We start from the raw sequence: 72,089 nt of genomic DNA, 5'->3' as shown, positions 1-72,089 counted from the left end.
GAGTTTGTATTATCATTACCATTCATCTGTCAGCCTCCTCTGTTGGAATTGCAGATTGCAGAAGAGGTAGGGTCGATGGGGGGGGGGGGGGGGAGGGTTTGATCCAGATTAGATCTTGCCAGTTGCAGGCTCTTGCACTACTCCTCCACCACCAGGGGCTTGATATTTCCTGCCTGTGACAAGCATGGGAGCAGGGCTGTGCGAGACTTAGTGCAGGGAGCAGGCGGGAACAGGGGGTGGACAGGAACACGGGTGAAGCAAGCAGGCTAAGCAGGCTCTACAGGCTAAGCACTGTAGAGCTGAGCTAACTGGCTCGCTGAACGTCCAGCACAGTCTGTTAGCATCGGGAATGTTCACCCCTTCTTGCATTTGGGATAGTTTTTTAGTTCACTGTGCTTTGCGGTGCCAAGGCTTTCCCCGCTGTCCACCGCTGAGTCCAGCACACCTCTTGGTGCATGCCCAGGACCTCACTGCCCCTTCCCTGTGTATTTACCAGAACCGTTCCTTCGCACCGGGTTTACTGGGGTACCCGCCCTTATCACATCCAGGGCAACAGTGGAAGAATACTCTGTACAAGGTGGTGTAATAAGGCTGGTGCAATAAGGGGCTGCACAGCCTTGTTGGGGGGGGAAGTGTGAAAATGTGTAATTTAGGCGTGTCTGTAAGAGAGGCCTGGGAGAGCAGCTAAGAGCTCCACTCCTTAAAACGGTGACCTCACACTCTTGCCATTATATATAAAAAAAAAAAAAAAATCCCTTCACAAAATAACAGCTTGGAGGTGGGACTTCTGTTTCTTTGCATCAGATTAAAGTTCACCTTGAAGCAGGTGTGTGTTTGCCAAAAAGGCAGGGCTGGGTGGGGCAGGAGAGATTGCTACTCTCTGCCAGCTGTTCTTGTGGTTCTCAGTCCTCCAGCCAGGTGCACCTGATCCAGGGACCGCACGGGTTGGAACCCTGTGCACTGAGACGAGCCAGAACCCCACAGCTCCATGTTCCTGAAATAAGAATGCTCTCCAGTCTGACAGGAGGCATGTTGGCAACTGTGGTTAAGGGTGGGAGAATTGTTGAACACTTTGGGTTTCAATCAGATTAGATTTGCTCTTTAAAAAAAAAAAAAAAAAAAAAAAACTGCAGAACAAATAAAAGTATGTTATGTATGTATGTATCCTCTCATTCCTCTTTCCCTCTTTCTCTGTTCTGACAGACATCTGCCAACATGAGTGATAACAACCCTGTGAATGAGGAAGTGCAGAACTTTGACAAGAAGTGTCTAAAGAAGGCCAACACTAAGGAGAAGAACCCGCTGCCCACCAAGGAAGGTGAGCAACCCCCCTGCCCTCGATACCATGCCAGGCCCACACACAAACAAAACGTCAATAAAAAAAAATACATGTGTATTTAAAATGTATAAGGCCTGGCAACCATTCCTTTAGCTCACTCAGTGACTCCATTAGTGTTAGCCAGACTCCAGAGGGGTGGGGTCTTGTTCCCTGCTGTCAGAGTAGCAAGTTCATTACCAGGGTCAAGGGCCTACAACAGTAGCTTGGAGATGAGTTCTCTCTCTCTCACACACGCGTGTTCCCGTGCTGTATTTAAACAGGGCAGTGCGTTTCCTGCTATAGCTGTCTTGGTGTCACCTCCCCCACGGGGCCAGCAAAAGTGTAGAGTACAGTTGGGAATTGAGCAAGAGGCCTGGCAATGGTGTCACTGCAGCCTGACTGCTTGTGTAATAACTGCGCTAAAACTGCCAGCCAAGCCATACAGAAAGAAACGGTGTGCCTGGGACCCATCCTCACCCATAACACAGACACAGACACACGCACTCACAGATGCATGCATGCATGCATGCAGACATGCATTAACTCCCACGCAGACACTAACTGGCACACACTCGTATAGGCACGCATGGACACACACATTTGCTCACCAACGCGCACACGTGCTCTCACAAACTGGAGGTTTGTTGGTGGTTCTAACCAGCCAGGCAGATCTGTCCGTGAGCCTGTGCACTGCTGTCTGGCTGCCGGCACCAGGCATCAGTGACCCTGCAGCCTCAGACTCTGATTCTGCACATTTGTAATTTGTTTAGGAGTCGCATGTGATTGCTGCTGTCAGATAGAGGTTTTTTTTTTTTTTTTTTTTTTGTATGTCTGTTAGATGTTAACTTACTACAACAAAAACGTTCAGAGGGAGAATGTAGTGACTGGGGTTAGAGTTGGGGTTTACTGTAGTTGCAGAGCTATACATGCTGTGCACTGACCGACACCAGATCACCGCACCTATCCCCTGAAGGGGCAGTGTCGGGTAATGTCAATTGCACAGTGGAAGCAATACCAGAAGAAGCTAGCTCATGATGTCATGTGACTAACCCATCTGTTTGTTTGTGCCTGTCTTCAGATATTGAGCAGGAGAAGAAGCAGTGCTGTGCGGAGGGATCCAAGTGAACAGTGCCTGCTCACACTCCTTCGCTGGGACACTTCTTCTGTCTGTCACTTTGCTTCTGTATTCCATCTCAACATGTTCACTTTAATGGCATCCAGACACCGGGGCACGTCGGGGAGGGGGAGGGTGTGTGGAAATACTGAGGTTTGTAGTTGGGGTGTTAGGGGCACAGTCTAAAGCCATAAAAGTATGCCACTGTATAAACCAATTACTGCTTTGTGATGAATTCTTGAAAGAGGGTGAGGGAGGAAGAAAGAGATGAGGAAGAATGGAGGGAGGGGCCTGACGGCAACGGGGAGGATTTGCAGTGCTTGTGTGAGAATATCACCCAGACCGCATCAGCTCGCTCTGAATTCCACGTAATGCGACTTCTGTATCTGGTGCCGTTAAATTTTTTTTTTTTTTGTTATACTTTAAAGAGTTTTTTTTTTTGGTATAAAATAAAATCAAAATGTTTTAAAATTTAAGCTGCTGTGTTTCTTTGCGGTGTCTGCTCATGCGTGTATGTATTGGCAGGTTCTGTTTAACATGATTCTGCTGTGCTTCTACCACAATCGTATTTGTATATTCTGGTTTAAGCTTGCCTTCACTGTTGAAATCAGTTTTTATTTGTATGGTGCCCGTTGCAGGGTAGCCACAGACTGCTTTACGGTGTGATAAACCTACTACAACTAAATAAACCTTTAACAGTTTAAAATAAACCATTAGGCAATAAGGAGAAAATAACAAACTCCTATGGAGGGCAGATTGTTCTAGTAGAAAATAAATAAATATCTTGGGGTCCACAGTGTAAGGCTTCGACCGAACGGTTGCCTCGCCTCCAGGCAATACAGTTCGTACCGCAGCAAGGAGATCAGAAAGTTCTTAAACAGTGTGGCTGGTGTTCTTCCCTCTGGTGGGGGCCTCTCTCCGGCCCTGGTTGGGGGGTTGGCCCCTCCTTATGGGCTATTCCTCATCGATGAAAATAAAATTGTGCTCAGTTACTGATCATACAATGTAGGACATCTCGTGAAGGACAGTATACAATTGTACATTGGTGGCACTATCCGCTAGAAAAATGGACTAAAAAGATGAGTCTTCAGCCGTGATTTAAAGGCTAAGACAGGGAGACTCTCTTACATAGGCTGGAAGATCGTTCCACAGTTTTGGGGCCCAATAACTAAATGCTCTGCCACCTGCAGTTTTCTTGTGTATTTTAGGGACCACCAAGTAACCGGCTTCCTGGGATCTCAGTGGCTGACCAGGAGTGTATTCAGTAAGATCTTTTAAGTAGGGAGGTGCCAGTCCCTTTTACTTCTTTAAATGCTAATAAAAGAAGTTTGAATTCTATCTTGTAGCAAATGGTTAGCCAGTAAAGGGAAGCTAATAACGGGAGTGATATGTTCATGTTTTCTTGTTTTAGTTAAGATTTTTGCAGCGGCATTTTGCACTGAAGTGCAGAAATAGGTGTGCTACCTGGCAGAATGGCATTACAGTAATCCATTCGAGATGTAACAAATGCGTGTATCAATTTCTCAGTGTCATGTAGCACTTTATCACTATTTATAAGATGGAGGAAGGAAGATCTCGACACATTCTGAATGTGTGATTCAAAGGATAGAATATGGTCACAGATGACACCCAGGTTTTTGCATCATGTCCTTAGGGGTGAAATTAAAGTCATCATTATTCAGTTTTGTCAGTGTATGGTGAACATGTCCCAACACTCACTCCTTGATCCTCTGCAATCCAGCTTCCGCACAGCTCACTCCACTGAGACGGCTCTCCTGGCTGTCACTGACTCCCTCAGCCGCGCTCGGGCGGCCTCCCTGTCCTCAGTCCTCATCCTCCTTGACCTCTCTGCAGCATTTGACACCATTGATCACTCCATCCTCCTCTCCTGCCTCGCTGACCTTGGAATCTCTGGGACTGCTCTCACCTGGTTCTCCTCCTACCTCAGTGACCGGTCCTACCAAGTGACATGACGAGGCTCCTCATCCACCCCCCAACCTTTCCTCACAGGTGTTCCCCAAGGCTCCGTCCTGGGCCCGCTCCTATTCTCTCTCTACACTCGCTCCCTGGGCCCCCTCATCGCTTCCCATGGTTTCTCCTACCACTGATGATGCCCAGATTATCCTGTCTTTTCCCTCTTCTGACCCTCTCATCCCCTCACGCATCTCTTCCTGCTTGTCTGCCATTTCCGCCTGGATGCACTCGCACCACCTCAAGCTCAACCTCTCCAAATCAGATCTCCTGTTTTTCCCCCACTCTTCCTTACCTTCTGCTGACCTCCCCATCTCGATCCCCTTGGAATCCACCACACTCTCTCCTTCTTCCGCCAAAAATCTAGGAGTCACCCTCGATCCTGCGCTCTCCTATTCCCAGCACATCACCACGCTGACGCGCACCTGCAGATTCTTCCTGAGAAACAAACGCCGGATCCGTCCCTTTCTCACCGACTACTCAACTCAGCTACTCGTCCAGTCACTGGTCCTCTCCCGCCTGCATCTACTACCCGCCCGCTCCAGCTCATCCAGAACTCTGCGGCTCGTCTGGTATTCTCTCTGCCACGATTCATACGTGCTACTCCACTGCTCCGCTCCCTCCACAGGCTCCCGATAGCGGCACGCATTCAGTTCAAGACTTTGACCCTCACCTACCGCTGTCTCGACCACACTGTACCAAGTTACCTTCAGTCACTCATCTCTCCATACATCCCCTCCAGACCACTGTGCTCCTCCAGTGCCAGAAGACTAACTCTGCCTCCTCTCCACTCTCCTTCCTCCAGAGCCGCTCCTTCTCATCCCTGGCCCTTAAGTGGTGGAACGACCTGCCCACCGAAGTCAAAACAGCAGAGTCCTTGACCTCATTCCGGCGCTTACTCAAGACGCATCTTTTCAGACAGTACTTGTAATATTAGTCCTCTATCCCTGCTAGATAGCACTTCACAGTCCTTATTATGCTTCTCGCGTTCTTGATTGTTTTCCTCCTTGCTCCCTTTCCCGTAGCCCTCGTCTGTAACCCTACATCTCGACAGCACTTAGCTTTCACCGTCCAGGATGTAGGAAGTCTCTTTTTGTAAATTGGAATTTGTAAAATGTATTATTTTGAATTCCTATGTTTTAGCTAAGTTGAATTTGTAATGATTGATGCCTTGTACTTCTCTGTATTTTTGCACTTTTTGCACTTATGTTGTAAGTCGCCCTGGATAAGGGCGTCTGCCAAGAAATAAAAATAATAATAATAATAACATTTAGATTTTTGTCCCCTACAATTAGGACTTCTGTCTGATCAGAATTAAGCATAAGAAAATGACTTGTCATCCAAGTTTTAATCTCAGACATACAGCAGATTAGTGTTTGTCTGGCTATGGTATTGTTAGGTTTTACTGACAGATATGAATGTGTGTCGCCTGAAAATTAACATTATGTCGTCAAATTATATAATGTACAATGGGAGAATGTACAATGAAAAAAGTATGGGTTCGAGGACTGACCCCTGTGGTACTCCATACTTAACCTCAGTTAAATTTGGGTAGTTTTCATTCATCTGTAAATATTGGAGTCTGTTTGTCAGATATGATTTGAAGGCCTACAAGGTTTTCTAAGCAGTGTATAAGATTTAGTGGTCAATTGTGTCAAAAGCCATACTAGTACTAGTCTAGTAATATAATGACAGTGGCATGCCCTAAATTGAAGGACTGAAACATGTTGTTTAATACTTTTAATAGGGCTGATTCAGTACTATGGCCGGAGCAGAAGCCTGATTTAAATTTTTCATAAATATTATTATTAGTTAAAAAAGTTTACAATTGGTTTGCAACTATTTTCTCTAGACCCTAAGAAAGGAGGGGAATATTTTAAATAAGTTGTCAGTGTTTAAGTGAATTAGGTTCAACACTGGATTTTTTAAGAAATGGTTTAATTCTAGCTATTTTGAAGGATTGGGGAACAGATCCTGAGGATCTATATACACTCTGCTGTGTGGAATTTGAAATATTTGCTATGCTAGACGATGGTTTGTTCAGGGTATTGTGTAGTTAAGCACAGTATAGGCTGATTGAACTGCTATGCTATCAAACTATGGTACAACAACATTAAAACGTATGCTGAAAGTGCCAAAATGCCATGATAGACTCATTTTCTGGGGTTCCAAAAGTGCTTGTGCATGCTGAGAGCCAATGAGATCTATGCAGGAAGTGGCTGATCCTGCTAGACTGAGTCAGATTAGATCAGAGAGCCAGACCCCCACCTGCCCACTCGGTTCCAGCTGCATGGCCTGGTGCTGGTTGTAACCACACGAAGGCTGCCACCAGGGTTTGGGTTTGGAATTTGCCCAGGGCAGCTGGAGATTGGACTGCGATGCGGTTCCCTGCTGAGGCATGAGAATGCTGCAGGGAAGTGTAGATCTCCTCCCTCATCGGCATTCCAGCTGCAGATAACTCGAGAGGCAGAGATGTTGGCCCAGAGAGCAATGCAAAATTCAGACCCACTGTTGATTGTGCATGAACAGCACAGTAATGATGACAATCTACTTCTCTTTTTTCCCTATTGTTTTAAAAAACAACAAAATCGCCCATTTACAGAAGTGAATTCTGCTTCCCCTTTCTAGCTCTTGGGGGGAGGGGGGGCAGTCCAGCCGTTCCCAGCAAGACTTCTGACTTGCATGTAACTCTGTCTGCAGGTCTGTAACAAGATGGGGCAGGCCCTGGTGTGTGACGGATGGAGGAATGCCAGAGCACATGTTCACTTGAAAATGTCCCACAGACCCAGACTGACAGACCCACAACTGCACAGACCCAAAGTTCCACTGACCCACAGCTCCACAGACCTTGTACCTCCTGTTTATGATTTTTATGTTTATGAAGTTATCTCCATTTATCACTTGCAGTTAATGTCAGGGACGAACATCACTCAGCTGCATGCTCTGACAGGCTCATGGAGCAGGCGCGGTGTCAGTTCTGAAGCAGAGAGATCTGGAGAGTTCCCGTTTTTACTTGTGCATTCTTTGCCCTGCATGTCGGCACTGAGGTAAGAGGTGAGGCAGGGAGCTGTAATCTTACACCCAAACCAACAGCTCTGTAATCTTCCAGGTCTGACATTTAAACAATGGTGATTGCTGTGGTAGAGAGACAGTTCTACTGCCAGATCACCTCTCAGCCTTGTTTGCTGCAGCTCCTTATCACAGGCAAACCGACGCATGTTTAAGCCTGCAAAGCTGTTTTTACACTCATTCAAAATGCGCTGCACATTTTTTGTTATTCCAGTCAAACCCCCAGTTGAAAAGTACAAACACAATAAATTAATGTCTCCTGTTTAGGTACCAGCTCTTGCGTTCTGTACCACAACCCATTCACAGTCACTCTCTGTTTTTTTTAATTTTTAATTTTGCCTCTTTAGTTTCACTCTTTAGAGAATTACCCCTGACAGTATGTTTGCAACAGTAAAATATCTGTGGGCAGTGTAACTGAGCCCTGACAACGCTACCCCCTTCCCCCTACAATGGCCAAGAAAAGAGGCTGTGGGGAGGAGAGACTGAGTGGTACGATGCAAGCCAGAGAGCAGGGGGAAGGCATTCAGGAGAAGATGTTTCTTCTTCTTCTGGTTTCTGTCCCACAGCACCCCGCTTTCAGGATCGAAGGAGACATTTTCATCCCTTCTACTGCTTTACTCTACACTTGCTGCCTCACCTAAACTGCATGCCCAGGCAGTTCTCTGGGTGCTGTCTCCTCCTTCGCATCTTTCCTGCCCGGCTGTTACTGGGGTGTCACTGCGTACCACAATAGGTTTTCATAAGGGCCCCACTGTGATGTCAGCCTGACAGTGTGTATTATATGCTAAGTGGAGTGCAGTAAAGCCTGGGGGGCCTGCTGTATCATCAGACTTCTCCGCTACTGCTGTAAAACCTGTTTAACTTCCTTTGGATGATGCAGGAGCTGCAGCGATGCAAACACAAACAGAGGACAAGCAAAAAGCAAAACCCTGCTTGATTTCCCATCAGCACAGTATCAGGACAGACCTGTTACTGACCTGCCCCTTTATCAGCTACTGTGGGTAGTGCCAGGCACTCTTTGTGTGCAACCTCCACCTTTTCCACCACACTCCTATTTTATCCCACTTTATTATTCTTTAGGCTCTGAAATCCTGAATGTGCTAACTGCACTAGTTCTGCTGGCAGCCCACACAGATTCAGTGTCTCGGCATCTTACTGTTTCAGACATTCAGGTTATCTCCGTCTTTAAGTTTTTAAGTCTCTCAGTTTCTCAGTCTCCCATTAACAAAATGAGAAGAGAAGAGCATAGTGCTTCAGGTGTGTCTGTCCTCCCACAGAGCTCCAGCAGGCTGCGGCATGTTCAGGGAGGAGCCCTGTCGCCCATGGGTGCCCACCTCACATTCCTGCCCCACGGGGATGGGAGGGGAGGGGAGATGGAGGGCAGACAGAAGGGAGACAGGAGAGAGTTATACACATACGCTGATGTACAGATAGGAAACTCTCTCTTGACATTAAGACTTTTAATTAAGTTATAACAAGGTTCAGCAGGCAAGGCTTCAGCCTTGGCACAAACACAGTCTCAGTGCTGTTTGCACTGTGCTTTACTGTGCTGTGCATTGCTGTACTGTGTTGTACTATGCTTTGCACTACTGTGCATTGCTGTGCATTGCTGTACTGTGCTGTACTGTATATTTTCTTTCCCGCCATGGCTTCTCACCCCTTGAGACCTCAGTATACGGCCAGTTTGTATGTGCTGTAAAAGTCATTGCACAGGAATGTGTGTTGCTGTTTAGAGACTTGTTCATAGTTGCATTCAAGTCCCTGCATGCATGGATCTGCAGGATCTCCTGGTTTGTCTGAAGCACCGCAGCCTGCAAGGGAGAACACACTGACTGCAGGATTCACCGTCCCACTGATGCGATGGAGGAAAGCTACATAGCCAGATAGGCAGTCAAACTTTGCTAAAATCAGGTCAAGGAGAACAAGCTATCAAAGAGTAAACAGGTTGTGGTAGTACTGAGCAAACAGAGAGAGAGGTAAGAGAAGGAGAAAGGGGCGAGAGAGAGTGAGGGAGAGGGAGAGAGCGAGATGGAGAAACGGAGAAAGGAATAAAGAGAGAGAGAGGAAGAAAGGGAGAAAGAGGGAGAGAATATAATAATAATAATAATAATAATAATAATAATAATTATTATTATTATTATTATTATTATTATTATTATTATTGTTTTTGTGTTCAGTCAATGATTGTAAGCAGAACCAGGAGCAGAGAGCATGGTCCCATCAGCCATCAGCCTCATTTCTAGAAAGATTTATATATTTTGCAGAGTTTCCAAGCTCCTCCCGGGAGACTGGGCTGACATTTCTGCAGCTGGGGGGGCTTCAGTGGGTGGGGGGGCTCCTGTGTTTACGTGTCCCAACCAGTCCTCAGGCATAGAGGACCAGCACAACCAGAACTGCTGCATAGCAGCCTCACTTTGTCCCATAGTGGAACGGCACCCCAGCCCAGCTTTACTCCTCCTCTGGTTGCCCAAACCAGCTGTCTGGAACACAGAGCTCAAACCAGTGCCACTGGCAAACAGGGGATGAGAAAGCGCCACAGACCGCATTTCTACAGTCCATGTCCGAGCTGTCTCACAATCAACAGCCCGGTCCCAAAAGTGGAGACGGCAGATTGCCTCATTCCTAATTAATCCTTTAATCTTTTTACAGATACATTGCAACAGGGTTTCAAAGTAAAAAATGTTTTTAAAAGCACATTTAAAGACTGCAGTGGAATCAGGAGCCACATTTTGGAGGATTGCAGCAGGCTTTCTTTCATTTCCTTTGGCTCAGTGCTCGGTTACGTCAAACGTTAGTTGGCAGAACAACTCTTTGATTTATTTTTATCTGATTTGTGGGCTTGACCATGTGTTCCATACAGCCCCCTCTCCCAACATGCTGTGTGCAGACTGGTCACCTCTCTCCTACACCAGATTCTCTGCATCCTGCTCTTGTTCCCCTTGCTTGGAGCCTACCGCTGCTCCTAGCCTTCCTTGCAGACAAACTCTTAGTTGCTTAGACGTATTGAGTGCTTAATTTCACAATCTTCTTAATCAAGTTTATATATATATATATATATATATATATATATATATATATTCCACATTCCTTCTGAATTATCCAGTTTCTAGGGTGTCGTTGCCAAGACAATATTGAACAAATGCAGATCTGTTCAGATATTCCTCAGTGTCTTGAATAAACATTTGGCCTCCTCAACCTGTCTGAACAATTATGAATTAGTTGTGTACCGACATGTGGTAATTATATTGTATGAAACACTCCTGTTAAAAAAGCATTGCTAATTCTGTATGGGCTAAACTAAATACCAGTTCAATTAAAAAAAAACAAAAAAAACAGCTGACCTCAATTAAGTGACTGTTTCTGAAGCCCATTAGTGGCTTGGTACAGGGTCAATGCTTTTCCATATTACAGTTTTATGTATTGTTTAAAGCTCCCATTAGTCAAATGGTTAAATGAAAATGCTTTTATTAGTGTTCTAGACTAGAGCTCAAAAGGAAAGAAGGCACAGACAGGTCCCCCAGAGACATGGTACCAGTCCAGTTTGGATCTCTGTGCAGAATGCTGAGTGAATGTGAAGGACCCAACTGACCCATTTCACAGCGTCTCATGGCTCGGTTCCACTGGCCTAAGGACGCGTCCAGAGCTTTTTGTAAAACTTGACCATTGTTGGAACTCCGTCCGCTGTTGTGGGAGGAGGTAGAGCAATTGTGGGATAGTGTTGTGTTTTGTTATAAAAGACAGAAAACAACAATATGAGCAATAGAGCCAACATTTTATTCAGACATGCATTATTATTATTATTATTATTATTATTATTATTATTATTATTATTATTATTATTATTATTATTGTAATCATTATCATGATAAGTGCTAGCAGATATGCCTTTAAAACGGCACAACTGGACTCTCTAAACTTATTACTCTTAGTACAGATTTGTAACTGCAAAAGACACTTTTTAATTATTTTTAATTTACTTAGCAGATGCCTTTAACCAGGGCAAGTTACAGTTGAAACAAAATACATACACTCACCTAAAGGATTATTAGGAACACCATACTAATACTGTGTTTGACCCCCTTTCGCCTTCAGAACTGCCTTAATTCTACGTGGCATTGATTCAACAAGGTGCTGAAAGCATTCTTTAGAAATGTTGGCCCATATTGATAGGATAGCATCTTGCAATTGATGGAGATTTGTGGGATGCACATCCAGGGCACGAAGCTCCCGTTCCACCACATCCCAAAGATGCTCTATTGGGTTGAGATCTGGTGACTGTGGGGGCCAGTTTAGTACAGTGAACTCATTGTCATGTTCAAGAAACCAATTTGAAATGATTGGACCTTTGTGACATGGTGCATTATCCTGCTGGAAGTAGCCATCAGAGGATGGGTACATGGTGGTCATAAAGGGATGGACATGGACAGAAACAATGCTCAGGTAGGCCGTGGCATTTAAACAATGCCCAGTTGGCACTAAGGGGCCTAAAGTGTGCCAAGAAAACATCCCCCACACCATTACACCACCACCACCAGCCTGCACAGTGGTAACAAGGCATGATGGATCCATGTTCTCATTCTGTTTATGCCAAATTCTGACTCTACCATCTGAATGTCTCAACAGAAATCGAGACTCATCAGACCAGGCAACATTTTTCCAGTCTTCAACTGTCCAATTTTGGTGAGCTTGTGCAAATTGTAGCCTCTTTTTCCTATTTGTAGTGGAGATGAGTGGTACCCGGTGGGGTCTTCTGCTGTTGTAGCCCATCCGCCTCAAGGTTGTACGTGTTGTGGCTTCACAAATGCTTTGCTGCATACCTCGGTTGTAACGAGTGGTTATTTCAGTCAAAGTTGCTCTTCTATCAGCTAGAATCAGTCGGCCCATTCTCCTCTGACCTCTAGCATCAACAAGGCATTTTTGCCCACAGGACTGCCGCATACTGGATGTTTTTCCCTTTTCACACCATTCTTTGTAAACCCTAGAAATGGTTGTGCGTGAAAATCCCAGTAACTGAGCAGATTGTGAAATACTCCGGCCCGTCTGGCACCAACAACCATGCCACGCTCAAAATTGCTTAAATCACCTTTCTTTCCCATTCAGACATTCAGTTTGGAGTTCAGGAGATTGTCTTGACCAGGACCACACCCCTAAATGCATTGAAGCAACTGCCATGTGATTGGTTGGTTAGATAATTGCATTAATGAGAAATTGAACAGGTGTTCCTAATAATCCTTTAGGTGAGTGTATATATATATATATATATATATATATATATATATATATATATATATATATATATATATATGAAAACACACTTTATAAATATACGATTGCTCTGCATGGGCCTGTACCTTTCTCTACCGCTTCTCCCTCCCACCTCCCCTCTCTCACTCCATATCTTTCCCTGCATCTCTCCATCTCTCACTCTCTTTCTTGTTATCTCTCATCCTCCTGTTCTTTTACCTACTTTTCACTTTGCTTAAAGTTGGGATCTGTCTCCACTCTGCTGTACTTCGCTACTCCTACTCTGCACCAAGAGTTCTCCCACATGTAATCTATATTGACTGTGTGTTGATGCAGTGTGCCTGCGTCATATTGGAGGCCTCTTTCTGAGGCTTTCATACAGATGTAGCTGTCACTCCTGCACATTGTGACTCACTGTGACTTTACCCTCATTCTCTGCAGTCACCCTGCTTGGCCTGCTGGCAGCCTGGTTCCTTGTACCATAGTGGCCTCTAGATCAGAGCTTTCCAAGTGTCTCTGCTGGGCTGTTTAGGCCTTCATCACTCAGTCAATGGGAAAATGCTTTTCTGCCACACCTAGAACATAAGAACATAAGAAAGTTTACAAATGAGAGGAGGCAATTCGACCCATCATGCTTGTTTGGTGTCCATGAATATCTAAGTGATCCAAGGATACTATCCAGTCTATTTTTAAATGTTCCCAAACTTTCAGCTTCAACCACATCACTGGGGAGTTTGTTCAGATTGTGACGACTCTGTGTGAAGAAGTGTCTCCTGTTTTCCATCTTGAATGCCTTGAAGCCCAATTTCCATTTGTGTCCCTGGGTGTGTGTGTCCCTGCAGATCTGGAAAAGCTCCTCTGGTTTGATGTGGTCCCCACGTAGGCTTCTCTGTTCCAGGGTGAGAAGGTTCAGTACCCTCAGTCTCTCCGAGTAGGACATTCCCTTTCTACACACGACATTCTACACTTTTGACAATATACCCTAACATTCTATTTGCCTTTTTTCTTTCTTCCCGACATTGTTTGGATGGAGAAAGTGACGAGTCCACATACACTCCTAGGTCTTTCTCATGCATTACTTAATCTAGTTCTATTGATCCCATAATCTAATTATAGTGGACATTTTTACTACCTGCGTGTAATACCTTGCACTTGTCCACATTGAATTTCATCTGCCAGGTGTCGGCCCACAACTGAATAACATCTAAGTCCCTTTGAATAACCTGTGCTGTTGAGATTGTATCTGCTGAGCCACCTATTTTAGTATCATCTGTAAATTTGACAAGTTTGCTAACTATCCCAGAGTCCAGATCATTAATATAGATTAGAAGAAGCAAAGGCCCTAGTACTGATCCCTGTGGAACTCCACTAACAACCTCACTCCAGTTAGAAGCAACTCCTCTAATCAACACCCTCTGTTTCCTATACATCAACCAGTTCATAATCCATCTACTTACATTACCCTGAATGCCTACAGCTTCCAATTTGAGGATCAGTCTTTGGTGTGGAACCTTATCTAAAGCTTTATGAAAATCTAAGTATATCATATCATATGCTTTCACATGATCTACAGTTGCAGTTGCATGTTCAAAAAATTCTAATAGATTAGTAAGACATGATCTGCCTTGTCTAAACCCATGTTGACTATCTACAAGAATATGGTTTTCATTAAGATGCTCCTCCTCCTTGGTATGACATTTGCCATCTTCCAGTCAGTTGGCACATCCCCTGTTCCAAGTGTCATTTGGAATATTTGAGTGGCCTACAAATAATTTCCCTATTGTACTATTGGAAATATACAATCTGGCACAGGTGATTTGTTTGTTTTTAATTCTGCTAGTCCCTTTAGTACCTCCTCCTCATTTATCCTGATCTCTCTTAGGGTTTGACTGGACTGATTGTTAACCTGTGGCATGTTATCTGTTTTTTCTTTTGTATAAACCTCTGTGAAATACTCATTTAGAACATTTGCCACATCTTGTTGGATTTCCAAGATACTTCCAATTTTGCCCTTTATCTGTTTCACTTCCTCCTTTATTGACCTCTGCTGTTTTAGTATTGAAAAAAGCACTTTGCATTAGTTTTAGCTCAAAGAGCTTTTTGCAGTTCAATATATTGCATTTTGTTTAATCTCTATCCCTTTTGTATGCACTATACAACATTTTCTTTCTCTTGGTATTTTTTTGCATACTTCTATTAAACCATTTTGGCCAATGTTTTCTGGTCCTCAATTTGCTAAGTTTTGGTACAAATTTCTATTCTATTTCTAAGTAGTATATTCTTAAAATATAATCATCCATTTTCAACTGAATCTCTATCCAGTGTGCCAGTCTAACGCTTCTAAGTGCTGCATCATACCTTCAAGGTTTGCTTATCTAAAATTGTAGAACATTGTTTTAGACTGGGTCCTTGTTTTTTGAAAGAATGCCTCAAAGCTAACCATATTGTGATCACAGTTTGCCATTGGTTCTCTAACTAGTGTCCCTCTGACTCTATCTTGTTCATTTGAAAAGATCAAGTCAATGCATGCACTCTCTCTGGTTGGTTCCCTGACAAATTGAGTTAGAAATCAGTCATTTACCATCTCAACCATTTCTATTTCTGCTTCTGTAGTCCTGACTGGGATTTCCCAGTCTATGTTTGGGAAATTGAAATCGCCCATTATAACAGCCACATCCTTGCTACATGCAGTCCTGATTACACTGTACAATGCAACATCTTGCTGAATATCTGAGTTTGGTGGTCTATAACACACTCCTACCACTAATCCTCCAGATCTTTTATTCAAAAGTTTAACCCACAAAGATTATGTTTTGTTACTAGGATCTAAGTTGAGTTCTTAATTTTTGACATATAATGCTACCCCACCACCTCTTTGATTTTGCCTGTCCCTCCTAGTTGTGTATCCTTTCAACTTGTATACATCCCCATCATTTTCTGTAAGCCATGTTTCTGTCACTCCTACAACATCATAGCCACACGCCAGCACTGTGGCTTCTAGGTCTAACATCTTGTTCCTTATACTCCTGGCATTGAGGTACAGACATTTCAGGACTTTCCTACTAGTAGTTTCCCTTTGTTTTCTTTCCTTAGTGGAACAACTCCCTCGTCCCCTGGTCCCTAGCTTAAAAGATTCTCAATTACTCTGCACATATGCTCTCCCAAGGCATTAGCCCCCCTTCTGTTTAGATGTAGACTGTCCGTTTTGTACAGGTCCCATCTAAGAAAGTCCAATGCTCCATAAATCTAAAACCCTCTTCCCTACACCAAGATTTCAACCACGTTAAACTTTCTAATCTCTGCCTGTCTCCCTGGCCATGCACGTGGTACCGGACATATTTAGGAGAAACCTAACATGGAGGTTCTGCTCTTTAGTTTCTTTCATAACTCTTTAAATTTGTCTTGCAGAACCTCTGCCCTACCTGTTCCTATGTCATTAGTTCCAATGTGGACCATGACCAGTGGATTACCCCCAGCTTTGGCCAGTAACCTATCTACTAGTTTAGGGAGATTTACAACCTGAGCACCAGGCAGGCAAGATACCATGCAGGTTTCCTTATCACTAGAACACACTGTGTGATCTACAGCTCTAAGAATCTAGTCTCCTACTATAACTACCTCCCTGTTCTGGGGGGGAGTGGGCACCATGGTGCTCTGGTGCTCAACTGCCCTCCCATCACGCTCTGGGTGTCCAGTAGTTGGAACCTGTTGGACATCTCTAGTTCTTGGGATGTCTCTAAGGGATGTGCGTGCCCTTTTCTGCGGTTACGACCTACTGTAACCCAGCTCTCTATGCTGTCCTGCTCTAAGGTCTTAACTATAGCTAGGTTTTGGCGTACACACCATCTCTCTCATGGGCTGATTGACTAATTCTTCTAGATCATTTCTACAACCTATTTACTTTCACCAACTCAGCAGCTAAACTGAATTGACTTCAATTAAGGCAAACTACAGACAAGATTAACTTCAATTAAGGCAAAGTTAAAACAAAATGAAGAATGCTAAAACTGGTCTGAAACTAGGAAAACAACAAGATGGCTGCCTCTCACCTGTACTCTCCTGTGTCTGTCTCTGGCAACTTGTAAATACTTCTGTTTACTCCTTGTGAACCTCTCTCTGCTCTCCCCTGTCCACTGCCTCCCACATTAAGTGTGTTCAGCACAGAAGGCAAAATGTCACTGAGAAGAAAGATATTTTCGTTTTTTAATTTAATTGAATGCCACAAGCTGTCCCACTCCAAGACCATTCAGAACCTCCTCACTCATCTTGTCTCCCAAACTATTCCCTGGCTCCCTCAACACATGAAAGAAATAGTCCAGTGACTTTACAATATCACTGGACTTGTGGAAGCTTGCATTCCCAAAGATCTCAATCAGAGCTGGAACAGAGTCTGTTGAACTGAAACGAGCATACTTTAATTACAACCTGCTATATTGTAACTGCTGTTACTGTATTATTCTTGAAACGTACACTCACCTAAAGGATTATTAGGAACACCTGTTCAATTTCTCATTAATGCAATTATCTAACCAACCAATCACATGGCAGTTGCTTCAATGCATTTAGGGATGTGGTCCTGGTCAAGACAATCTCCTGAACTCCAAACTGAATGTCTGAAAGGGAAAGAAAGGTGATTTAAGCAATTTTGAGCGTGGCATGGTTGTTGGTGCCAGACGGGCCGGTCTGAGTATTTCACAATCTGCTCAGTTACTGGGATTTTCACGCACAACCATTTCTAGGGTTTACAAAGAATGGTGTGAAAAGGGAAAAACATCCAGTATGCGGCAGTCCTGTGGGCGAAAATGCCTTGTTGATGCTAGAGGTCAAAGGAGAATGGGCCGACTGATTCAAGCTGATAGAAGAGCAACTTTGACTGAAGTAACCAATCGTTACAACCGAGGTATGCAGCAAAGCATTTGTGAAGCCACAACACGTACAACCTTGAGGCGGATGGGCTACAACAGCAGAAGACCCCACCGGGTACCACTCATCTCCACTACAAATAGGAAAAAGAGGCTACAATTTGCACAAGCTCACCAAAATTGGACAGTTGAAGACTGGAAAAATGTTGCCTGGTCTGATGAGTCTCGATTTCTGTTGAGACATTCAGATGGTAGAGTCAGAATTTGGCATAAACAGAATGAGAACATGGATCCATCATGCCTTGTTACCACTGTGCAGGCTGGTGGTGGTGGTGTAATGGTGTGGGGGATGTTTTCTTGGCACACTTTAGGCCCCTTAGTGCCAACTGGGCATTGTTTAAATGCCACGGCCTACCTGAGCATTGTTTCTGTCCATGTCCATCCCTTTATGACCACCATGTACCCATCCTCTGATGGCTACTTCCAGCAGGATAATGCACCATGTCACAAAGGTCGAATCATTTCAAATTGGTTTCTTGAACATGACAATGAGTTCACTGTACTAAACTGGCCCCCACAGTCACCAGATCTCAACCCAATAGAGCATCTTTGGGATGTGGTGGAACGGGAGCTTCGTGCCCTGGATGTGCATCCCACAAATCTCCATCAACTGCAAGATGCTATCCTATCAATATGGGCCCACATTTCTAAAGAATGCTTTCAGCACCTTGTTGAATCAATGCCACGTAGAATTAAGGCAGTTCTGAAGGCGAAAGGGGGTCAAACACAGTATTAGTATGGTGTTCCTAATAATCCTTTAGGTGAGTGTATATGTACATGCATGAGGTATTTGAAATGTACTATTAATGTAAAACAAAATTTAAAACTGTACATATATGAATATCCTGTATGGAGGGAGAGTGAAAGGGAAGAGGGAGGGAGAGAGGGAGAGAAGGTGAAATAGCTGACATTCCTACAGAGCTGTGCTGGACTTGTCAGGATCTGTCTCTTCGAAATTCTTCAGAGTCAATTGACCGGCCTCTCTTTCCCTAGTAAGACAAATTCCAGTTGTACAAATGATGGGTTTCCTGCAGAATCACAAATCACATGAAGACATCAGACCTGTTACTTTCTTTTCTCGTTTTTTCTTTTTTGTCAAAGCCCCACTCACCCAGAGAAAACTAACCAACCCTGCAGATTAAAGACTAGTATTCCATGTTCCAGAAAACTCGAAAAAACAATTGCCTTTGGAGTTAGGGTTGATGATCCCTGACTGATAAATAACTGGAAGCATGTGTGTTTCTCAGTTCCACTGAGAGCTCTGGAGAGCATTCAATAATTCCTTTTAAAATTGACCCTGCCTTAACTTGTTTATATCCCATTAAATCAAGTCCATAGTATCAAGAAAGACCAACAAATGAAAATAAAATAAGAAACAATAATATACTATATATATTACAATAATTAATTGTAATGGATATTGGTATTTGACCTAATTTATTGACATTATTGGGTCAGATAGTGTTTTTATAAGAATGGTATGATTAATATATTATAATAGGGCCATGTGTGATAATTGAGTTTGTAACTAAAATAACTTGATCATCTGATAGAATGTAAATATTGGGAGAGGGTGGATTTGATTTCTCAATTGACTTCTTAATTGTTATTTAAAAGACACCTGTTAGGTAATTGTAAAGGCTACCTGATGAAGACATAATAGTGTCGAAACACATTGAAATGAAACTTTTATTATAGAAAAGTCTGGTCTAAAAAACGAATAAGTGAGAGTGCGGCTACAAAATTAATTTTTCTTTATATACTATGTATATACCGACCTTAATATTTCTTCACTTCCCTGTTAATTCAAGTAATGTGGGAACTGTTATGTATCACCGTTTATTCTATAATGTATAACACCATGTCTCAAACCTTTTTTTGAGGAAAACAAGCACTTCTGCCCTGGTGGGCAAACACCAGACAAGCCTTTACAGGGCTGTATATTTTACACAGTGACCCCTACTGGTCATCAGGTAACATCCTCAAATACATAAAAGGAACTTTAACTGTAAATTATGTGAACGTCCAGTAAAATTAAAAGTGTTTCACTGAGAGGAATGTTGTTTTTCTTTTTCTTTTTTCACAAAAGCGTAAAAACCTTAGTAAATCCAGTCTGGTGTGGGCAGGGTGTCACAGTCAGTGTAAATATGGGGCTTGTGTTGGACGCAGATCTGCTGGCTAGCTTTATTAAACAGCTGTGTGCAGCTGAAGGAGGTGTGTCAGGGAGCAGGGAGACTCACAGTCATCCTCCTCCTCCCCCTGTGCCTGTCCTGTCCTGTCCTGTCCTGTCCTCCTCTCCTCCATTCCTCTCACCCTCTCTCCTCTGCCAGGGCGTGTCCTCCTGGGTTGACCACTCTGCCTTCAGTGGACACTATAGATATAACCTGTGCAGTGTCCACACACTGCTCTGTCATTCACATTCACTGTCTCTCTCTGTCTCTCTCTCTCTCTCTCTCTCTCTCTCTCTGTCTTTGTGCTCCCCTCTTTCTCTTGCTCTCTCCCTCTTTGTGCTCCCCTGTTTCTCTTGCTCTCTCTCTGGTTCTCCTCTTTTCCCAGGCCACCCTCCATGCCCTTCCACTTTCCATCACGTTCTTTCCATGCTCTCCACCCCCAAGCTCTTTGCTCCACCGTCACTCTGTCCCTCTCTCTCTCTCCCTCTCTTGCTCTGTGCTGTGATGGAGTCCCTGTGACATTTCAAATAATTACTTGAAATATGTAAAAAAAAAATCTCAGTCATTTCCATAGCCTTGTATTTTACTGGTTTGCCTTGTCAGCTTTAATTGTTTCTAATCTCTGTGGTGCCAAGTGGTTTGGGGCAGCACAGGCGTCGATAAACCTCTGTGTGGTTGCAGTCTAGTCCTCTGGAGCTGCTTGGTTCCCCCTCTGAGTTCTCAACAAGTTAATTGAACTAATGATTGACTTAATTTGCCACAATTACTGTGTCTCTCAGCTTTGTGTAACTCTCTTACAGCCCCTTGCTGGATGTGAGTCACTGGAGACAAAGTGTGAGCATGTTTGTCTTCTGATCACATGCTTAACTAATTTTGTTTTCAGGCTTAAACACACATGTATTGTGTGAGGTTAGGTCTAACTTTACTGTTGCACAACTGCACTGAACCCCTCCTGGCAGCTGTGCACAGCTGCTGGGCCCAGGAGGCGTGGCAGTGGGCAACCAGTGTTTTACCTGTCAACACCTTGTTACCTACCAGCCCAGCTCTCTGACTCTCAGAGAGATCCAAGCCTTCCACCAGTCAAAAACAAGGAAAAGAGAGAGGCGGGTGGGGGTTGTTCTTTGGCCTTTGCTTCAATCTGCAGTTCTATCTGTGCTGTGCGGCTGGGCTGCTGACAAACTATTCTGGTCTTGACAATGTTTCAATTCTTGTTCCTAGATTTATTTTTTTCTAATTTCCACCCTTACAGTGATCCCCCCTTCCCTCCCCCCAACCGCCTACTCTCTCCTTCAATTCTCCAGCCCTCACCCCTCCCCCATTGGGTATAGAGTGTTTCCAAAACATTGTGTCGCAATCTCTTGCCTCCATCAGGCAGGAAGTTCCCACAGTGCTCTGCTCCCTTCCGTTGCTGAGTTTGCCAGCGAGTGGCTTAAAGTCACAGCTCTTTAGCAAGTTTGTTCTGGTGAATTTACAATTTGCCCTTTTAACATGCTGTTGACTGTTCGCCAAAGTTTCACAGAGTTCAGTGTTCACTGTGCCTGGACCAGGATGCAACCATGCTCTGTTGTAGTAAATATGTCTTGGAAATGTTCATGACGCTGTATCAGGGTTGTCCCACTGTCCAGGCTAGTAAACTGTCATTTAACTCAGAAGAAAAAAACAGCAGAAATCTATAGTGACTGCGGGAACACTGTGGTGAGGTCGTATAGTGCTTGGAAGTATATTAACATGCAGTCCAATGGGTTAAAACAGTACAAGTATTGAGTGGTGTATGTCAGTCTTCAGTGTTTGCCACAGCAGCTCTGGACTATATGCAGATGCACCACTATGTTGACCATAGTGTTTTTGTTTAAAGCAGTTGACATTTAGTGGTGTATCCATTAAGGCTCACTGTACCTCAACTGATACAAAATAGTATTTTTGTAGCCTGTAGCTGTGTACAATAGAAAACATAGTGAAAAGATATGTGAGACACAGGCCCACACAAACACAGCTCTCAGTGAGTTTTAGTTCTGCTCCCATTCTCTCACACATAGGGGCAGCGGGTGTGGTGTACTCTCTCTGTCAGTTTAACTGTTCTCACCATTGGAACTTTACTAAGAGGTAGAGGGCGGGGCTGAGCACCAAATGGGGCGATACATCAAAGTTAGACACTCACACACACTATCATAGACAGTCAGGCACACACGCAGATAACCACACACACACACACACACAGACAGTCACCCTCACCATCATGTACACACTCCACTTTAATGCCTTCTCAGTCCTTTGCAGTTTCATGAACTGTGCAGAGTTTTATGCACAACACAATCTCTCTCGATAAGTCAAGGACCAAATACTTCACCTTACAAAAATGTGTAGGCATCGCCACAGCACTCAGTGGATCTGCAATTAGGCGACTGTTGTGTAATGACTTGCGCAATACAAAAATAAATATAAATTATAAATAAACAAAACAAAACAAAAATTTCAGTTTCATGTAGAAGGTATTATTAACACCAGTTATTTGATGGTGTAAAGCCCAAGGGAATCATGTTTTGAAGTCTGTGTTTTTACTGTGTGGAGATCAGTGGAACATCCCAATAAAGTGTGTGAGTATCTGAGGGTGTGTGTATGTGTGTCTGCATGTCTGAGATTGTGTGTGTGTGAGTGTTTGAGAGAGAGGGACAGAGTTCGAGGTGGAGGGGGCGGGGGCACTGCTCTACAGTTTCTGCACTGGATTCTGTAAATCCCTTGGCAAAATCGGTGTAGCCTTTTCATGGGAATAAAGCTATTATTGAACTTTGAATTTGGGAAAGAAAAAGAGCATCACCCCACCCACTCCCTGCTCCACAGGTGGCTTCTTCCCTATTTTCACATGAAGTACAATGAAGTCACTTAACTGCTTGAACAAATAACACTCTGTATGTGTGTGTCAGTGTGCCAGTGTGTGTGTGATAGAAAGCTGGGTACTTGTCTACAAGGCACTGTCTTATGTAGTCAGGAAATAAAGACACTCAAACTCTTTCTGTCTCTCTCTGAAATATAGACACATGCATGCGCACACAAAGTAAGAGAAGCAATCAAACAGACATGCACATTCAAACTAAAATACACAGACATTATATAAAAGTGAAAAATGTAATCCTGTAGCAAACTTTTTGAGGACCTTTTCTAGGTCCGAACACGGCAAATATCTCCTCACCTTTAGATTTTCTCACCCACAGCCTGCACACACACACACACAAACAAAAACACAACACAGACACACACACACACACACACATCAAAGAGGTGAGAGGTGGTGGGGAGAGAGAGACACTGGGCCAATATCCTGGAAGAGAGGAGTGACACAGGTGCTCAGTCATTCTCTTATCAAACTAAAGCAGGATCACTGTATTGTAATAAGGTCACGTCTAAGTCTGAGCGAAAAGACTGCATAAACACAACCGTGATCCAAGAACACCACGCCCTGGGATAACAAGCCCTTTTCTCTGAGAGGTCTCTGTTCTGCAGTTACCTTCTCTTCCTCGGAGCAGGGCTCCATCACTGCGCTGCAGTGACCTCTGCTGTCCATGTGTGGAACTGCTCTCATTCAAAGATATCAATTTGTCTTTCTGTTCAAAAAAAGATGCCCCCCACCATAAAAAAACAGAATATCTTTTAATGGTATTTTACTCTTTTACTGTTCTACTAAAGTTTCAAAAACAAAGCTATTTCTTTAACATTTAATTATTGTTCTTGTTTTATACGCTCTTTTTTTAAATATTTTTAAAGGATGTAGAAAGAAATAGTGGAAAAGAAAGAATCAAGCAGTTAGGAGACGCAGATGTGCAGTTGTACCATGAAGTGTGCACCACAGCTAGCTGAAAGGCTCAGCTAATGATCAGGAGTGGAGTGAAGATCAGGGTTATGCAGCTGACAATGCACTTTGTCCTTAGATTGACATGCAGTTTCTATAAATCAGAAGCGGTTACATTGTAGGCTGATATTATTTAGTATTGTTGTGAGCTATTGTTCAGTGTAACTACGTGTGTCTGGCACGGTCTTTATCTGTATTCAGATTCAAAGCGGCCATTAATTGTACTATTAGCACTCCTCCCTGGGAGGAATTGTGCCATTGTGACAACCTTGTGTCATTCAACGCAACGCAGGTGTGTACTGTCCTACTTAGCTACAGGCAGAGTTTCTAACAGCCCCCAGGTCCTCTGCGCCAGCAGTCAGCGCCAGCAGCCTCAGTGCCCGCCTTCTGAAGGGCAGGGACTCTAGCTGTGGGACTCCAGCCAGGAGAAGACTGCGAGGAGACTCCGCAACAGCAAGAAGCCATGACGATCTCTCCGACTTCTGTACTGCTCTCTCCTTCCTCTCGCCGTGCACCTGCATGCCATTGCTTCCCTAATCCCTCTAACCTCATTTCTCTGCCTCTCCCCTCCTCCTCCCTCCCCTCTACTCCAATCTCCGGAGGCCTGTGGAACTGCCACTCAGCTCAACAAGGCCGACTTCATCTCCGCTTTTGCCTCCCTCCACTCTCTGGATTTCCTCGCTCTCACCGAGACATGGATCTCCCCAAAGAACTCAACCACCCCTGCTGCCTATCTTCTATGTTTCAATTGTCCCACTCCCCTTGTCTTTCCGGGCAGAACAGGGCTCCTGCTCTCCCCTTCTCTCCTCTTCTCTGTCCCCCCCTTTCTCTCCTCTATCACGAATAACAGCTTTGAATTCCATGCAGTGGAACTCACCTCTCCCTCTCACCTCTTCCTTCTAGTTCTCTTCCGCCCTCCCGGTCCACTCGCCTCCTTCCTGGATGAACTCGACTTTCTTCTCTCCTCTCTCCCCTCGCTGTCCTCGCCTACCATCCTCCTGGAAGACTTCAACATCCACCTCTCCAACCCCTCCCACTCTGCCGGATTTCCTCCCCTCCTTTACTCCTTTAACTTCTCTTTCTCCCCATCTCCCCCCACTCACAGGGCCAACCGCCAGCTAGACCTCATCTTCTCTAGAGGCTGCTCCCCTTCGACACTCTCTGTAACACCCATGGACATCTCGGGCGACCACTTAATCTCCTTCTTCCTTTATCTCCCCTCCCTCCCTCTCCACCCCACCCCACCCCACCCCACCCACTCCCTCTGTCACCTTCCACCATAATATCCACTCCATCTCCCCCTCCACCCTTGCTTCCATTTCTCTCATTCTCTTACCTTCCATTGACTGTTTTTCCCATTTATCTGTCAACTGCGCTACCTCCTCTTTGTTCTCTTCCCTCACCTCCTCCCTTGACTCTCTCTGTCCTCTCACATCTCATCCTATCCGTCCCTCCCCTCCTCAGCCTTGATCACTCCATCCTCCTCTCCTGCCTCGCTGACCTTGGAATCTCTGGGACTGCTCTCAATTGGTTGTCCTCCTACCTCAATGACAGGACCTACCAAGTGACATGGTGAGGTTCCTCATCCATCCCCCGACCTCTCCTTATAGGCATACCCCAAGGCTCCATCCTGGGCCCCAGCACTTTACGTTTTAACATGCTTCTTGCATGCTTCTTGCATTACTTGTACTTGTGTTTGATGCCTTGTACCGAACTGTATTTTTGCACTATGTATTGCGCTTATGTTTTGTAAGTCACCCTGGATAAGGGTGTCTGCCAAAAAATAAATAATAATAATAATAATGACTCAGGGTTGTGCAAAAAGTGACAAAACAGGTGAGCAGACAGGGAGAAATTTGCACAATTGAGAAGATGAAAAGGGAACTAAAATGAGAGTAACTGATGAAAAGGGAAGTGGATTTTCTAGGGGAAAAACAGAAATTAAACTCTATTAGTTTAAGGGTCATATCCAAGCCTGAACACTCACCCAAACACTGTCTCTAACCCAGTGGTTCTCAACCCTGGTCCCCCTGGTACCTTGCTGGTAGCTCTCAAATTCTTAATTGAACCCTTAATTGAAGTAATGATTTGCTTATATTTTACTTTTTCAATTGTATAACTGATACAAAGTTGGTTCTTTATTAAGATGATACGTTCCTTATATAATTTTATACTTAACCTATTTAAAATAATTAAAAGTCTCTGATTTAGGAAATTATTAGTTAAGTAATTAGCTTAACGTAAAAAAGACGTTCAATAAAGTAATTGAGAGCATGGTTGAAACAAAAACCAGAAGGGCAGGCGGTTCTCTAGGACCAGGGTTAAGAACCACTACTCTAACCCCAACACTAACTCCAGCTCCAGACATAACCCAGCCATGAGCCCAAAGGCAATGTTTCTCAAACCTTTTTGGCCCATGGACCACATTTCCACAGCCCCCCAGCCCCCCAACCCTTAGTGACAAAATGCATTCACTTGTATTTAAATAACAGTTTTATATATATATATATACACCAATCAGCCATAACATTATGACCACTGACAGGTGAAGTGAATAACACTGATAATCTCATTATCATGGCACCTGTCAGTGGGTGGGATATATTAGGCAGCAAGTGAACATTTTGTCCTCAAAGTTGATGTGTTAGAAGCAGGAAAAATGGGCAAGCATAAGGATCTGAGCAACTTTGACAAGGGCCAAATTGTGATGGCTAGACGACTGGGTCAGGGTATCTCCAAAACTGCAGCTCTTGTGGGGTGTTCCCGGTCTGCAGTGGTCAGTACCTATCAAAAGTGGTCCAAGGAAGGAAAAGCGGTGAACCGGCGACAGGGTCATGGGCGGCCAAGGCTCATTGATGCACGTGGGGAGCGAAGGTCCGATCCAACAGACGAGCTACTGTAGCTCAAATTGCTGAAAAAGTGAATGCTGGTTCTGATAGAAAGGTGTCAGAACACACAGTGCATCGCAGTTTGTTGCGTATGGGGCTGCGTAGCCGCAGACCAGTCAGGGTGCCCATGCTGAGCCCTGTCCACTGCCGAAAGTGCCTAAAATGGGCACGTGAGCATCAGAACTGGACCACGGAGCAATGGAAGGAGGTGGCCTGGTCTGATGAATCACGAGTTCAAGGTGTTGACTTGGCCTCCAAATTCCCCAGATCTCAATCCAATCGAGCATCTGTGGGATGTGCTGGCCAAACAAGTCTGATCCATGGAGGCCCCACCTCGCAAGTTACAGGACTTGGACTACAGGATCTGATGCTAACGTCTTGGTGCCAGATACCACAGCACACATTCAGAGGTCTAGTGGAGTCCATGCCACAACGGGTCAGGGCTGTTTTGGCAGCAAAAGGGGGACCTACACAATATTAGGCAGGTGGTCATAATGCTATGGCTGATCGGTGTATATTCACAGCTTTTTTTTGGCAGGGGGCATTTAGATCTGTTCATATCATTACACGTATAACCCTAAAACAGCCACTGCAGCTCATCCTCTCCCATTTGCCATCTAATGGGATACATGTTACAGCATGAACAGGCTGTCTGATAGAGCATAGCATCTACGAAGAGCTCACTTCTGCTTATAAGAAATGAAACCTTGTTCATGAAAATCATTGAACAGAAAATGTTGCTTTTATTTAATCACGTTATCTTACCGAAGTTAATTATAATATTAAATATCATGAATAAAATATGAATTCATGTCCGAAAGTGCCGATGAGGTGGAGGTTCAATCGAAGTGCTCACCAGGGGGTGATGTATCGTTGGGCAGGGGTTGAGCATCAGTGCAGTACTGTGTGGCTCATCCATCTGGATTTACAGTTGAGCCTTCTGTGCTGACCAGAGGCGATTCTAGGGTATGTGGAGGCCCCAGGCAAAATAATTCTTGATGGTGATGCGGGGGGGGGGGAGGGTGCGGCAGAGTTTTCTCCTGTGAGAGTGGGATGCCTACCCCTTGCGACGCCCCTGGTGCTGACACTGACACCCTGATTTTAGCTTTGACCCTGGACATGAATGGAGATGTAACAAGACTATATCTCCAGCTTTCAGTCCAGACACAGATGCGTAAACAGGCAGCTGTCTGTACGTCAGGGCAGCGTAGGACCTATTTTTTCTAAGCAAAGGACCGTGTTGTAACTAGGAAGCGACAAGATATGACACTATTGACCCCCAGCGGTAATAAGGTGCAGTAGTGTTTCTGCAAACATTTTATCACTGTACCATTTTCACCACATTAAATGTATTATTATCTATGTTTCTATTTAGTATAATAATAATTATTATTATTATAATAGGTTATTTTTCAACAAGATAACACAACACAGGAATACAATGCAATTACCATACCCTATGTCGCTTTTTATTTCTGTAGAAATATATGTGGAAGTACAAAATGTTTGGCATGAGTTGGCAATGTGTAATTGTCTGTGCCGAGGCGCACCGAGCACAGCCAGTGTCGGGGAGACGCGCGCACACAGGTAATCCCGACACAGCGTGTGCCCGACACCCGGCGCGTCCCCGCAGCGCGCCACCGCCGTGCCCGCGCAAGTGCGGAGCGGGGGCGCGCATGATTGAGCCGGAGGAGCACGGCGGCAGCGAGCAACAGAGACAGGGCTTCATCTCCCATTTTGTGCGGTTATTTGAAAACGACGAGCCGGTGTATCACTGCCTTCTGGAGCGTTACAGTGCTCCTGTCCGGTTATTTTATTTATTTGTTTTTTAATATATATATTTGAAACGGAAACAATTCACCGGTAGGTCTTGTTTGGGTTCCTTTTATTGCTCTAAGAGACGGGGTATCCAGTTCGTTGTTAAGACAAATGAATCATTCATTTAAATGTGTGTGTATATATATATATATATATAATCAGTAATCAAAAATGTATTCTCAGGAGCTGAACGTGTGTGTGTGTGTGTGTGTGTGTGTGTGTGTGTGTGTGTGTGTGTGTGTGTGTGTGTCTGTCTGTCTGTCTGTCTGTCTGTCTCTACACATTAGTGTCGTGTGTTCGTGGAGGAAGCGTGGATTCGGTCAACGAGCAGAAACCGTTATTGTTGAAATTCAAATACGTGGATGTAAGTCTGTCACCGGACATGACCTAAATATATATGAATTAGCATTGTTAGTAGCTCGAATAATCACCTACACCGAGAACAAAGCGTGCTCGGTCGTGTTATTTATTTGTTCATATATTTATTTAGCCAATGTATGGTTAAGGATGGGGACTGTGCTTTTTATTTTCTTTGTACACTAGCCTATCCAGTAAGTAGTAGCGTAGAGGTATTTTTTATTTGTATTTTTTTATTTATGTTTGTATTTTTTGACGAATGGATTGAAATGAATTCAAAGCGGTAATGGAACAGGCGCATTGATCTTAAAAACGCAAGCATCTGGTTAAAGACATTTCAATATTTCGATACATAAACATGTTGTGATTTTGATTCTCTTAGTAGACACAGTAATGGTAATTTGAACATTTCTGTTCCCTGCTGTTTCAGACAGTGTGAAGAAGTAATATCTACTGTATCCTTTTAGAGGGTCCTACTGTACTGTGCTGTGCTGTACTGTACTACTGTTTACAACCGGGAGGATTCTGCTTCTGCTCCCTTGCCATAAGTCTGCGTCGGTTTCTTTGTTCAAATGTGCTATTAATAGCTTGTGTGATTTTATAATATATGGGTGTACGTATATATGTGTGTATGTAGGCCTACGTATATGTGTGTGTGTGTGTGTATGTATGTGTGTGTCACACACACACACACACACACACACATTTTGTATTTGTGTGTGCGTGTGTGTATCAATCAATTTGTATTTGTATAGCGCCCTTTGCAGGGTAGCCACAGAGAGCTTTACAGAGTGGTAATCCTGCAACAAACATACAGCAAAATAAATTACAATACAATAATATAAATAAAAATACCTTTAACAGTTTAAGTGATCTAAAATAAAGTACATTAACATTTAAATAAATAAACCATTAGGCACGGAAGAGAGAAAATCAAAACCTCCTATGGATGGCATGTAGGGGAAAATAAATCTCCTGGGGGGCCACGGCTTAAGGCCCAGGCCTAATGCTTGCCTCCCCTCCAGGCAATATAGTTGTTATAGCAGCAACTGGGGTAGGTTGTGCCATGTTGGCCTTCCACGGTGAGGCACGAGGTGCCTCCTCAGACCCTCAGAGGGGGATATTGCTTGGAAGAGAAAATAAAATTGTGCTCAGATGCTGATCATGCAATGCAGGACATCTCCAAAAACAATTGGGCATTGCATGTACATGGCACACCAGCAGCACTATGGGCTAGAAAAACAAACTAAAAAAGAGTCTTCAGCCGTGATTTAAAGGCTATGATAGAGGGGGCTTCTCTTACATTGGCTGGAAGATCCTTCCACAGTTTCGGTGCCCTATAACTAAATATAATGTTTAACTACTGCTTGTTGTTACTGAAGTATATTGTGTGCTTCCGAGTGCTTTATTTTGGGTGTTTCCAGTGTGCATACCTGTCAACATTCCCTGCGTTTGTGGGCATGATGAGGAAGACATCAGAAGAATGTTATTTTGTGGGTTACTGGTGTGTCTGCAGCTTCGTTACTTCCACAAATGGTGTCCTTTCTCAGTATACCGTGTGATGTATCACTCCAGGTCCCCACACTTTAGATGCAAAGCAATAGCTGTGTCTGGATGTCAGCTGGATATGCTTTCCCTGTGTGTGTTGGAATCTTTATTTAGGGACATCTGTTCATCATTGTTTCCAATTTCAGTGGGCTGAAATGCCAGCTTTTCTGTTCAGCCCTTCTGTACCAGTGCTTGAAGTGTGCACTCTAATGCAACTTGAGGGGCTGTGGGTTTTTGATTCTGGCTACAGAGAGCTGCACTGAAGCTCGCTGGAGATGAGGTTGTCCTTAAATCTGCTAATAATTTCAGCCAGCACTAGCAGCAGCGCCCTTATTTGTTTTGCAAAAACTGTCTTCTCTCTCTCTCTCTCTTGCATTGCAAAGTTCACTTTGTATTTTACTGAACAGGAGTTTGCTTTTAGGGTGGGAAGCCTGGCAGGAAACCCTGCTGTTCCAGTTGCTTGTGAAGATGTCAGCTCTTTAATCACTTGTTAACAGTTTAGAAACAAAATGTGCCTTACACCAAGAGTTTTCCTAAAATCACTAGGTAAACTAAACCAGCATAGTAACCTTGGCTAAGACTGGACAGGCTTTTGCTCTGTATAGGAGTGTCGGAGGGTTTGAGTGAGTTTTGACTGTATATATAGGCCTGTGGCAGGGTTCATACTGTTACTTCTCTTCCCCCTGGCTTGGTCAGCAGCTGCCCTGCAGCAGAAGCATTGACACTTGATCAGCAATCTCTGCATCTCTCACAGGAATCCCTGTCTGAGAACCCAGCACCTCTCAGAGGTGTTCGAGAGGCAGAGAGGCTTGTGGTGGTGGGAGCCATTCATGTGTAATCCCCCTATTGATCAGCAGATCAGAGAGCACCTGCGGTGGCTATGCTCTGCACCCTGTGTGGGCTTTTACAGGCTGCATTCCAGATACAGCACTTCACTGTGGTACTCTCTTATGATGAGCTATTTATTTAAATCCTTCCTGTGTGGAGAGGCAGGAGGAGAGCCTGGGAGTCAGGGTGAGTGTTTGAGAGAGAAGAGTGAGAAGTACTGTTTGGAATTACAGTAAAGAACCTGTTTTTTTTTTAATTTAAATTGATTATTTTAATGTTTTTATTTTGATCAAGGAGTTTGTCTTTTAAACAATATAAACAGAGGTTGTGTTACTGGCAGTTCTATCTAGTTCTGCACAATGTCCTTCCTTTAAACATCTCTTAGAGAGAGAGAGAGAGAGAGAGAGATTCTTCACAGACTGTGTCAGACTGTGCCGCCATAAAACTCCTCTGTGTAACAGTCAACCCTAATAAAACCACCAACAGATGTTCAGTGCCCTGTGCGTCTAAGTCGCATGCTCGGAGCCCTGGGAGATCCAGTTCTATGAACGTCAATGTTTCTGAGAATCGGAGAGTAGACCCAAACTAGCTCTAGAAAAGCTGTGTTGTCTTGGCAAATGCTTCTCCTCCTCTTTTTTTGTCTTCTATTCAATCCTGAAAATGTTTTAAGTAACACAAACAGTGCTCCACATATGGTCTAACTCTGAATGCCCATGTGTGTTTTATGAAATGCGAATTGTGGCATGAAAGTCTGTAGGCCCTCCACTGCGCAGTGTGGGAGTCTGTCTGCCTTTCAGCTTGTTCCCAGAAACAGTACAGTGTGTGTGAAAGGGGAAACAGGCTGCACAAAAGCACACTACTTTGGCAAGATCTGAACTAAAACCCTCCTGTTGTCATCATCACTTTGTGAGATCTTTCGGACACTTCCAAGCTTAAACATTTTTAGTATATTGGTTATTGTTTTTTCAATTTGAGAAGCTTGTGCTGTTGATAAAATTGGGGAAGTATGAGATTTCGGTTTGCCAGTGCAAAAGGTGACTTGTTGATTTTATTTTTTAACTGATGAGTGCTCTCTGCCTACCTCCCTGGCCCCTAGTCCAGCCCTCTCTCCCGCACACACCCGCCAGGCTGTGTGTGCCCTGAAATCCCACTAAGACTCTAAAACTCCAATTTACACAGGATCAGCTAACTCAGCCCACAGTCTGTCGAGCCTTCCTCTCCATCCCTCTGCTTCCCACAGCAGGGTTCAGCGTGGTCAGCTGGCCCAGGGCACAGACCAGAAACGGGCAGGTAGGGACCGCAGGTGCAGTCATTTGGTAGCAGGCAATGGCAAAACATAGTGTCCTGGCAATGCTGTTTGTAAACCAAAGCTGACTGAGGAGTGTGTGAGCATGGAGAAGTGATATTTCATAGCTTTTATTTCCTTCATATAATTGTGCTGCTGTTATCATCCAAGTGCTGCAATGTTTTTTTCTTATCCAGTGGGTTAGTTCAGTCTGCGAGTCTCAGTATTTCACTCTAAGGCTGGGCGATATTGCTGAAAAATTTAATCTTTTTTGTCAAACGTATGGACAATTTGCAATTTAAATCTCAATTTGTTTTTGTTTTTCTCTTTTCAAACATGTAAGTATTTTATGTATTAAATAATAATATCAGTTAGGCCTTCATGTGCATTAACAAATAACACATTTTATACAATTAAAAAAGGACTCTAGTATGCTATCCCTGTAAAAAAAAACATTTGTGTAAGAATAACAAAAGAACCACAACGTCATCATAAAAAAATGCTATCCTTAATTTTTTTTTTTTTTTTAATTGCCACATGAGAACATTTGTCTAACAGAACAATGTTAATTTAGTTACACTGCATGTTTCTGTTGCAGGTGCTGGAATAGGTTTGTCGTTCTTCCACTTTTACTTGCAATAGACTTTCTACAAACTATGCACAGCACAGTGGTTTGCTCAACGTTGTACTTCGCAAAACCGAACCACTTCCATATCACTGATTTGACAGTACTGACTTTTTTCTGAACTGTGTGTGTCTGACTGACTGGCAATAGATACAGGTGGAGAAGCAGTGTACTTTGCAGAAGTGGGGTATGAAAGTTGGACTCTACTGTTGAATGCCATGTAATTAGTACAAAATATGATGCAGAATTTGTGCACATTATAACATAAAATCTCAATTTCGTGATTTAAACATTTTACATATGGTGCAAAAACATAAGTTCAAATGAATCAAAATAATTTGATTTATCACCCAGCCCCATCTCATTCTTTTTCTCTCTGTCATCAGCTGCGTGGTGGGGGTGTGAAGATGGTGGTTCCGGAGAGTGGCACGGCAATTCAACCCCCAGATCACGGTGACGCTGGCATGGGGGAGGTCCCAGGCCCAGAGGCAGGGACGGAACTGCAGGAGGTACGTAAGCTGCAGGAACTGGTGAGGCGCCTGGAGATCCAGAACAAGCAGCTGCGCAACCGGGGGGGCAGAAGCCTTCTGGGTGGGGCAAACAGCAACCTAGCTGTAGCAGGCAACATCAATGAAAGGACTTTGGGGGAGTGCCCTCTCTCTGAGGGAGTGACCAATACTGCAGTGCCCCTCAGGCCGGGAGATGACAACATCAACCTCAGCAGCACGAACTGCGAGCCGCCTCCGCTGCAGGACAGCAACAGCAGTGGTGATGAGTCCTCGAACCTTGAACCATGTGCCGTCAGGCAGGAGGAGGAGGAGGAGGAGGAGGAGGAGGAGGAGGAGGAGGAGGAGGAGAGTGCATGTGCGTGTGGCAGTAGTGGCATCCTCAGCAGTTGCCTGCACTTGCCTCGTAATGGGCAGGGTTGTCGCGAGAAGGGCCAGTTGCAGCAGGCACCTTGCCTGGACTGTGCCAGCCAGGACCTTGAGCTGCATGGTGAGGACGGCACGGGCACAGAGGACAGGCTCTGTCCTTCAGCCCTGGATGAAGTGGAGGTACTGGACCTGGAGGACTGTGAGGAGGCTGAGCATGAGGACAGCTGGTAGGTCCCTTCCCCACCCGCCTTTTCTCCCTCTGCCAGGTTTCTGCCAGAGACATCATCAGGGCTGACTGCGACTGTGGTTACCAGTCAGGCTGTTATATTTGAGTTCTTGTGGAACGCCCTGTGGTGCTTGTGGGTCAGAGTGTGAGGATATCCCCTTTTTTGTATTGTGTTTATAAAGGGGGTTAAATTAAGCGATACAATTACACATCCAAGTGTATGCATTAAACTGTCACAGTTCAGAGGCTCTTGGTCTTAAGAGACTGCGCTGTATTTTGGCTCCCAGTAACATGATGACATTGTTCTGAACCCCAGGGCATTTAACTAATTTGTTTCTGAACATGAGTACTGTGTAATTGAACAGTTTTATTCAACATTATTATTTATGAAAACAATAACATGGTGTAGAGTAGCACCAGTTGTTTGGGGGGTTGAACATAAATGTGATGTGGCAGCCTTTATGCAAATGGTCTTAAAAAGTGAATCAGTTGATATGGCTTTGCTGAAGACATGATTATTTCATTTTATTTATATTTATTTATTAATATTTGCTGTGCTTACAGTTTTTAGTCCTTATTATAAAGAAATAGTGGAGATGTGTGGAGAAACTCGACGACTTTGGTTGTTTACTGAATGGAGGTCAAAATTATTGGTCGATGATTTTTTTTTTTTTTTTCCTTCCAATATTGCCTGTGTATTATTTGTCATGTTATTCCAATTACAGTGGAGTCAAATGAGTGGAGATTATTTAAAGTAAAAAAAAATAACAGTATATTTTCAGGTTACCAAATCCTAAATCCAGTATCTGAGAGAGCTGCATCTCCCTTCTCCCCTCTCCTGCCAGGAGAATCACTTCCCATAATTTCCTCCCACCAAGGGCTTAGACACAATCTCCCAGGTGTTCTTCTGTGCTTAAGTTTTAATCGGCTCATTAAGGGTCATTGCGCCCTCCTCCTAGCAAACACTGTGTGAATGCCTGGTTCCTGCAGCTCCCGTCTAAGCCTGGGCTGTGTGAAAGGCCTCCTTGAGCTGTGAATGACCCACTCTGACTTAGGGCTGGGTGATATGCAGTTTGTATCTTCTAAAAATACACTGTGTATCTCTATTTCTTTTTTCTCCAAACAAGCTACAAAATAACACCAAAGACATTCAGACAACAAGTCTTTCTTTAATCATGAAATATGCAAAACTAACGAATACCACATGCCAGATTGTCATGTTAAATATACAGCTCTGGAAAAAATTGAGACCACTCCAAGTTCAGAAATCAATGTTAAGTGGTCTTTCTATATACAGCTCTGGGAAAAAATATTTTTTTACCTGACTTACATTAAAAACCTGAGTATATTATATACTCCTCTAAAAACAATACGCAAAATGCTTGCTCTCATACTACATTTTGATGAAAAAGCACAGAATACACTCAAGCCTGCAGAATAGACATTTATGAAGCCCGCAGAATGCAACACATTACAGCGGATGTGTTGCATGATTATGATTACTTTTGTTGTTGTTATTATGTGATATACACGCACAGTATTATTTACTATCACATAACAACATTACTAACATTACTATAACACAAGTAATAGTAATCACACAACACGTGCTGTAAAATAGTGTAGATTCAAGCAGATCTAACACATCCGGGTTTATAGCTCTGCATTTAACATCTGTTCTTGCTAGACAGGTACATTTCTTCGCTAATACAGTTGAATTACAATTTGAAAGTCTGTTTACCGGTACTGTATAATGTGATAATACAAAATATTTTGTTATTATAATTAAAAAAATGGGGTTGTAGGTATACCACTTCACCATCTTAATACAAAGAAAATGAAACATTCTGCATTATTTTACATTGCTTTCCAATTTATAATAATGCAAACAAACTTTATTCTTTAATTTAATACAAATTATATCTATCTAAATTGGTGGGGGGTGTCATCACATTTTGTTGGGGATACTTCAGATCGGGTGTAGCCAGGGTGTGCGCATGTGCTTTAAAGTTTATTTTTGTTATTATTTTTCCCTCACACGTGTTTAGCCAGGTGGGCCACTTAGCTTGAATAGTGCTGTGGGAGACCCTGTGTGTATGTGTATGTGTGTGTGTGTATATATATATATATATATATATATATATATATATATATATATAATATATAAATTGTATTCGCTTCTGTGTTTAGTGTAGTGCTGCAACTTTCGACTATAAAAATAGTCGAATATTCTATTGGTTATTTTTTTTTTTCGATTAATCGAATAATCGAGATATGGCATTATTGAAGCTTTTAATCATTTTATACTTATCATAGCCACCCATTATTAATGCCATTATTTAAACCTATATGATATAACAAAATACAGACTCGGTTGATTTTTATTGGAATGGGATTTATTAAAAGAGCACCTGCAAATACTGTTTATATATACATATGCATATATTATGTAGATGCAGCACTGTGCCTGGATACTACATATAAAAAGTATAAAGAGAGAAACCACTTTATAATTCAAATTACAAAATATACAATAAATAAATGATATAATGTAATATTTAGTTTAGTTGTTGAAAAACAAGCTTATAGGCAGTGGATTAATAATAATAATCACAGTCACAAATGTGTTATATATATTTATATAACCATTGAAAAATGGTTTTCAAAATACTACCCCATAAATCTGCAATACATTAAATACTGTACTGCATCATTGTAATGTATTCTAATGTAGTAAGAGGCTGGGAAGGCAGAAGTGTGCGCACAGGGACTACATTGACACCCCAAAAGACTCCCACTCCCACAATGCAGCGCCATAATAACAGGAAGCCCCGCTCAGTCAGTAACACGAGATGCCAGGAGCGATCTTCTGGATTCTAGAACAAAAGATGGGCTGATGCGCGAGTGAGAGCTCACCTGCACGTTTCAGAGTGCCCAGATGTCTTTAAAAGCGGAGGAGAAGTGTTTTGGTCATCCAAACTTAGTCACAGTTCTGATGAAGGTTAAACAACCGAAACATTAGCTTTAATAATATAAATACATTTGAGAATAAAGTACACAGGTTTCTCTATATTTTACTATGCAAACAAAAATACATATTTTTTTCTGAAATGTACGTTCAAGTTTTGCTAACTGTTACAATCGTTCAAATGTCCCAGTTTTGTTAAGCATAAAATGAGAGAACACCTGTTTAAATGAAAAGCTAACACAAAGACGAATAACAGATAATGACAGCAATAGCTGGGATTTAGGCAACAACAATAATAATAATAAATAAAACACAGCCGCCACCATAAGGAAGTAGGAAATAGCACTTCCATTTGCTTTATGAACCCCTTAACTGTTTCACATGTACAGTGAGGGGAAAAAGTATTTGATCCCCTGCTGATTTTGTACGTTTGCACACTGACAAAGAAATGATCAGTCTATAATTTTAATGGTAGGTGTATTTTAACAGTGAGAGACAGAATAATAACAAAAAAATCCAGAAAACCGCATTTCAAAAAAGTTATAAAATGATTTGCATGTTAATGAGGGAAATAAGTATTTGACCCCTTCGACTTAGTACTTGGTGGCAAAACCCTTGTTGGCAATCACAGAGGTCATACGTTTCTTGTAGTTGGCCACCAGGTTTGCACACATCTCAGGAGGGATTTTGTCCCACTCCTCTTTGCAGATCCTCTCCAAGTCATTAAGGTTTCGAGGCTGACGTTTGGCAACTCGAACCTTCAGCTCCCTCCTCAGATTTTCTATGGGATTAAGGTCTGGAGACTGGCTAGGCCACTCCAGGACCTTAATGTGCTTCTTCTTGAGCCACTCCTTTGTTGCCTTGGCTGTGTGTTTTGGGTCATTGTCATGCTGGAATACCATCCACGACCCATTTTCAATGCCCTGGCTGAGGGAAGGAGGTTCTCACCCAAGATTTGACGGTACATGGCCCAGTCCATCGTCCCTTTGATGCGGTGCAGTTGTCCTGTCCCCTTAGCAGAAAAACACCCTCAAAGCACAATGTTTCCACCTCCATGTTTGACGGTGGGGATGGTGTTCTTGGGGTCATTCCTCCTCCTCCAAACACGACAAGTTGAGTTGATGCCAAAGAGCTCGATTTTGGTCTCATCTGACCACAACACTCCTCTGAATCATTCAGATGTTCATTGGCAAACTTCAGATGGGCCTGTACATGTGCTTTCTTGAGCAGGGGAACCTTGCGGGCGCTGCAGGATTTCAGTCCTTCACGGCGTAGTGTGTTACCAATTGTTTTCTTGGTGACTATGGTCCCAGTTGCCTTGAGATCATTAACAAGATCCTCCCGTGTAGTTCTGGGCTGATTCCTCACCGTTCTCATGATCATTGAAACTCCACGAGGTGAGATCTTGCATGGAGCCCCAGACCGAGGGAGACTGACAGTTATTTTGAGTTTCTTCCATTTGCGAATAATCGCATCACCTTCTCACCAAGCTGCTTGGTGATGGTCTTGTAGCCCATTCCAGCCTTGTGTAGGTCTACAACCTTGTCCCTGACCACCTTGGACAGCTCTTTGGTCTTGGCCGTGTTGGAGAGTTTGGAATCTGATTGATTGATTGTTCTCTGGACAGGTGTCTTTTATACAGGTAACAAGCTGAGATTAGGAGCACTCCCTTTAAGAGAGCGCTCCTAATCTCAGCTCGTTACCTGTATAAAAGACACCTGGGAGCCAGAAATCTTGCTGATTGATAGGGGATCAAATACTTATTTCCCTCATTAACATGCAAATCAATTTATAACTTTTTTGAAATGCGTTTTTCTGGATTTTTGTGCTGTTATTCTGTCTCTCACTGTTAAAATACACCTACCATTAAAATTATAGACTGATCATTTCTATGTCAGTGGGCAAACGTACAAAATCAACAGGGGATCAAATACTTTTTTCCCTCACTGTATGTGCTGTAAAATGTCTGTATAATACAGTGACAGCAAGTTACATACTAAAATATATTGCTAGTTACAACTGATGGAAAAGTAATTTATACAAATAAAAGTAAAACTTCCTCCGAATCACTTTCGCCGCTGAAGACGTGTGGATGTTTTCTTTTTAAATACTCTAACACTGAAATTGTACTATTGTGAAAAGCCAGCTCTTTCTTACGAAGTAAACAAGACCGTGTTGTTGGTTGGCCTTTTAAAATAATTCCAGATGACTGAACTTTTGTTTTTAGGTTTCTTTCCTGCAGAGGAACTTGCCGTTCACCTCCCGTTGTTTTTAAAATATGGTGAATACTCAACAATTGTTCAATATCGTAATTCAGCGAACCCGTCTGTTAGTAAAATAAACATGCAACTTTATAAGCAGTTGCACCTCCTGATTAAGGACCTCAAAACTACTAATTTACTAACGTCAACACAAATTATGCGATAGTAACACCATGAAAATACATTTGTTCTCTCCTCTTCATTCCTTCTCCCGGCTTACTTTTAGAAGGCTATTGGCTAAATATAAAATGACTAAGTGTCTTCTGCAAGTGATTGGTCACATAATGATTGACAAGCATTGAATGCAAAGTAATTGACTGCATAATAAATTGACAGTGACTCCTCCCACATTCCATGGTTTGTGGGTGTGCAGCTATACATACTTGCATACAAATAACAAAAACTCCATACTTGCGATATAGGTATTTTGCATTTTTCCCAAAGTATATTGGGTAGATCACAAAAACTTCATATACCACCATCTGTATGTGTCTGTGGTGACCACATTAGCTTTTTCATGCTTCTGATTTGAAAACTGCTTAAAGGCTCTCCAGGCTGTTCTTTGCCCAGTCCTAGATAAGTAAAGGGATGAAATTGCACATACACGTGCCTGCAGAGCCTCTGTCTGTGTGTGTGCGTCTGTCTATTAGTGTGCGCAGCAAAGTGTGTGGGATCCTGAAAGACACAGAGGGCTTGATGTCAATGATCTGTGGAAACTGGTTTCTCTGGTCCTGTAAGTCCTGGAGCTCTTGTTGTTATACATTAGTGACTATCATAACTCTATCTTCAGCACTGTGCATGACTGTGTGTTTTGCATGGATACACATGCATGTCTTCTTACAACAAATCTATTGCTTATAATATATTTTTCTGTTTTTGTTTTATACGGTTGGGTTGAATTTGCATACCAGTTGTGCTTATATCTTGGAGGGGCACAGTGGTAGGTGTCTTGGCCATGGTGGTGGTGGTGGCATATAGGGAATTTCATACATGAGTGTGTACACCATCTATTTGCAAAAATGTTTCCTAAAAGCTTTCCTACTATAAAAAGATAGATGTGTGTGCTGTGACTGTGAAGAATTGTAACTGAGGGCCCTGGCTTGAACCTCCCACTACCTTCCTACAGTAAGTAGTGGGTAGTGATGCGTTTGCATGGGAACGCGGTAGTGTTGCGCTGTATTGTTCCATGCAGTCGCTCTGTGCCATGCTATATTTAGGAGGTCTACACTCACCTAAAGGATTATTAGGAACACCTGTTCAATTTCTCATTAATGCAATTATCTAACCAACCAATCACATGGCAGTTGCTTCAATGCATTTAGGGGTGTGGTCCTGGTCAAGACAATCTCCTGAACTCCAAACTGAATGTCTGAATGGGAAAGAAAGGTGATTTAAGCAATTTTGAGCGTGGCATGGTTGTTGGTGCCAGGCGGGCCAGTCTGAGTATTTCACAATCTGCTCAGTTACTGGGATTTTCACGCACAACCATTTCTAGGGTTTACAAAGAATGGTGTGAAAAGGGAAAAACATCCAGTATGCGGCAGTCCTGTGGGCGAAAATGCCTTGTTGATGCTAGAGGTCAGAGGAGAATGGGCCGACTGATTCAAGCTGATAGAAGAGCAACTTTGACTGAAATAAGCACTCGTTACAACCGAGGTATGCAGCAAAGCATTTGTGAAGCCACAACACGTACAACCTTGAGGCGGATGGGCTACAACAGCAGAAGACCCCACCGGGTACCACTCATCTCTACTACAAATAGGAAAAAGAGGCTACAATTTGCACAAGCTCACCAAAATTGGACAGTTGAAGACTGGAAAAATGTTGCCTGGTCTGATGAGTCTCGATTTCTGTTGAGACATTCAGATGGTAGAGTCAGAATTTGGCGTAAACAGAATGAGAACATGGATCCATCATGCCTTGTTACCACTGTGCAGGCTGGTGGTGGTGGTGTAATGGTGTGGGGGATGTTTTCTTGGCACACTTTAGGCCCCTTAGTGCCAATTGGGCATCGTTTAAATGCCACGGCCTACCTGAGCATTGTTTCTGACCATGTCCATCCCTTTATGACCACCATGTACCCATCCTCTGATGGCTACTTCCAGCAGGATAATGCACCATGTCACAAAGGTCCAATCATTTCAAATTGGTTTCTTGAACATGACAATGAGTTCACTGTACTAAACTGGCCCCCACAGTCACCAGATCTCAACCCAATAGAGCATCTTTGGGATGTGGTGGAACGGGAGCTTCGTGCCCTGGATGTGCATCCCACAAATCTCCATCAACTGCAAGATGCTATCCTATCAATATGGGCCAACATTTCTAAAGAATGCTTTCAGCACCTTGTTGAATCAATGCCACGTAGAATTAAGGCAGTTCTGAAGGCGAAAGGGGGCTCAAACACAGTATTAGTATGGTGTTCCTTATAATCCTTTAGGTGAGTGTATATGGCATGGTTAATGCTCCAGCAAACACTTTCCATTAGGTAAATTAAGCCGGGGAGATTTACATGCTCATATAGCCTGTTGAGCAAGGAGGCTCTCAGTGAGGCTGGCAGTGTGTATGGACACTTCAGTTGGCGGCTCTGTGTTTTGAGTAGGGGTGGGGTGGGAAGGGATTGGATTACTGAGACTGCTGGTGCTATGTGACCTTGTTAGTCGTAGTTTGTTGGTAGCTGGAAAAATGGTTGAAGGCAGTTTATTTTTTACATGAATATTAATCTGAAAAAAGCTGAACCTTTTTTAAAAAAATAAAACATTCTTCATTCCTCCGTAGTTTAAGTGGCAGTCTTTTTTATTTATTTTAAACGTTTAATTTAGATTGGCAGCATTTTCCAGCCAAGCAACTTTATAGAAAGTGGCAGAGAGGGCTGTCTTCAGTTGCAAGTGTGTGGATGTCAGTGTTGGAACAAGGCTGTGAGACCCACTCTCGGACAGCTGAGAAGCTCCTTATTTTTCGGTGTTATTTGAATTGCAGATTAATTATAATTCGTTGCAGGTTAATGAAGAAATCCGTACAAGCCAACTGACACCCCAGCAGGTGGTGCCTTTGATTAGTGAGTGTATACTTGATGCACCATGCAGCGTTTAGTACCCCTTCTGTCCCGCTTGGTGATGCAGTGCTGTGTCACCCATGTTAATTAGTAAGCGTTAGCAGTGTCAATGCAGTGGGTTGGCCTGGCAGCTGGATTGATGATGTAGAAGTGCCTGCGTTGCGTGGCTAGTCAGATGAGGCTCCCCCTGACAGATTAATGACAGTGTGAGTTTATGGGCTATAACAGTTGCTGGCGAGGGGAAAGATGTGGTATTGGTAATGGTGACAGCCCCTCGGCTCTCCTCTGCCAGCAACTTCACGCTCTCCTGCTCCCCCTCTGAAATACTGAGTGCTGAAATACTGTTTATTAGGTTAAGTATTTTACATTACATAAATAAAAACAATTCAATTTTTTTAATACTTGTGATTAAAATCATTAAAATATCAGTCCTTAAAATCACTTAAATTTTAAAATCTTTGTGATTTTAACAAGAACTAAAACAATTAACTTTAAAATAAACGTGCCCAAAACAACAAAACAAACGTGATAAAAGCAAAAACTGCCCACCAACAAAAGGGTCAAATACATTGAAAATAACTGAAAATGCATTGAACAAAATAAAGAAACAATTAAAAAGGAAAAAATAAAAAACAAACAAAAAAGGTCCAATGCATTTTAAATTAAACCCAAAACGGTCAATGTATTTGACAAAAGAATATAACAAAACTTAAACCAAAAAACCCTAAACAGTGTGATTTAAAAACAACTAAATCTTTAAAAATAATTAAGATTCGTTTTTTAAAATCTTTTAAAAAACAATCATCCGTAAAATCTTTAAAAGATCTTGGACTCGGGCTCCAGCAGGGGGAACTGACCGTCCCCGGAGGTGGGTCCCATCATGGGATCCTGAGCTCCCCCAGATCTTGTATACGCCAGTTCTTGTAGGCTTCCTCCTTGCCCCTCTGATGGACCTCCAGATTGACATAGTCTCTTACAAACACCATGCCCCTCCGCGCGATGACGATCGGGTCCAGCTCCTGCTTATTGAACAAACAGATGTTCCGTCCCTCCCACAGTGCCTGCTTCACTGCGCAGACGACACGCCACCAGCACCTCAGGGTAGATGATGAAATTCCCCTGGCCGGACCGTACAGGATCTGCTGGGCGGTCGCCCGCGCAGGAACGGCAAACCTGTGGAGGAACGGAGAAAACAGGAGCCAGACCCTGTGGGCGGAGGGGCACTCACTAAAGATGTGAGCCTACGTCTCCTTCCCCAGGCAACCCTTATAGGGGCAGGTGTCATAAGGAGCTATGCCCCTTCTGTGCATGAACACTCGGGTGGGGAGACACCGACTCACAGCCATCCAGGAGACATCTTTCTGCGTGTTCGTGAGGCAAACGTGCGTAGCGTTAGCCCAGATAAACCGGCAGGTTTCGGGAGGGAAATCTTCTATCCGGCTCGTCTCCTGGGTAGATCTCATCTGACTACAGATGGTCTTGTAATCCCAGGAGGCCAGCACGACTTTATGGAGGCCTACTTCGAGCGCAAAGGCTCGGAGCGCCCTGTAGAACGGCGGGGGGTCCCACGAGTGCGGCCTGGTGTTATCCATGGCGCAGAGGCCGAATGGTCTCAGGCTGCTGGCAAAATAAAAGCGGTTCATAAAACTCACTTTCTTGCCAGCAGCCTGGATGTTCTTTACCACATAGGCCAGCCCCTGCGCCTTTATCAGCCGCACAACGTCCGGGACCCCCCTGCCTCCATCCAGGGTACCCTTCACCATCTGTACTCTTTTCAGCCTCTCCATTTTGCTCCCCCAGACAAACCGAAATATAATTCGGGTCACTAATTTTGCGATGACCTTGTCTGGGGGGAAGATCATTCCTACGTAGAGGAGTATCGGGAAGAGGATGGCCTTTACGACCAGCACCTTACCAGCCATCGTCAAGGTCCTTGTGCTCCAGCCGTGGATCTTCCTTTGGACCTTCACTATGGCCTCCTCCCAGCTCCGGGTGCCCGTGTTGGTCCCGTCGATCGTGATCCCCAGAACCTTGATAGACGGCTTCACAGGGAACACGGTCGGCGGGCCCCGGCCGACAGGCCATGCCCTGGAGAGGTAGACCTCGCTCTTTGCCTTGTTCACAGCGGCCCCCGTCGCCCTGCAGAAGCCGTCCAGCAGTTCCTCGACCCTGGCCACGGACGGAGCGTCCGTGCAGACCACGGCCACGTCGTCCATATAGGCCAGGGCCTTCAGTTGCTCTCCGCCGGAACCCGGGAGATGGAAACCTGTCACCCGGACGTCCCGGCGGATCGCCTGCATGAACGGCTCCAAGCAGAGGACGTACAGCAGGGCCGACAGGGGACATCCCTGCCGGACCCCCGACCTGACCGGAAATGGTTCGGTCAGGTGGCGGTTCACAAGGACCCTGCTGCTTAGGCCGCTGTAGATGATCTTGACCCACTTCCTCAGGCCAAGAGCGAGACCCATCCTCTCCATGACGAGCTGCAGGTATTCGTGGCCCACTCTGTCGAAGGCTTTCTCCTGGTCCAAGCTGATTAGGACCAGGGGAAGCCCTCTCTCGTTCGAGTAGGCCACGACATCCCTGAGCAGCATGGCGTTGTCGGCCGCCGATCTCCCCCGGGCACCACAGACCTGGTCGGGACCCACGACTTGAGGGAGTGGCCGCTGCAGCCGGAGCGTCAGTGCTTTGGCCAGTATCTTGTAGTCGGTGCACAGGAGGCTGACTGGCCGCCAGTTCCTCAGATCTTTTTGGTCTCCCTTCTTGTGAAGAAGGGAGAGGATACTCTTCTTCATAGAAGGGGCCAATCTGCCCTCTCTGTACATCGACCCCAAGACCTGGCCCAGATCTTCCTTAAGCACCTCCCAAAAGATCTTATAGAACTCAGCAGGGATCCCGTCGGGACCCGGTGTCCTTCCAGAGTTAAGACTCTTTATCACCTGGGAGAGTTCAGTGGTGGTGATCTCTGGATCCTCCTCCTCCTCCTCGTCCCCCTCATTGCGGGACTCCAACAGGGACAGAAAGTGAGAGATCAGATTTTGATCCACCACCTTCTGATCGTACAACTCCCTGTAGAAATCCCGCACCACTGTCTCAACAGCCTCTCTGCCCTCCACCTCTTGCCCCGAGGAGTCGATCATGGAGGACATTGCAGGCCGCCTCTCCTTCGTTTTCTTGAAGAAGAAGCGGCTGCATTTCTCATCGTCCTCCATGATGCGGACCCTGGAAAGGACCTTGATCTTCTCTTGCTCCTCCCGATAGAGGGCGGAGAGACTCAGTTTGACCCGGGCCACCTCCTCAGCTAGGTCGAAGCCTCTGAGCTGTAAAAGACTCAGGCGCTGGAGGCGGGCGTTTAGATGGGAATATCTCGCCCGCCTCTCGCGAGCTTTCCGTTTCCCCAGCTGAATGAAGTAGCCCTTGGTTCTTTTCTTCACCATCTCCCACCACTCTATGGGAGAATCAAAAAGGTCCTTCAGGGTCCTCCACTCCTCGAGGCGTCTGCTAAAGGTCTTAATCACACGAGGGTCATCGAGCAGAGAGGTGTTGAGCTTCCAGACCCCAGGCCCCGACTCCCGTGTGCTCGGAATGAGCACCTCTGTCGTCAGGAGCCTGTGGTCTGAAAAGAAGACCGCCTCCGAAGACATGGCGGTCCTCTCCAGTGTCTTACTGAGGAGGACGAGATCTATCCTGGAGAAGGAGGAGCCAGAAGAACTCACCCAGGTGAACAAGGGGACCAGGTCCCGACCTGCGTCGCAGAGTTCAAAGTCCTCCACGAACGCAGCGAGGTCCCTGCTGGATCTATCGTTGCGGGGCTTACTCCGGTCTACATCCCTCAGAGCACAGTTGAAATCACCTGAAATGATAACTGGCAAGGTGCCGATCAGGAGCGGGCGTAGCTGAGGGAGAAAGAGGACTCTCTCTCTCTGGCTGGTGGGGGCATAGACATTGACAGCCTCAATACAGCCCCCTTGTATTTAAAATCGAGGCTGGCTAGTCTGCCCGCCTCTATAACCTTAAATGTTTTTGCTATTATGAAGGGGTTTTTCAGGAGTACGGCAATCCCGTCCGCTCGGGACACATTGGACCCCGACCAGAAGGATTCTCCTAGGGTCTAAGTGTCCCGGAGATCTTTATATTCTTTTTGGAACGGGATGCCGCACTCCTGCAAACAAATAATATCTGCCTTCATTCCAGTCAGAGAGTTTAAAACATCGGTCCTCTTTTTCACCTCAGCAATGCTCCTCACATTTATTGAAATAATAGTTAATGCCATAATGGCTGTGAGGGCAATTACCTGCTCCGTAACAATCATGTAAAGAAACCTTTCTCTTCCCCACTCCTCTCTTCTCCCTCACCTAGCTTAGCGCTAGCACCCATCATTTCAATCATTTGCCTCACAGCTTGATCCTCTAGGAAGACTATGGGGGGGGCTCGGCTCCCGCCACCCGGTAAGGCTGGCAAAACTCCACTGGGCTCAGGGCCCGTGGTGCTGGAGGTTCTCCCTGGTTCCTTTGAGGCCGAGGCCCGACGAACAGATGGCAGGGCAGAGGCTTTATGTACAACTGGGGAGAAAACTGTGTAGACCCCGCAAGTTGTTCTTTTAACTAACTGAGTGCTGAAATGGCATCACTCTTGCAAGCTCTAGTGCCAGCAGGCTAACAGGGTCAGTACACATAGGAGTGGCAACCAGCAATGCTGCCAGTCACATGTCCTGCAGCCTGTGGTGAGTGAGCTGGCCCCGCATTAGCCCTACAGGGTCAGGGCTTAGGCCCTAAGCATCAGCCTGAGTTTTGAAGTCTGTTGGTAACAGTGCCATGTGTGATACCTTCCCATTTCACAATAGCCGACTAAGGAATAAAAAAAAAAAAAAAAATATAAAAGCACACACAAAACTCACACAAAAATGTTTTAATCTCATCTGACTATGTATGTAATAACTGTTTCAGCTGTCTGATTGTATTGGAAGCAAGACATCTTAAATGGCTAAATGGAGCAAGTTTTTCTGCATTCTGCATTTTTCGCTTTGCATGTGCATCGCTATGGAGGTGATTTAATTTACGACTTTGAAAAAAAAAAAAAAAAAAAAAATCAACCGCTTCATTGCCAGTACAGAGAACACAAGAGTATACCTTGCAGTGCACACTCATTATTTGGGATATCTCTTCAATCTATGGCTTATTTCGGCTGTGTGAGAGAGATGAGTCGAAAGATGAGTGCAAAGATTACTTTCTGTTTACAAACTGCAATTAATGTTATTATTTTTATTATTATTATTTTATTTCTTGGCAGACACCCTTATCCAGGGCGACTTACAACATAAGTACAATACAAAGTGCAAGAATACAGTTGAGTACAAGGCATCAAACATTACAAATTCAAATTTACATTATACAAAGCAATTCAAAGTATAATGCATTTTACAACTTCCAATTTATACAGGTAAGTACAGTAAGTGAGGTCATACATCCTGGAAAGTAAAAGCTAAGTGCTGTCATGATGTTAAGTCACAGTCGAGGGCTACGGGAAAGGGAGCAGGGGGAAATCAATCAATTATGCAAGTTTTAGTAATGCAAGAAGCAGTGCTGTCTTACAGGGGATTAAAAGTACTGTCTGAAAAGATGTGTCTTGAGTAAGCGCCGGAAGGAGGTCAAGGACTCTGCTGTTTTAACTTTGGTGGGAAGGTCGTTCCACCATTTAGGGGCCAGGGATGAGAAGGAGCGGCTCTGGAGGAAGGGGAGTGGAGAGGAGGCAGAGTTAGTCTTCTGGCACCGGAAGACCGCAGTGGGGAGCCCTGACCCTGTAGGGCTGTAGTATGGGGAGACGAGGACTGAAGGTAGCTTGGTGCAGTGTGGTCAAGACAGTGGTAGGTTCAGGGTCAATGTCTTGAACTGAATGCGTGCTGGTATCGGGAGCCAGTGGCGGGAGCGGAGCAGTGGAGTAGCGTGTGCGAATCTGGGCAGAGAGAATACTAGACGAGCCACAGAGTTCTGGATGAGCTGGAGTGGCGGGTAGTAGTTGCAGACAAGCTGGCCAGGAGGAAGTTGCAGTAGTCCAGGCGGGAGAGGACCAGTGACTGGACGAGCAGCTGAGTCGAGTAGTCGGTGAGGAAGGGACGGATTAGGCGTGTGTTGCTCAGGAAGATCGACAGGTGTATTTTATGTATTCCGTTTCTACTACTAATTACACTACATTAGTTTCATACTGTATTATAGACACATACTTATTTCACTTATACTACTAATAATTGTACTACATTACATTACATTAGTTTAATGTAAGTGCTCTAACAAATTACTTTTAATTACTAATTAAACCATGCCCCCCTTACCAGTCTGCACTGCCTTAAAGTGGCAGTCTGGTAACAATAGTAATGGTATTTTAAAGCACATTACATGTGTTCTACATAAAGCGTGTCCCCTCTGATAATTTACACTATAAGTACACAACGTGTTAATACAGCTACTGCTACTACTATTTCTACAACTACTATTAATACTAATAACAACAACTTACATTTACTTATACTAACTTACATACTATGACTAAAAAAATTAGCCTGCCATATACAGTTACTAATATACAGTCTGGCCGCGGAGCCCCTAGCAATCCCTCACGTACCCCTAGTAGTCCGCGGACCCCAGTTTGGGAACCTCTGCTCTATACTACTGTATACTGTAGTACCTTGGGCCATACTGTAGTATTTACTAAAATACTATGAGAAATACTATGGTTTATTGTATACTTTATCATATAATATATTGCACAATGTACTGTACTTCCTACAGTGGTATAACAAATACTGTAGTACACACTGTATACAGCATACACTGTTTTATGCCATAATACTATATTACACTGTACTAATATGATACACTATAAGGTGCTAGAGTATTTACTATAGTAGTATAACAAATACTGTGGTATAATGTGGTTTTATAATATTATACTGTAATACCTTGTGACATACTATAGTATTTCCTAGTACTACATAAAATACTGTGATATACGGTATACTATTATACTGTACAACCTTGCAATGTATGATAGTACATACTACAGTACTGCAACAAATACTGTAGTATAATGTATACTATATTATAATGTAGTACCTTGCAATTTACTATAGTACTTACTATAGCAGTACACCACATACAACTCATATAGTACTGATACATGCAGACAGTTTCTCAAATAACTTTACCTTACTAGTTTTTATTGTTTTCAGTTCAAAGGCCCAGACTGGGATTTTATCCCAAAGACACCCTCCTGTCTCTCCTCTCTCTGCTGCAGCTGTGACCAGGCCCCTATCAGAGTGTGGTGCAATGTTATGGAGAGTGAGTTTACAGCTGTATGATGCAGTCTGTGAAGTGTCGACAGTGTTTTGCTGCTCTGAAAGTCTGCAAGACGACTGCCAACCTTTACAGTGGAGAGTTGCTGTATTGTGGAAAAGCCATGAGTCTCTGTTTTAATGTCTTGGCTGCTTCATTGTTGCCTTGCTGAACAGATGCCATATTGTTTCTGGATCTACAGAGCCTTTCCGTTTATCCTTGTGTTGCATCACCAGTTCATGAAATTAGCAGTTTCATGTGCAGTGCATGAAGTAAACATAACCCCAACATTGAGTAATACGTTTAAAGGACGTAATCCCTGCTTTGCACTGTGTAAGAGGCTTTGGATTGATTTACAGGCCATGTGATTCCACTGGGCTTATTGAGGGTTCAGTCTGTAGCCCTCAGCCAATTAGGCCCTTAGAAAGGTGTTGAGGGAAGGCTGTTGACCTCTCTGTCTGTGTGCTAGTCTGTCTGCTGTAAAGCAAATGCATCTGTTTGGCTGCAGTTAATACATCTTTGAAACCATACACTGATGGAGCACTTCTACCCCTCTGCTGTGACCTACACCTCTTCAATGGAAATGCTATAGTCTTAAAACATGCATAACCTGTGAAAGCAAGAGCACCACATTGTAAAAGCAGAATACATATTTATGCCTTAAATATACGCAGAAAAAACTGTTGAGCAGAGATTATTATTGAAATATTGTCCGATCTCATCAGTCAATTTAAATTCGCAGTGACAGTCTGCTGCAGAGAGAGTGAAGGCAGGCTGCACAGGCTTTGTCATGTGTCTTTAATATACTGAGGAAGTGAGGTCTCCAGAGGCCTACAAACCTGTCTCTTGTGGTACCCCAGTGCTAGCTTGTTTTGGGAGCCTGAGCAAGTGTGTTCTGATCAGCATTCATATAGTGTGCACTCTTACTCTTAAGTTTATTTGCTATTTTAATGTTTTTAAAGTAATAAGAGTGGCGCCCACTACAGGGGGATTGTGGACAGCATCTCCATGGTTATACCACCAAAAACCTACAAATCCCAGGGTGCCATTATTTTTAAAGCCACAATTCTCTTTTTTCTCTTTAATAACTTGCTGTATTCAAAGGGTGAAATCTGGAGTAGGGATGCACTGATAAATCCGCCAGCTATCATATTGGCAGAAATGTACACTTCGGCTTCGGTACACATATCGGTTATCTGACGATTGCTTTAAAATGGCAGAATATTTCTGACTGTTGGTGCTGCTTTTACTGTGTCTAAATAAGCAACCAATTTGCTCTACTAGTATACCATTAAACAAATAGGAATGACATGCACAAACTGACACGGTAATTAAGCTCCATTCTTTTTTTTAATGTCTATATATGCTTTGAATGTGTCTTGTTACGCAAGTGTGAGCTGTGTGGATCGATTTCAAAGTGTCGGATCAGTACAGCAGAATGGTAATTTGTAACGCATGTTCCACTGAAGTACGAAGAAGCTCGGGAAAGTATTTCAGTTCAAATTTATATTTAATAATATTTTTGTTATAATAATATTAGGGTATTATCATAACCCTGGTTCCCTGAAAAAGAAAGACAGCCATTTCCAAATTAGGAAGTGCCTTCTGACCACCAATTAGTGAAGCTTGTACCAAAGCCTCCCAATAGGGGCCCTGCTGGCAGGAAGGAAGACCCGCCCCCAGCATCTGTGAGCTTCCTGCCAGCTACAGCCTGCCATTTCTTCTACCTTGCCGTAGTGAGAGCTGATTAGAGAACTGCGCTTCCACACTCGATTAGCCGGAGAAGTGTGCGCTCTGACTCCTCAGACTTGTTTTCTCTTGATTAAGAACTATATTGGTATTTTTCTTCTCTCAGAGATAAGTGATACAGTAGGGAGTCTCTCCATCGACACCCCCACCTCCACTGCCAGCACAGGAGGAGATGTCCTTTGCAGCATCCAGGTCAGCCATCTCCGACCTCCCCCCGTTTTTGTGGGAGAAATGGAGGAGGCAGGCCCTTTGTGGGATTGAGCACTAAATTAATGGCGCTCATGCATAGAACTACGGAGGCCATTGACATCCCCTGGTCCCCCTGCGATGAAGCCCCCAGGAACCTGCTGAAGCCGGAGAGGCCAGGGTGGATGACGGAGCCATTGCCACTCTTTGAGGACTTCATTGAGGTCGTGCAGTCGTCCTGGATGTGTCCAGCCTCGGTGCAGACTACTTGCCATGTGCACCACTGCGGGAGCAGAGGAGAAGGGCCTGGGACCCTTCCCTCCCATCGGCGACCCTGTGACCAGGCTGGTGCAGGCCAATGCACTGCTGGGCAGGGAGCCTCTCTGCCCCAACAAGCAATACCGTACCACTGACGCCATGCTCAGAAAGGTATACGTAGTCGTGATATCAGCAGTCAGGGCAGCAAATGCCCAGGCTGTATTGGTGCTTTTCATGATGCACTTGGCCAGGAAGCAGAGACAGTGCCCTTCCGTCACAGATGCAGAGGACATGGAGCTGGCCTCAGCTTTTAAGATGGACCTACTCTGCAAAGGAGGGAAGGCATTGGGGAGGTCATTGGTGGCAATGGTGGCGGCAAGACACCACCTATGGCTGATCCAGGCCAAACTCCTAGACATGGAGAAGGCCATCCTGCTCGATGCCCGATTTTTGGGGAGTGCAGAACCCTGGCAGCTCCCGCTACACAAGGACTTGCTCAGTCAAGCGGGGGCGGACTCCTGTGTCACCCCAACCCTTCGCAGATGCAGCTTTGGGTTTGGAACCTGAAAGGTGCAGGTTAATGTCAAGCAATGCCATGGAGATGCTACAATTGGCCAGAGACCCCTCTACGAGGGCTCAATATACTTATAAGTGGTCTACCTTCCAAAATTTGGTGCCTAGCCAGATGCATGGATCCGTTGCTGTACCCCATGTCGGCTATATTGTGCTTCCTACGACAGCTGCTTGAAGGAGGGAAGTCCGGATCCACGCTGAAGGTATATCTGGTGGCTATATCGGCATGCCATGTTAATATTGAGTCTCCCCAGGAGCCAAACTTTCTGGTGACCCAATTCCTGAAGTGTGCGAGATGATTGAGACCACCAGTAAAAGATGCAGTTCCAGCCTGGGACTTTGAATTAGTTCTACAAGGACTCAGCGGAGCTCCCTTTGAGCCCATTTCCAAAATGGATCACCACTTTCTCTTGCTCAAGGTGGCCTTCCTTTGGCTAGGAGAATCTGTGAAATTCATGCCTTTTCTTTGGATAAAGCCTGTATGATCTTCTCAGGAAGCAATGACAGAGTCACTCTGAGGATGAACCTGGCCTTCCTACCCAAGGTTGTGTCAGCGTTTCATTTTCAACCAATTGTCCTGGAGTCTTTCCACCCCCCTCCACGTGTGTTGGATGAGGACCACAGACAGTACAGTAAATGCTACGTAGAAAGGACTGCAGATCTGACAAGCTGCTTGTCTGCTACGGTTCTACCACCAGAGGGCAGGCCGTTTCTAAACAACGACTGGCACACTGGGTGGTGGACATGATTTTGAAGACTTGATGCAAGTCCCCATGTAGTCTCCTCTGTTCCAGGGTGAAAAGGTTCAGTTCCCTCAGTCTCTCTGAGTAGGTCAATCCCTTCAAACCTGGAATAAGTGTGGTTGCACTCATCTGAACTGCCTTTAGAGCAGCGATATCCTTCTTGAAGTGTGGTGTCCAGAACTGTACACAGTATACCAGATGAGGTCTTACTAGTGCATTGTACAGTCTTAACTTTACTTCCCTTGTTCTTAATTCTACACTTGTGACAATATACCCTAAAATTCAGCATTTTTTATTTCTTCCCCACATTGTTTGGATGGAGAAAGTGAGGAGTCCACGTAGACTCCTATGGCTTTCTCATGCATTACTTAATCTAGTTCTATTGATCCCATAATGTAATTATAGTGGACATTTTTGTTACCTACATGTATTACCTTGCACTTGTCCACATTGGATTTCATCTGCCAGGTGTCGGCCCACAACTGCATATTATCTAAGTCCCTTTGAATAACCTGTGCTGCCGAGATTGTATCTGCTGAGCCACCTATTTTAGTATCATCTGCAAATTTGACAAGTTTGCTAACTATCCCAGAGTCCAGATCATTAATATAGATTAGAAGAAGCAAAGGCCCTAGTACTGATCCCTGTGGAACTCCACTAACAACCTCACTCCAATTAGAAGCAACTCCTCTAATCGACACCCTCTGTTTCCTACACATTAGCCAGTTCATAATCCACTTCATAATCATAATCCATAATCTACTTACATTACCCTGAATGCCTACAGCTTCCAATTTGAGGATCAGTCTTTGGTGTGGAACCTTATCAAAAGCTTTTTGGAAATCTAAGTATATCATATCATATGCTTTCACATGATCTACAGCTGCAGTTGCATGTTCAAAAAATTCTAATAGATTAGTAAGACATGATCTGCCTCGTCTAAACCCATGTTGACTATCTCCAAGAATATGGTTTTTATTAAGATGCTCCTCTATTTCTGTCTAATACTTTTTTCGAACATTTTACAAGTAATGCAGGTGAGACTGATTGGTCTGTAATTTCCCGGCTAATTTTTTTCCCTTTCTTGTGGATTGGTATGACATTTGCCGTCTTCCAGTCAGTTGGCACATCCCCTGTTCTAAGTGTCATTTGCAATATTTGAGTTAGCGGCCAATAAATAATTTCCCTAATTTCTTTAAGTACTGTTGGAAATGTACCATCTGGCCCAGGTGATTTGTTTGTTTTTAATTCTGCTAGTCCCTTTAGTACCTCCTCCTCATTTATCCTGATCTCTCTTAGGGTTTGACTGGACTGGTTTTTAACCTGTGGCATGTTATCTGTGTTTTCTTTTGTAAAAACCTCTGTGAAATACTCATTTAGAACATTTGCCACATCTTGTTCAATTTCCAAGATGCTTCAATTTTTGCCCATTTTCTGTTTCACTTCCTCCTTTATTGACCTCTTGCTGTTGTAGTATTGAAAAAGGCTCTTTGCATTAGTTTTAGGTCCAAGAGCTATGTTTCTTTCTATTTCACTCTTTGTTTTCCTGATCCCTTTCTTAAGATCTCTTTGCAGTTCAACATATTCTTTGTATTTTGTTTCATCTATATCCATTTTGTATGCGCTATACAACATTTTCTTTCTCTTTATATTTTTTTGCATACTTCCATGCCCATCTCAGCGCACTCTACAAGGGGACAGGCCACATCATGGGCTCTTTTTCATGGTGCCTCATTTGAAGGCTTGTGTAATCCTGCGACCTGGTCTTGTCATCAGGGGCCGGTTGCACTAAAAAGGTCTTACTTTAAGTCTTAGCCTTAGTAAGTCCTGTGAAATTGGACTTCCGTAAGACCTCACGTTAAGACCTTTGCATGAAACAAAATCTCGCAGGTCCTACGTTAGCCCTGACTTACGTGTTGTTGCTAAACAACAAAGTCTGGTCTTATTATTTTTGCGAAGAACGTAAAAAAAAACGTCTGCTTGTAAAGTAAAAAGAAATATCAATTTCACTGAAGATGAAAAACTTGCAATAGTTGAGCATCAATTCATAAGAAAAAGGTTAATTCTGGGGGAAAATGCAGACAAAAATAAAGCCTCAAATGAAATAACAGAAAACGCAAATGCCATCAACGCCGCCGTAGTGTGCACTGTAAATGCAATTTTTAATTATATTTTGAAAATACTTAGTTTTACTTCACTGTTTATTTTAAGTTTAAATACAGTAAGAGATCAATAAGAGAAAGTGTATACTTCGTTTTTAAAGAAATGAGCAGGGAAACCACGCCATGGCATCCTGACAATTCTGTGCAACTACAGCAGGGTTTCTTTAAAAGCGACAATGTGCTCAGTGAGTTGTTTTTATTGCAGTATTAAAACACTTTAAAAATTTAAATAAATACAACTTGCTGACATCTTTTGTTTGATAAGCACGTTGATAGAGCGAACACTTCCAGCTTTTGCTTAACCCACTAGCTACCGTGACTGCAAACCTACCCAGAGTGACAAACCTCACTGTGCTCACATCTGATATAATAGATATAATAAAATTTAAATGTTTCACATAATGTGTATTTTGTTTGAGTGGTGTTTAATACAAATACTAATTTGAATGTAGAGCTATTTGTATAGTTACAATTATTAATATACACTCACCTAAAGGATTATTAGGAACACCATACTAATACTGTGTTTGACCCCCTTTCGCCTTCAGAACTGCCTTAATTCTATGTGGCATTGATTCAACAAGGTGCTGAAAGCATTCTTTAGAAATGTTGGCCCATATTGATAGGATAGCATCTTGCAGTTGATGGAGATTTGTGGGATGCACATCCAGGGCACGAAGCTCCCGTTCCACCACATCCCAAAGATGCTCTATTGGGTTGAGATCTGGTGACTGTGGGGGCCAGTTTAGTACAGTGAACTCATTGTCATGTTCAAGAAACCAATTTGAAATGATTCGACCTTTGTGACATGGTGCATTATCCTGCTGGAAGTAGCCATCAGAGGATGGGTACATGGTGGTCATAAAGGGATGGACATGGTCAGAAACAATGCTCAGGTAGGCCGTGGCATTTAAACGATTCCCAATTGGCACTAAGGGGCCTAAAGTGTGCCAAGAAAACATCCCCCACACCATTACACCACCAATTACCAGCCTGCACAGTGGTAACAAGGCATGATGGATCCATGTTCTCATTCTGTTTACACCAAATTCTGACTCTACCATCTGAATGTCTCAACAGAAATCGAGACTCATCAGACCAGGCAACATTTTTCCAGTCTTCAACTGTCCAATTTTGGTGAGCTTGTGCAAATTGTAGCCTCTTTTTCCTATTTGTAGTGGAGATGAGTGGTACCCGGTGGGGTCTTCTGCTGTTGTAGCCCATCCGCCTCAAGGTTGTACGTGTTGTGGCTTCACAAATGCTTTGCTGCATACCTCGGTTGTAACGAGTGGTTATTTCAGTCAAAGTTGCTCTTCTATCAGCTTGAATCAGTCGGCCCATTCTCCTCTGACCTCTAGCATCAACAAAGCATTTTCGCCCACAGGACTGCTGCATTCTGGATGTTTTTCCCTTTTCACACCATTCTTTGTAAACCCTAGAAATGGTTGTGCGTGAAAATCCCAGTAACTGAGCAGATTGTAAAATACTCAGACCGGCCCGTCTGGCACCAACAACCATGTCACGCTCAAAATTGCTTAAATCACCTTTCTTTCCCATTCAGACATTCAGTTTGGAGTTCAGGAGATTGTCTTGACCAGGACCACACCCCTAAATGCATTGAAGCAACTGCCATGTGATTGGTTGGTTAGATAATTGCATTAATGAGAAATTGAACAGGTGTTCCTAATAATCCTTTAGGTGAGTGTATATTGCTTATTTTAAAGCTGTTTTACCGACTACATAACAGGAAATATAATTATTTAATTGCAGATTCTGAAGATGTTGGCCCCATTCAAACTAAAAAAGAAAAGCTAGCTTCAACGACAGGACATTTACATTGAGGTGTTGGAACTCCAGAAGGGAAATATTTCGTTGTAAAGGGAAAAACTTGATCTAGAAATCTCATTGTTAAAATTAAAAATGGTAATTTGAGTTTAAAGGGGAAGGAGAAAAGTATTATTGTAACTATTAAGAGTTGTTGGTTGTTAATACAGTTGTCATTCATTATAATAGATACTAGATTTGAATTTGTATTGTAATAGTTCACCTAAATGTATGTTTTTATTATCTAAATTTAAACATTTCAGTGTCAAATTAGTTGCAACTATTATTAGTCAAACTTCCATTACTTTGTATGTAATTAAGTGTTGCAACATTTTTTTTAGAACTTTTGCATTCTCCTGTGTTTTTTCTGAATTATTTATATAAGAAGGGTTTTGTCTGTCCTTAAGTATCCTCTCTCAATGAAATGCCCTTTCATTAAAAATGTCCAAATTACCTGGCATATGTGCTGCCATGTTGGTTTCATGTCAGTTTCTATAGTAAGAGATCTTTCCCCATTTAAGCCTGGTGTAGGGTAGGCTTAACATGACTTAAATGTGAAGCAGTGGAGTAGTGTGCGCGAATCGGGGCAGGGAGAACACTAGCCGAGCCATAGAGTGCTGGATGAGTTGGAGTGTGTGGGTAGTAGTTGCAGTAGTCCAGGTGGGAGAGGACAGTGTGTTACAGGTTGATCTGAGCAGTGCATGTGTGTGAGGTATGAGTGTGTGATCTGAGCTACTGTGTCCTCTGCTTGCTACACAGTCTTTAGCCATAGTTGATCCGTTAAACAATATTAATACTGAGTAGTGTAAAGGTAACTCATTCATACGGTGTAACCTGTGTTTTAATAGATAAAGCCATGTTAGTTAAGAATCTTAAAGGCAGATAGTCAGAAAATAAAAAAACGAAATCGAGCAGCATTACCTAGGCCTGTATTATGAATATGCCTTTAGCTGAATCAATAATATTTGTTTTTTAAACCCAGGTGTTATTTTTAAATTGTTATGAATCAGTCAACACTAGAACCGCATAGCTGCATATTTTGGGTGGCTTTTTTTATTGTTCTTTATTTCTTAGCAGATGCCCTTGTCCAGGGCGTCTTAGAAAATATAAGAGCAATACAAAGTTCAATAATACATTGCAGTTTAAGACATAATACAATTAACATATTCCAATTTGCACAAGTGTATACGAGATATGCAGTAAACAATATATAAGGTCTTGCATCTTATATTTTGCAATACACAAGTAAATTATCTCTGCGTATGTGAATTTCTCCCGCTTATCTGTTCTTATGTTAGTAAACATTTGAATTAAATGCCTATACAACATTTTCTGTAAACTCGTCGAATGTAATAAGTTATATTTTCTTCAGCTGCCGGACCGCGGTGTATGCTGTAGGCTTGAATACAATAAAGCAGACAATATGGGATTTGTAATGTAACTCAGTCATTGTGAAATAATTTGTATCATGTTGAGAGCTGAAACACGTAAATGTCTACACATATATTCATATATTATTATAATAGCAGATTTCACAAAATATTCACAATTATTATTATTATTATTTTATTTTTTTCTTGGCAGACGACCTTATCCAGGGCGACTTACAACATAAGTGCAAACAAAGTGCAAAAATACAGAGAAGTACAAGGCATCAATCATTACAAATTCAACTTAGCTAAAACAGCAATTCAAAATAATACATTTTACAAATTCCAATTTACAATTTACACAAGTACAGTAAGAGACTTCCTACATCCTGGACGGTGAAAGCTAAGTGCTGTCAAGATGTAGGGTTACAGACGAGGGCTACGGGAATGGGAGCAAGGAGGAAAACAATCAAGAACGCGAGGAGCATAATAAGCTGAAGTGCTATCTAGCAGGGATAGAGGACTAATATTACAAGTGCTGTCGGAAGAGATGTGTCTTGAGTAAGCGCCGGAATGAGGTCAAGGACTCTGCCGTTTTGACTTCGGTGGGCAGGTCATTCCACCACTTAAGGGCCAGGGATTGAAGAATCACACCTGATCTAGCTCTCAATTGCTTGTCCTCTCATTTCCTTTGGAATTCACTCTTGATCTTGTTGCAAACCCAGGTCTCTGGATCAATGCGTTGATCAGTCACTGTCTGATCATGTGCTAATTATTTTGTATCAGGTGTGGCTGGCGATAGGCTGGCTGCTGTTAGCGTTTATTAGACTGCTGCTGGCACTACAGTTCAGTATCTGCAGGACTGAAGACAACCCTCACCCAGCGCTGCACATGGGCACACGGAATAAAGACACTGCCAGGTTGCTAAATGCAACATAAACAGACCTATTGATGTTTCACGCTGTTGAAATGCAGCCTATGGTAAATGCACTGCACTGTTGAAAAGCGCATTCCTGTATTGATGTATGCAGCTGTATACAGACAGTCAAACCCATTTCAAAGTGCTTTCACATTGCAAAAGATTTTATGTTTTAATTGCATGCTATTTTTATAACTGGTTGTTTTTTAATTGTATCTTTGCTAACATATGTGCATACCGATTTCTACACCAGTTTACACAGTTTGTGTGACGAAAAGGCTGAAAAAAAAGTAAAAGACTCAATCACACAATTTTTGTTATAAGAGTATTGTGCTCCGATACGTCGATATTACTGGATGCATACCTCAGAACTGTTTCTGAAATTTGTTATCGTGGTAGTATCGGTATCTGTGACAGCCCTATTCTGTGCTTTGACATGTAATGTGTGGTGAAGGCTCTGTGCATGCTCTGTCCTCACCCCGGGCTGCTTGTTAAGTGAGAGTTGGGAGCGCTGGATGTGGAAAGTGGTTTTCAGGGCTCTTGGCAACAGTGGCATGTCAGCTGACTGTGCTGCTCCATTGCCCATACTGTTCAGAGCTGGATCTTTATCTGGCAGGATAAAGTAGAGCACAAGGGGCTAACGTTTTTTCATGGAAATACCCTGCAGTTTTAATCCGCAGCAGTGTGGTGCTGAGAGTCTCTTGCCTTGTCCCATCAGGCTGTACGTGTCTCCCAAGAAGCAAGTTGTGGCGGAGCAGCGACCAGACTCGCCCCTGAAGTGGTGCCGCCGGGTGCTGGACCACCCCAGCCCGGAGACGGAGCTCGCCTGCCGCAGCCTCATCTACCGCCTGGACCAGTGTGCGTTCCTATTGGCTCCCTCAGTCACTCAACTCACTCACGCACGCATGCATGCATGCACACACATGCACTGGTTATATGTGCACAGCACTCATTCTGTAGCTAGGAAATCATTCTCTACTGGTGGTGGAAAAAAAAAAAAAGTTATTTTCTCTATGATACAGATGGATACTGTAATCACGGGATCATTCTTAGGGAAAATACAGGTCATAGTTCATAGATATGACATTTGGGTCACTAGTGTTCAATGGTCAAGGGAGTTTAACTCCCTTCAGATTTTCTGCTTCTCTCTGGTCTGCTCTTCCTGTCAGCTCTGTGCAGAGAGGTGGGAGGGCCTGTGAGCTGCCGGGTCTGGTCATGTGGGACACTGTGTCCTAGATACCGTTACAGGCAGCTTTCCCATCAGTGAATGAGCGCTGTGTGCTGATTGGGAGTGCGTGACCTCGCAGGTCCATTGATTTAGTTGCTCTGCATAGCAAGCCGCTCATTTGTTTGTGTGGGAAAGTCAGCATAGATTTGGTTATATTTTATAGCCCCTTCTATTACTATTTTTTTTTTTTCTTTTTTTATCTAATGGTGTCAGCTTTCAGCTATGTTATGTAATCTTCTATTTGGCAAACACACTGTGGTGAGAAAACACAGGTATAATGGCTCCTTTTGTGTCTGAACAGGATGTCCGTAGGCATTCAAATCTGTAGCTGCTTTGCATTCCCTCTTGATAAAAAGTTCTAAATTGCAGGAGAGCAAGGTTGTCTTCAAAAGTCATTACAAAAGCTTGGGGTGAAATAGACGCACCTTCCCTATGTTTAAGAATTGTAATGTGTCTTTTAATCCACATTTTCTTTACTACTGCAGTTATTTATTTATTTTTCCCCTTTCTTCTATTAGTTTTACAAGCAGGCCTGAAACAGACCCATGTCCTTGGGCTGAGAGCCACGTTAGATTAGGCTCCAGAGATGTTCAGGCTTTAAGAGCATTAAAACAATACAAGCCCATGTGTGTTCAGCAGGCTCTCCTTTCTGATATCCTCCCTTACTGCAGTCATGCAGATCCAGTTACCATCAGAGAACACAGAAGATTCATGAGGACCGCTGCTGTGTCTTCCCTCCTGCGCACGCTTGCTCACACTATCAATGTGTTTTATGAGAAGGCCTGTGTGGGAAGACAGGTTTTTTTTCTTTAAGTGTTTTCAATGTAGACAAAGGGCAGGTTGAGAGTTGGTGGGGTTTTATTGTGTGCTTTTTCCTGATCCCTCCCCCTACTTTAACACTGCATGACTTTCTTGTCTTTGTTTCCTCCAGCAGCACGATGGAAGAACATTTACAGCAGCCCGTCCTCTCAGTGCGCGCTCAGCTCTGCCCCTGAGGCCTGCGCCTCTGGCTCTGCCTTACACTCCCCTGGGTACCACAAATCGACTAACAAATCACTACTAACGTGTGGCAACTCAGGTACAGCATGACATTAACACCCCGCTACTGCCACAGCCAAGCCGTATCCCCACCTCAAACTGCTTTCTCTCTGTGCACGTGGTTGCAAGTTCAGGGAGAATATTGTATTCTCTCTTGCCCCACATCTTCTGTTCCCCCAACTGACTAACAAAAAACATATAAAAAGAAACTCAATAAATAAAGAAATAAAGCTTCTGCGGTGACAAACTGGTAGGTATATGCTGTGCTTGAGCTACAGAATAAAATGTTCTGCATGATTTTCCGTCACCAATAGGAAAATCCTTATTTATTTTTAGTTATTTTAGTATTCTCCCTCTCTCTGCCATACGCAGGGCAAGGATTTTTCTTTTGCATGAGCAGTGATTTAGGTTTTTCAGCTTCTGTGTCTAAAAATACCCCCTTTGCATGAAAATTGTATAACTGCAAATGTGTTTCCTGTCAGCAAAGAACTTCTAGAGCTTTAAAACCCTTTGAGAGCCCCCATTGTTGGTGTGGGCGAGATGCACTCCTTGATGCTATGTGTGTGCTGAGAGAACACTGCTGTTTAATATAGTCTTTCTCATGCTAAATTCTCTGGAGGAAGAATTTTAGGTCTTGTAAAACTGCTTCAAAAATCCTTTTGGTCAGGCAGATAAACAGTCATGTGCCCAGGGACCTTGCACCATGATATACAGGTCAGGTTTAAACCAGAGACCCAGACAGTTCATGAGATGCTACCAGAGTCTCTGTGTGCTGGTCAGCAGTGAGACTGGGTCTGTGCTGCTATTTCCAGTGGTCAGGCAAGGCTCTCTGACATGGTACAAAATGTATCTCCCTTGTTTCCATTCTGTTTAATTGCTAATTTACACAAGTATCTCTGTTATCCCAGGCGATTCAGGAAACCACTACAGTCGTCTGAGCTGACTTCTACCTGCTTAACCCTAAACTTGTGTATAGAAAGAGATATAACTGATTTGTAAATTTATAAGGAGTGAAATGAAAGGTTCTTGGATTCATAGTCTTATACCTCCAGTCTGACAATACAGCCTCACTTAAGCACCAACTGCAAGTTAAAGTCTTTGGGTTCCTTGTGCATTTGCAGGTTACATGAGCATGCACTCGGCGCTGAGCTCGCAGTCTTCCATAGACAGTGAGCTGAGCACCTCTGACGACTCCATCTCCATGGGCTACAAACTGCAGGACCTGACCGACGTGCAGATCATGGCAAGGCTGCAGGAAGAGAGTGAGTCTGCCACCCCGCCCCGCCCTGCACAGCACTGTGCTGACTGCCGCCTCACAAGGCTGCTGCAACACAGCAATGCGGGAGAGAGGGACCTTGTGTGCTCTGCTGTCTTGCACAGGCAATAGGCAGTGTTTGGAAAGTGCCGTTTTGTTGTCATATTTTTGGATACTTAAAAAGAATAGAGCAGTGTTAATATTAAACAGTTTGGTGACAGTGGACACCTGTAGGAGGCCCTGATTGGTCTGGGGCATTGGGCTCTGTTGATGGGTGCCCTGACTTGCTGTTTTCGCATGCTGTGCTGTGGGAATGCTGTCAAAACTAACCAAAAACAAAGGAACAGACACTCTGACACACATACAGCGTTCCTAACGAGATCATCCTCTTATCAAAAGTTTTTATCAAAATTGCAAGGCATTTCAGAAGTAATCTGGGCTTCAGATGCCCTTTTTTTTAGCCAGACTGTGTTGAAATAAGCTGTTAATGTAATTATACCAAGGTGTTGGCCACAGGAACACTTGTGCTGCACTTCTTGCGAGTTGGCTTAAGTTTGCTGGGAGTGAAGGGTGAGCTAGATCCTTCACATTCTCTGTCATCACACCTTCTGCCATGTCTTTGGCTGAAACGATGTATTTACTGAACAAGGAAGTCCAGTTACTGTCAGGTCAGAAAAACGCCTGCAAGGCAGCCGTGTGCTGCTCGGCAGCTGACGACTCTTTATTGCAAAATATAATGGATAAGAAATGAATGAATGATCTCAGCACTGAAACCGCTCTGTCTCTTTGGGATCTTAACATTTATGAGTGATGGGTCTGGTATCCTGCTGCTTAAATGTAAATTTACACTTTTCCTTTGTGTCTCTGTGTGTGAACCTATCTGTGTCTTTAGGTCTGCGGCAGGACTATGCCTCCAGCTCGGCCTCTGTCTCTCGCCGCAGCTCCAGTGCCTCCCTACAGTCACTGCGCCGCGGCACCTACAGTGACCAGGAGTTCGACACCTACAGCTTGGAGGACGAGGAGGACGACTGCTGCCACTCTTACCGTGGGCACCGCTGCTCCCCATCCCCACTCAGCTCCCCACGCTGCCAGTCCCCCAGTGCCCTGGCAGAGTACAGCCGGGTCACTGCCCAGCGCGCCCGCCCTCCCCGCCGCTCCCTGCAGGGCCCCGGCCCTGAGCTGCTCAAGTTTGCCAAAAGCGAGGGTATGCATCCCCACACCAGCCTGCCTGCTTGTCCACCACCATACTACCCTGTCAGCCTGTTCATCTAGTTAAAAAATACAGATATAGATAGATTTTATTTCTTGTATACATTGAGTTTTTTAGACTTAAATATTCAGTACTATAAAGTTGGTTTAAATTAGATGGACGAGAGCATTTGTTTTCAGCTCTAAGTTGCGATCTCCTGCTCGCGACAAGTTAAGGGCAGGGCTCTCGGCTCCAGAAATTTTCCATCATTGGCTACACGTTCATCCTGAACAAACATCTAATTCTAAAATGTATTCATGGGTGTAACAGGATGACCAGACATGTCAGGTGGGGTCCAGTGCCAGTTGGTGTTTTTAATGGAAGACTTCCGTTTTAGCGTAAAAGAAAATTAAGTGTTCCCCTCAGGGAGGAGCCCTCAAACACTGTACAATAACAAACTAACAAAAACAATGACAAAATAAACAGACAGGGGCTCTAGAAATGGGGGATTTTTGAAAACAGAGGCTCGCAGGATAGTGCTCATAGTGCATGTGGGTCTATTGAGGACAAAGCAGGGAAGGGTTTAAATAAGGTGAGGCACAGCTGTGGTGAGAGCACTGATTGGGCCTGCCCTCAGCAACTCTGCTGCCTCCAGTTAGGAGGTATGGATGACCAGACCAGATCAGCCTACACCTGGTGACTGAGCTTTGATACACCTGTGTCATAACCTGTAGTAATGCTCCTGTCTGTCTATCTGTGTGTGTCTGCTCGTCTTTGTGCATCTCTGCTCATGTGTCTGTGTGTATTGTTACAGAGGAGCTGAGACGCAGTATGCCGAACCTGGCACGCACCAGCCTGCGCTCTCTGGAGGCCGTGAGGAATAGCCGCAGTGTGGAGTCCAACCTGCAGAGCCCTGGCAGCCGTATCTCCCGCCTTCCTCACTCTACCGCAGGTCTGCGTCACTCCCTGACACTGGTGTCATTGTTGAATGTCAGAGTTGTGCTCAGACTCCTGTGATATATGATGCCTCACCAGAGCTCTTTACAGGGTTCGTACGCTAGTATGGAAAATGCAAAACTGATTTCCAGGGCTTGAAAATGCTTGAAAAATCATGCCTGAGTCATGAAAGTCTTGAAAAAGTCCTGGAATTTTACTAGTAGTACGGGGGAATTGTGTAGCAGAATTGTGGGTCAAAAGCAGGTTTGAATGCGGTGCACGTGTTACTTACTACAGAAGACTACCATGCCCAGAATGCATAACTCTGACGGCTTATAGGGTGTGACACACAAGTCTTAGCATTCATTGGCTAAAATGTCATTCTGCACAGATGCATTCTGGGCATGGTAGTTTTCTGTTCAAAGTCTGCATAAAAGTTACAGGCATGTAGCCAGAGTTATCGATAAAAAGTGGTGAGATTAAAGAGTTGAAAAACAGACTACTATATTGTGGCCTTGGAGAGTATAAGTAGTGATTTCTAACCAAAAACTTGTAGATCACTATTTTGTGTCTGTGATGTATTGTCCGTTATGCATTGTTGCTGGTGATGAGAAGCTGGTGATGAAAGTGGATGACAAATTAATACTATACAGCAGATCACTGTTACATGCAGGGAGGGGGAACTTTATATAAAGAACATATTCCAAGTAATCAGGATCGAAATATTCTGATTTAAATATAATAATTGTAACCCCCACACCACATCACATCTGATGTCATGAAAACAGTTAAATCTGCATCAGAGCAGTTTATAGAAGATTTGACTGACGGTTCAAACCATAAAGAAGTCTCGGAAGTGAATGTTGGCTTTGTTGCAGACCAATTGCTCAAGGTCTTAAAGTCCAAGAAAATATCTGTATCGGCACATATTCCGTCGATAATGTACAGATTTATATTTTCTCAAACTATTGGCTAAATATTTTGTACAAATTACAATAAAATTTGTCGTCAGACTTCGTACAATAAATAAATGCAGGAGTATTTGGTTTTACAGTCGTTATTATAATTATTTACCATTATGTTTTATCATAGTTATGGTGCTTTAGTTTTAGCTGGAAGCTTCTGACTCCACAGTGATTCTCATACACAGTGGCGCCTCGCACACACTACTGAGCACCGCAGTGACACAAACACACACCCATTGAGAAACATAGAGCTCATAAACCAATAAATGTGTTTTACTAAAACCCTCATAACCAATAGAAAGTAGGAATTAAAGAAAAACAGTAAATGTTCGCTGAAGATGTTGACTGGATATCAGCAAACAAAAATTAGTCTCCAAATTAAAGCAAGCTTAGATCACAGTAAAACATCTAAAGAAAATTAGTGAAAATGCATCTCTCAGACAATGTTGGATTAAACTGAAACTATACATTATATATTTATAAAACTATTTCAAATCCTACATTGTGTTTTGGCTGTGATTTGTATTGCAGTATGTTTAACATACGACATAAGTTACACTTTCGAGAGCATTTTTAAAAACATTTTTTTTTAAACAAATGCAGCTGTGCTGCCTGTGCTATAACCTGTCACTTGTATCGGCAGTATTGAGCACTGAGGAGGACTTGTGAGTGTATGTATATCCATTGTGATGGTGTACAGAGCCAAAATGATGACAACTATGTCACTGTCCAAATATTTGTTGGCTGGGATGTATTGTACTCTGCTGCTCTCTAGTGGCTATAAATATTTGAGTAATGAAAGTGTGATAAAATGATGGAATTGTTGGGAACAGAGCCTGTACCCAAGAAGGCAGAGGAGCTTAATTACTGTTGACTTTGTTCTTGTACAGATCCATTGTTTGCATTAACCAGCACACAATCTACTGCAGAAGTTACCTCTAGCATTGGTGCTCCCTTCTCCTAAAATCTTGTACAGGAAGCTTTTAATTTAGCAGCTTCCTACAAAACAAAAAGGGTATTTCATCCTTCTTTAATTAAACTACAAATGTAAAGTTGTATCATGTAGCTCCATCCTTGCCTAGCTGGTGTGACATTGTGCCATCTTCACCCCCAGGTGTGTCCTCTTCCCGGCTGCGTGGCAGTGCCCAGTCCCCGCTGTCACTCCGTGCACCAGTCAAAGCCCTGGGGCCTGTGGGATCCATGGCAGGGGCCCGGCAGTCTCAGAAAGGAGCCACTGCCATGGGTGGGGCACGCAGAGCCCAATCTCCAGCTTGCTCCAGCTCTGGATCCTCCAGCGGTGGGGTGATCTCGGCCAGCCGTGGGAGTGCCACAGGAGGGGGCAAGCAGACCCCCAGCCGGACTCGCTCTTCCCTGGGGGGGACCTCAACATCAGCTTCGCCCAGGGGCAGACTGGCCCAGCCCTCCAGGAGGTAGTCTCTGCTTAACACAATGTGGATGGGCAGATATTTCAGTGTGTTTTCGGGGCTGTGGGGGGGTGCTAACGAGGGAGAAGCTCAGTGGTGTAGGAAGCAGCATGTCGACTTGCATTATGCCATGGCACTGGGTTCTCTGCACTGTGACCTGATCTTTTCAAAGCACTGGGTGTCTGCTATCTGACACAGTTGTTGTTTTGAAATTATTTTTTTCCATTTAAATAGTCATAATGATCTTGCTGGTGCTCCTACAGGGTGATTTATTTCCCATTGAAAATATAATCTTGAGGGTAAGATCGCAGGCCAGGCTTCTGTGCCCTCCTCTGAGTCACTGAGAGGCTGTTTTCTTGTAGGGGCTGGAGGACACACTGGTCCCACACTCCCGTCTCACGCCTGTGGATTCCAGAGCTGGAATCTGGGTTCATTTACAACTGACCACGCCGCATGGTGCAGAGTTTCTGAAATTCATCTCTGTGTTAGACAGTAGGTCTTTGGTGCTCAGTGATCATTTCCTGGTTCATAGACTAGGTCGTAGGCTTGTTTTCCCACTGCTGTGAAGTGGTCCTGCACAGCTGTGTCTCCTCCCTTCTTTGTGTCTCGAAGTGCGCAGTGATCTGAGCATGATATCCTGTTTAAAGTAACTTTGTGTTTCTTATGACAGGTCGCTTGGACTCGCCAAAACCTGCAGCCCTATGACAGATGAGTCATGGAAAGATGGGTGCTACTGACAGCTCAAAGACTGCAACCCCCCCCACTACCCTCCCTCTGTCCTGCTCTGACTTTGACCTCAGCAACCTGCCTCTAGGAAGCACAACCCCAGCAGGCTGGGACACTGACTGCACAGGAAACTGCAGGGGGCGCTCCGCCGGGCCTCTCACAAGCAGCCCCACTCCAACGCTGCAGCTGGCACTACAGCCCACAGGAGACCAGACCTCCCACAGAGGGGCAGGAGAGAGCCATACTCCCTACACTCTGTGGAGAAGGCAGCTGGTCGGCCTGGACAGATCACCAGAACCACCAGGGCTATGCTCCTGCCTGGACCTGCCGCAGATGGGCAATTTGACCACTGGGGTTAAGACCACGCATCATTTTGAACATAGAAAGACATCTGGGTTGGTCTCAAAAGGCTTTAAACAGCCACATCATATCAAGCACCTGTACAGCCACAATACTGTATTTAAAGGCACTCCAGTGCCCAGCGGTTCTGGTGTTAATCGGATGGATTGCCGTTCTGTGAAGGTTTACGATGAGCGTTTTCCAGTTCTGAATTCTCCTTTCCCTTTTGAACCTGTGATGTACATTTTGATTCTCTCTTGGTTTTGCTAATGGTGTGTGTGTTTATACAGATGTGGCTAAAAGTATTGGTACCCTTCCACTAAAAATTTTCTCTGAACTAAGTAGAAATTGACAAAAGTATTGGTATCCACCATTCTTTATTTCACATTCATATTTCACAGTAGAACAGAAACTTTGCTTTTGATTTATGACTTAACATATGACTTTAAATGGTAAAACAAATGAAAATGGCACAGACAAAAATATTGGGACCCTTAACATAATATTTCATTGCACAGCCTTTAGAGACAGTGACTGCAATCAAGTGCTGTCTGTAGCTCTGAATGAACTTCTCAACTGGTAGTTTGGCCCACTCATCTTGAGCAAACCACTCCAGTTCTCTCAGGTTTGATGGGTGCCTTTTCCCAACTGTGAGTTACAGCTCTTTCCACAGATATTCAATGGGATTTAGATCAGGACTCATAGAAGACCATTGCGGAACGGTCCAATGTTTTCTTGCTTGGCTATTACCTTCATTCCAACCTCCTCAGACAACTCTCTGGTTTTCCTTTGCTTTTCCATGTTGTGTGATACACACTTTGACACAAAACAGCAGAGTGAGTGCTTTTCTCCATTTAAACTGGCTGAATGAGTGATAATGTGATTGAAGGCACCTGTGATACTAATTAAAAAAAGAATGGTCTGCTTGAGGTATTGCTACAATACAATTAGTTCATATAACTTCTAAATGGTATCAATAGTATTGTCCAGGCCATTTTAGAATGTCTTTATAGAATAAGCAAGAATTCAGATATTTTCTGTTTTTTTTGCTTTGTTCCACTGCAAACCAAAGACATGCATGTACAGATAACAAAAAAATCTTTTAATTTCAACACTTTATTTGAATAAAATGCAAGGGTACTAATACATTCGGCCATGTGTGCGTTTGTGTATATATATATATGTGTGTGTGTGATATATATATATATATATATATATATATATATATATATATATATATTACACGCATGCATGTATGCATTAAAGCAGTCTGAGTAAAGGGGATATTGATTTCTGAACTTGGAGTGGTCTCTTAATTTTTTCTAGAGCTGTGTGTGTGTGTATGTGTATATATACACCAATCAGCCATAACATTACGACCACCTGCCTAATATTGTGTAGGTCCCAAAACAGCCCTGACCCGTCGAGGCATGGACTCCACTAGACCTCTGAAGGTGTGCTGTGGTATCTGGCACCAAGACGTCAGCAGCAGATCCTTTAAGTCCTGTAAGTTGCGAGGTGGGGCCTCCATGGATCGGACTTGTTTGGCCAGCACATCCCACAGATGCTCGATTGGATTGAGATCTGGGGAATTTGGAGGCCATGTCAACACCTTGAGCTCGTGATTCATCAGACTAGGCCACCTCCTTCCATTGCTCCGTGGTCCAGTTCTGATGCTCACGTGCCCATTGTAGGCGCTTTCGGCAGTGGACAGGGGTCAGCATGGGCATCCTGACTGGTCTGCGGCTACGCAGCCCCATACGCAACAAACTGCGATGAACTGTGTGTTCTGACGCCTTTCTATCAGAACCAGCATTAACTTTTTCAGCAATTTGAGCTACAGTAGCTCGTCTGTTAGATCGGACCACACAGGCCAGCCTTCGCTCCCCACGTGCATCAGTGAGCCTTGGCCGCCCATGACCCTGTCGCCGGTTCACCGCTTTTCCTTCCTTGGACCACTTTTGATAGGTACTGACCACTGCAGACCGGGAACACCCCACAAGAGCTGCAGTTTTGGAGATGCTCTGACCCAGTCGTCTAGCCATCACAATTTGGCCCTTGTCAAAGTCGCTCAGATCCTTACGCTTGCCCATTTTTTCTGCTTCTAACACCTCAACTTCACTTCACTTGCTGCCTAATATATCCCACCCACTGGCAGGTGCCATGATAACGAGATTATCAGTGTTATTCACTTCACCTGTCAGTGGTCATAATGTTATGGCTGATCAGTGTATATATGTGTGTGTATATATATATATATGGAGAGAGATTTCTTTACCTTTTTCTGCGCAGGTGATCCTAACCATGTACAAAAGAAATGGGTTAAGATTCAGCGTTATACTGTGTAATACAAGGAAACTGCCATGCTATCACTATCAGGGGAAAATGCTCTTTTCAGTCTGTGTTTTGTAATATGTAGGAAATTAAGAGTGATTTAGTGAAGAGACCAAAATGTGCTAAGAACTCCTGTTCTGTACTTTTTTTTTTTTTTTTTTCCGACACGTTAATCTGACACAAAAAAATTCTTAATTAAAAATAAAAAATAAAAGTAATTCTCGTGTTTTTTTGTAGTGAAAGCACTATTACACTGTGCTGTGTGCCCCGTTTCATAAGCCAAGACCCAAGTGTGCCTGAATGCCTCTCCTATTTTAAAAATAATTTTATTGATTCACTTGTAAAGTGCCTTTTAAATACAAGGGGCATTTTTTTCTTACCCAGCCTAATTTCCACCAGCTACAGGTGACACACTGGGTGCCCTTTAAAGTCTTGTGTGGGTGTTAGTTATTTGCAAGTGGAGGTGCTGGACAATATTCTCTAAAGTGCTTTTGATTTGCATGCAGGATTAGACAGTGTGGAGTTCTGCAATGCAGAATCACATTCTTAAAACCTCACAGATTTTTAAAAATCTGTATGTGAAATCAAAAGAGAAATGTGCAGAGCCCTGAGTGCTAGTGACAGGATTGGCTTAATATGTATTAAGGTCTATTAAAGACTTTGTGCTTTGTGCCTCATGTCATTACAAGTTCAGTTACTGAAGAGCAGAATGCCTGCCTCTAAATATTTCATAAGTGCTTTTTAAAGGTAGGCTGCTCCTCCATCCAGTTTAACCAGTAGCTCTCTTATTCAGTAGTAGAGGGGAGTAACTGGTGGATCGCTGAACCTTCCTCCAATTAGAGTAGTGATGCCCAAACATGGTCCTGGAGAAGCCCCAATGCAGTAAGTTTTGTCAATCACCCTAAATTGCTAATTTTAACAGACTGGTACCACAGGAGAAGTTTGTACGATGTGCATGCCCCCCTGGTGGTTTATGTAAGCTACTACTGTTGTGTTGTCTGTGTGAACTAAGACATTCTTGTTCGTCAGTACTTGTTGAAAGTGATACAGCTACACATCCCCTTTACTCAGACCACTTTCAGTCCGCTCTCCATGCTGTGCTGGAGGCATCTGTGGTGATGACTTCCCTTCTGTGAGGGCCACCCATGGGGGACCC

The 72,089-nt window shown here is 43.7% G+C and overlaps 2 protein-coding genes across 4 annotated transcripts in view; both read left to right on the top strand.

Annotated features, from left to right (window-relative positions):
* Window positions 1-2,908, top strand: part of tmsb1 (thymosin beta 1) — a 4,140-nt gene extending 1,232 nt beyond the window's left edge. Inside the window, exons 2-3 of the mRNA XM_066715345.1 lie at window positions 1,204-1,318; window positions 2,397-2,908. Of these exons, the coding sequence (XP_066571442.1) occupies window positions 1,216-1,318; window positions 2,397-2,443 (150 nt within the window). The 5' untranslated portion in view covers window positions 1,204-1,215 and the 3' untranslated portion in view covers window positions 2,444-2,908. The remainder of the gene's footprint in view (window positions 1-1,203; window positions 1,319-2,396) is intronic.
* A 25,313-nt stretch (window positions 2,909-28,221) lies between these two features.
* LOC136760090 (SLAIN motif-containing protein-like) lies at window positions 28,222-71,151 on the top strand. 3 transcript variants are annotated; one of them, XM_066715343.1, is made up of 9 exons: window positions 28,222-28,404; window positions 33,389-34,104; window positions 60,218-60,357; window positions 61,662-61,805; window positions 62,887-63,027; window positions 63,913-64,224; window positions 65,024-65,161; window positions 67,225-67,540; window positions 68,205-71,151. In XM_066715343.1, the coding sequence occupies exons 2-9, from the start codon at window positions 33,410-33,412 to the stop codon at window positions 68,269-68,271; spliced, it is 1,953 nt and encodes a 650-aa protein (XP_066571440.1). In that variant the 5' UTR covers window positions 28,222-28,404; window positions 33,389-33,409; the 3' UTR covers window positions 68,272-71,151. The 3 variants fall into 3 exon arrangements, with proteins under 3 accessions (XP_066571440.1, XP_066571438.1, XP_066571441.1); XM_066715341.1 differs by having other exon boundaries at window positions 61,659-61,805; XM_066715344.1 differs by lacking the exon at window positions 61,662-61,805 and having other exon boundaries at window positions 28,223-28,404.
* The last annotated feature ends 938 nt before the right edge of the window (window positions 71,152-72,089 follow it).

The sequence above is a fragment of the Amia ocellicauda genome, chromosome 10 (assembly GCF_036373705.1).
Source record: "Amia ocellicauda isolate fAmiCal2 chromosome 10, fAmiCal2.hap1, whole genome shotgun sequence".
Taxonomy (NCBI): Eukaryota; Metazoa; Chordata; class Actinopteri; order Amiiformes; family Amiidae; genus Amia; species Amia ocellicauda.
This window is presented reverse-complemented; position numbering and strand designations above follow the sequence as displayed.

Coding starts and splice junctions, on each gene's coding strand:
- LOC136760090 (XM_066715341.1), top strand. CDS start 33,410: ATGGTGGTTCCGGAGAGTGGCACGGCAATTCAACCCCCAGATCACGGT. Junction 60,358..61,658: donor CATCTACCGCCTGGACCAGT/GTGCGTTCCTAT, acceptor TGTTTCCTCCAG/CAGCACGATGGAAGAACATT. Junction 61,806..62,886: donor ACTAACGTGTGGCAACTCAG/GTACAGCATGAC, acceptor GTGCATTTGCAG/GTTACATGAGCATGCACTCG.